The sequence below is a fragment of the Nicotiana tomentosiformis genome, chromosome 7 (assembly GCF_000390325.3).
Source record: "Nicotiana tomentosiformis chromosome 7, ASM39032v3, whole genome shotgun sequence".
NCBI lineage: Eukaryota > Viridiplantae > Streptophyta > Magnoliopsida > Solanales > Solanaceae > Nicotiana > Nicotiana tomentosiformis.
Window position 1 is genome coordinate 120,040,187 of NC_090818.1, and position 72,089 is coordinate 120,112,275.

The window sequence follows — 72,089 nt, forward strand, 5'->3', positions numbered from 1 at the left end:
TTGTAAAATAGTTTCAAGGCTATCTCAAGGGCCAAGCAAGTAAAGCGCTTGCTTTAGGCCCCAAAATTTGAGGCCCCAAATAATTGTTAGTAACTATTCTTATGACTTAAACAATTTTGTGAACATTATTGAACAAAGGGAAAAAAACTTTATTAAGAAAGAAAGAAGCAGTTACGAAAAGGGACATCTTAGAGGAGGACACATGAACATAATGAGCCTTTACGCGTAAAAAATTTATATTTCTATCTATATATTATTATAAGGAGAGGAAAAAATCATCTCTTTAAGTCAAGTGGCAGCCTTAAAATTAGCCACATGTAACATATTAACTAATTAACTATTAACTAATAATTAATTCATCCATATGGTATAACCAGAAAAGGCCACATATACCTTTTATCTTAATTATTAATAATAAATAACTAAATCAAAATATTAAAAATTTTACTATATAATATTGAAAGATATTATTAAAAAATTTAAACAATATAATAATTTTGAGTATTACTTTAAAATAATATAAATATTTTATATCAAGATTAAATAATCACACATTGATCTATATTATATTAAAGGATATAAATGGATAATAATATTCAATAAAGAGGAAAGTTAATGAAGGCCATATGAAAACATGAAATACTATATATTAGGTAACGTACTAGTAATAATTGAAAATTCAACAATATTTAATATTAGAAATAGAAGGAAAAGATGATTTGAACTTGAGATTGGATTAAAACTATGGTCAAAACGCTCAAACTGTGGATAGGACCACAAAATTAAAGTTTACTAGATAAATAAAAATAAACAATTGTATAACAAATTGAAACTTTAAGAATACAAAATAAATGTCTCATGTAGGTATTTAGTAACGAAAATAAAAATTAATTTGCATCCTGAAACTAAAAGAGAAAGAAAATTTAATTTCCCGTGATATAAAGATAATTATATGAAAATACAATAGATTTAAAATATAATAATTAAAAAACTTAAGTATTATTATTTTAGACTAATTCAAAGTTATAACTTAAAATAAAATGTGATATTTTGATTATATAATAAAATATTAATATAAAAACCTAATTAAAATTTCATAATAAGTGTAAAAATGTATAAAGAGGAAAATAGAGATAGTGTGAGAATATTTATACTTTGAATTAATTTATGGATAAATATATTAAATAATTAAATAATACTCAAAAATATTATTGATAGATTTAAATGACGAAAGAGCTCTGAGTCAGAGGATAAAAGTATTAAAATACATTAAAATTTAGGAATAAAAAAATTATATTTATATATCATTATCAAAAGGGTAATAAGAAAGATATTAAATCAGTTGGTAAACTAATTAAAGATCACATGAAATTATAACAATATTAAGTAATGAATAATGCAACAGTTATAAGCAAAGATTAAATAGAGATTTTATTTTTGGTGAAAATGTAGAAGGAGAAGGCTTATTCGACTTTGAGGTAAAACATAAAGTAGTAAATAAGAATTTTGTTAAAATAAAATGTTCAAACAAGACATATTACAATGTGATATGTTTAGTATTCTTTAATATTGACCACAGAATAAAATGCAAGTACTAAGATCAAGAGATTGGATTGCTACAGATATAAAAAAATAAAAATATGTTATCTAGTACGAAATATGAGAAACAATTTTATGTCCTTCTTTTTAACTAATATCTAATAATTATATGTAATTTTTATCTGAAAAGTTTAAATTTTAACGTAATTTGCATATAATCCAAATACCCAAATCATAATTTGATATTTGTCCGTGCGTTGCACGGATACAAATACTAGTAATTTATAATTTGCTGGCAGGCCACATTTCCTTTTTTAGGCCATGTCTTTCAAATCCATTTTTGTACATATACTCTATTTTTACTTTTTCATATGCATCTATAGATTCCATAATAATAAAAAATTGAATTATTTGACTGCACATTCCTTTTATTATTTCTCATGTTTTCAAGCAAATTGAAGCAGTGAAAATCTCTTACAGATTGATTTATTTTGATATCAATCATCACGTTGTCAACTTTTAGAATCAGATTTCATTGTTCTAACTTTCTAAAATCTTTTTAAATATGAATTTGGTATCTTTTATAATATTTATTTAATATATATTTTGTTATATATTAGAATTTAAAGATGTCAATAAGAAAATAAACATGAATCCTAGAAACTCAAAAAAGAGAATGCTTGAAACTTTAATTCAATCTTGAAAAGATGCTCTTGATAAATTTTACAAACAATCAAAAAGTTTAATTGAGGTATGGGAAAGTGTTCTTAAAAAGATCAAGTCTCCAATCTAGTTGAGTTTGATGCCAATGATATCCAAGAAGAAGAACTTTCCATATCAAATACTTATAAAAAAATAAAATAAAATATAAGTTTCATATGAGATTTTGCTCGAAAAAAGTAAAGGTTTTTAAATAAAATTTGGTTTTAGATCACAAATATTATTGAGCCGGGGTGTGTGTCATGCACAAAGACACCACTATAATATTAGAAACTAAATCAGGACTCCCAAAGATTGCGATATAATGTATATGAAGATAAATCGTAGCTGATATTAAGATTTTTTTGAATTCTTGATAGTTGTTACATGACAAAGTAGAAGAAAGTTTTTCTATTTTCAAGTTGCAGTTCAATGTCAATTAGCTCCAGAAAATTTGATTTTCTCTCTCTAGGTGCCCAGCCATCGGAAATGGCCAGAGGAAGGCCGGCGAAGAAGCAAAACAACAAAGCGGCAATAGCCATTGAGGCTATTGCGAAAAAGATAGGTGTAGCAGGTGAATACCCGAAGGGCGAAGTGAACGATGATGAACCAGACTGGCCGAAATTACCAAATCGAAGGAGTGGACCTAATACACCTCTTTCAGGTGCAATTACAGCAGGAATTATGCAGATAAGCGACAATCAGAATAAAGAAACAATACCCCAGTCAGTGGGTAACTCACACGCGAGTGGAATGCAACCAAATACTGAAACTAGGGCACAAGGAAACGGAAAAGGGACAGGGATGCAGCTGATACCGGAAAAACCACAAGTGAAAGGTCCTGAGAATAAGACCTGGGCAAATCTGGTGGGAAATAACCGATTTGGACTGAAAGGAATGAACTTAAATTTCGTTGCTCCTATTTTGCAGGATGGGGAAAAAGTGGTGAAACTATCAAAGAAAGATGTTGAAAAGGAAACTGAAAAATGGAGAACTGCTATCATCCTCTATGTAGTAGGCACCACACCGACGATTGGAGCTCTGAAAAGGTTTGTTGCTAGCCAGTGGAACTTTGTCTCAAAACCTACGGTATACTTTCATAATGATGGCTACTTTGTTATAAAATTCAATAATATGGATGATAAAGATGCGATACTTTACTCTAGACCTCATACAATTGGCAACAAGCCAATTATAACAAAGGTGTGGACGCTAGACTTTAGTTTCAAGGATGAGATTCTGAAAACTATTCCACTCTGGGTCATCTTTCCAAATCTCCACTTGAATTGTTGGAGTGCAGATTCATTTAGCAGGATTGGAAGTAGGCTTGGAGTTCCGTTGTACGCAAATGAGTGTACATAAAATATGAAAAGGATTTCTTATGCACGAATACTTGTAGAAATGGATGTAACAGTGCCACTCCCTGAAGTTGTCAAGGTGAAGGAACCAAATGAAAGGCAGTTTGTCCCAAAGGTAGAATATGTATGGAAATCGGAATATTGTGGAACCTGTTTGATGATTGGCCACTACTGCAAAGAGCCAAAACAACTGAAAAATCCAAAAGTTGTGAGGAACAATGTACAAAAGAAGGTGTGGCAGGTAAAAAAAACGATTGCTCAAGTACAAGGAAAAGAGAATGATCGATCGAAAGCAAACCTCAAGGCAGGGAAGCAAGTAGAGTCAGACATTACTGAAGGTTGGAAGGAAGTAAGGGGCAAATCAACTGCTAAAACAACTCATGCTCTTGATGATGGGCGTATGAGTATAACAAATGGATTCGCTGTGTTGAATAAATAGAGTGAGCAATTATAAATGCCGGAACAAGAATGTCATGCTGAAAGAGGTCAATATAGTAGAAGTGGGAATACATGGGTAGTGCAAAATCTCTTTAATCCAACATGAAAATAGTAGCTTGGATCATTAGGGGTCTCAATAAGCTGTTCAAGCAGAAGGAGTTATGTAGATTCATTAGGATGAATAAAATTAGACTACTGGCTATATTAGAACATAGAGTTACTGAAACAAATGCCAATCAAATACTGAAGAAGGTTGCAGCAGGATGGAGGTGCGTTACTAACTATGAAACAAATGGTAAAGGAAGGATATGGGTAATATGGGATCCAAATATTTTACAATTCAACGAGATGGTGAAGAGCAATCAGTTGATACATGGAAAGGTGTTTATTGGTGCACTCAAGTTGCAGTTTTATTTTACAGCAATATACGGCCTACATACTATTGAAGACAGAAAAATATTATGGCATGAATTAGAAGTGATTCATAGTGGAACTGATGGGGCATGTATTGCAATGGGGGACTATAATGCAATACTGGGGGTGGATGATAGAGTCTATGGCAATCCAGTACAAGAAGTTGAGATAAGAGATTTTAGAAATTTCATGCTGAATAATAACATGAATGAACTAAAGTATATTGGGAGGAAATTCACATGGACAAATAACCATGTATGGAGCAAAATTGACATAGTAATTGTGAATGCAGAGTGGATGACAATAATGAAACAAATGAAAATGATAGTTATGGACCTATTCATCGCCGATCATTCACCTCTGAGCATTCAATTTGAAGATACAGCTCAGGGAGGTCCAAAGCCATATCACTTTTATAACTATGTAGCTTAGATTCCAAAATTCATAAAGGTGGCGGAGTATGCATGGAACACACCTAGTAAATGGCAGGGGATGCAAAAAGTGTGGCTGAAGCTTGAAGAGGTTAAACAAGAATTGAAAAAAACTACATATCAAGGAATTCAAAGGAGTCAGGGAGAAAGTACAAATAATTACAATGCAGCTCCAAGAGACACAAGAACAAATGAAGGAAACCGATCACCGGACATCTCTTTTTAAAACTAAGAAGGAATTGAGAGTACAACTAGAGAAATGGGGGTTGATAGAGGAAAGTATATTGTAACAAAAATCCAAGACCCGATGGCTAAAACTTGGGGATTCAAATAGTGAGTACTTCTACGCTTGCTTAAGGAATAGAACATCACAGAACAATATCAAATCTCTTGTAAATCAAGTAGGGGCACTATTACAAATAGAACATGAGGTGAAAGAGGAAGTAGTGGGGTTTTATAGGGAGTTGTTAGGTAAAGATGCTAAACAAATGCTTGCAATAAATCTAGAGATAATGAAAGAAGGACCAATGCTGACAAGAGAACAACAACTGAAACTAATAGAGCCAATCACTCCAGAAGAAATATGTACAGTAGTGAGGAACATAGATGACAACAAGGCCCCAGGGTGCGATAGATTCAATGCTTTCTTCTTTAAGAAAGCATGGCCTATTATAAGAGAAGATGTGATCAATGCAACAAAATAGTTCTTTTCCACTGAGGAGATTTACAAGCCAATCAACTGTACTTCAGTAACTTTGGTCCCAAAGGTAAAAAGCCCAAGCTCAGTTAAAGAGTACATGCCAATTTCGTGTTGTACTGTGATGTATAAGATAATATCAAAACTACTCACCTCAAGATTACAAATGGTCATGGATAGTCTCATGATGTTTGCCAGGCTACTTTTGTCCCAGGAAGGATCATCTTAGATAACATCATATTAAGTCATGAACTAGCGAAGGGATATGGGAGGAAAGGGACAACTCCAAAATGCATGATTAAGCTAGACATGCAAAAAGCTTATGACTCTTTGGAGTGGTGTTTTCTCGAGCAAATTCTAATTAATATGAACTTTCCAATCTGCTTTGTGAAATGGATTATGAAGTGTATTACTACTGTCTCCTACTCTATTATGATAAATGGAAGGCCTACTAGCCCATTCCCAGCAAAAAAGGGGCTGAGGCAGGGAGATCCATTGTCCCCATTCCTGTTTGTATTAGCCATGGACTACCTAAGTAGATTGCTCAGAACCCTGAAATACCAACCAGACTTTAATTACCATCCAAGGTGTGAGAAACTACAAATAATCTAGTTGGGATTTGCCGATGACCTATTGTTGTTCTGTAGAGGTGATGAAATCTCTATTCAAATGTTATATGGTTGTTTCATAGAGTTCTCTAGTGTGTCAGGGGTGAAAGCAAACAAAAGCAAAAGCTCGATTTACTTTGGTGGAGTAAGCTTAGCAGTACAACAGGCAGCTGTGGATAAACTTGGTTTCACCAAAGGAGTGCTTCCTATTAGATATTTGGGGGTCCCTCTAAGTACAAAAAGGATGTCTGTTATACAGTTTCAGCCACTGTTGGACAGGGTGATAGGAAGAATAACATCATGGACTACAAAGTTTTTATCTGAGTGTCTTATTTTCTATCCAAATCTACTGGTCACAGATCTTTGTCTTCCCAAAGAAAGTTATACAACTGATAGAAGCAATATGTAGGAAATTCCTATGGTCTGGGGGAGTGATATATCAAAGAGAGCTTTAGTAGCCTGGGACAAACTATGCCAACCAAAAGTTGCTGGTGGATGGAATTTGCTAGATATATTCAAGTAGAACAAGGCTGCTATATGTAAGTTACTCTGAAATATAGCTCAGAAAAAGGATAAGTTATGGGTGCAGTGGATACACATATACTATGGGAGAGGTAGAGATATAAGGGAAATTGAACCTAAACAGGCTTCGTAGATGGTGAAGAAGATCCTGAAGGCTAAGCAATACTCGATTGATGCAGGCATAAATCTGACAGAGATTCTCGATATGGAGAACTTATCCATCAAAAATTTACACATGATGCTAAGAGGAGAAGAACATAAAATGCCATGGAGAAAATTTGTGTGCAACAATGGAGGAGTGCCCAAATGGATTTTTATCCTCTATCTGGCTATCATAGGCAAGTTGAGCACTAGAGACAGATTAGCAAGATGGGGGGTAACAAATGACTTACAATGTCCTCTATGCAACGTAGAAGAGGAGAGCATTGAGCATTTATTTTTCAAGTGCACGTATGCAGCTTCCTTCTGGAGAAAATTACTACAATGGATGGGTATTACAAGATAGGCCATGGAGTGGAACCACGAGATAGCTTGGGCATATTGCCATGCAAAAGGTAGATCAGCCAACGATGAGATATACAGAATGGCTTTAGCTGGTTGTGTCTACTATGTGTGGCAGGAAAGAAATGAGAGGATCTTTAGGGCACAACAGAGACAACAAGGGATGATAGTCAAGCTGATTATCCAAATGATATGTGGAAGAGGCTATATGAAGCCCAGACTCAGAAGAAGACTTGAAGAGTTAAACTTTTACCCATGACCATGAGCTGCTGAAAAGTACCACACTACACTTGTTTACTTGATTGATAGTTAGCTATTAGTACGGGTAGTATAGGATGTTAACTAAGAACTGGGAAAATGTCCAGCGCTTTGGTAATAAAATTTGATAATTACCAAAAAAAAGTTGCAGTTCAAGCAAATAGGATACATTACAAACGGTTGCATAAGAAAGAGGTAATTTGAAACCTCCCAAAAATAAAATGAGTAATTTGAAACCTAATATTAGGGACTGTTTACACTAATTCTAGAGGCAATGCACATAGGATTGCTATAAAAAACTGCGCATCATGCAAGGAAAGGCATACCATGTGTATAACCAATTCATTTGAGAAGTGTCTTTTTTAGTATTTATATATAAATCGTGTTTGGCTAATATTTACAAAAAAATGCTTTTGAGTGTCGTTCATTTCACAATTAGTATATTTAAATAGAGAATAATTTTAAAATATTCTTTTGAAAGACTTTGAATAAGTTTTTTATTTTAGTTAAAATTTGAACATAAAATAAAAAACATACACTAAGGTTTCTAATATGAATATAGTCAAACTATGACAGGGAAGAGAAGAGATATATCTAAATTTGAGAGAGATATGGGTTAAATTAACGAGAGATAATTTGGTAAATATATTTGATAAAAATATTTGTCTTGAAAAAATTAATTTACTGCCTATGCTTATGCTTCTTGGAAGAAACAAAAATTTGTAATTGCTCCCTATAAAATCACTCGAAAGCACTTTTCATATTTGGCCAAACACCTCAAATCTCCAAAAATATATTTTTATTTTCCATAAAAAAGTACTTTCGGTTTGCGAGAAGCTTGGCCAAACAGTCGTATACGTTTAGCACAAGCTGCATTTTTGGAGTTAGATATTTTGTAATCAAATATGTTATCCGTACTTTAGCCTAAAACTTGAGTATTTCCAACGAAATTCACTTCCTTAAACCAATGTCCTCATTCAAAAATTCTGAACAGAAGATTTAAAAAGTGCAAGAATATCATACCTAAAACTCAAACTTGCCGCCATAAACAATTTTTGAGTCACCATTGCTGCTACACTAGGTGCTTCGTAATTCCACAATCCCTTAAATATATGAAAAGAATTATTTTTCTCCCATTCGCACAATATAATTTCAGGAAAAAAAAAGAAGGAAAGTCTGGTGCACTAAGCTCCTGCTATGCACTGGTCCGGGGAAGGGCCGGACCACAATGGTCTATTGTACGCAACCTTACCCTACATTTCTGCAAGATGCTGTTTCCACGGTTCGAACGCATGACCTTGTGGTCACATGACAACTTTACCAGTTATGCAAGGCTCCCCTTCTCGCACAATATAATTTCAACAAAGATAATTCAATTAAACTCCCTTCGAATCATGTCTATCCCGGCCTTAAACATCCATGAGAACTAACAAGATGATATTATTATGGGAAAACAAAAAATCAAAGAACCATTAATTATGCATCAAGAGTAACTCAGAAAATTTGACATGGTTTCAGGGCTAGGATAGGAGAGAGAGAGAAGGGAGAAACTTTAATGAAAAGATAAATTATAAAAAGGCTTTAAATTGTAAAAAGGCGTACCTAAACAGAATCAAAGAAATGGAAACCAGTAGAACAGTTCTACCTCTTCATTCAAATCTGCATGAATCCACAAATGCAAACTTAATTTCTGATAGCCACAGTCCACAAGTTAATGTGCCAATACTTATCATCCAGTTTAAGGAGATAACCACAATTCAAACCTGAATAAACTGGATAGGTCGGATAAAAACCTGTGCATGCGTACCAAGCATATATTTCAAGAAAGAACAAAATGAACGAAGGAACGACTAACCTCCCGCCATTGATTCAATGCCTTTCTACTCCACTGGGTCTTCTAAGCACTCAAAAATCCTCGCTAGATGTGTAGTTAATTATATTGAGAAAGGTAACAATATATTATTAAAATTTCTAGCACAAAGGCTGTGCTGAAGCCATATTTACAGAGCAAAGAGTTCACCAAAAAGATATCCTAAAAGGTCTTGCAAGGATTCAATGATATCTATTAAAGCCTCTACATCTTCCAGAAGTTCTTTACACCAAAAATAAAATAACATGAGACAGTTCTCTTAACTTACTGTAAAGGGCTGCATTTTCCTTTAAAACACCTTACACATGCTGAGATCGAGCTCCACCATCTCTTCGGCTTCACTGTACCTCCATGTTGTTCCAGCATTTCAGCAGATTTCCTGCGGACATAGGCTAGCCTACTTAATTCCTTTCATACTGAGAAACAATTGGCACAGCTGGTCAGTGATTCCAAAGTGAATGAAAAGGTGATATATTTCCAGGGCCATATGCATTGTTGACCAGTAGCATTAAAAACTGTATAGGCGGATATAACTGCAAATAAGCCTCTACTATGATGCTTCCATACAATTCTGTCTTCATTTGTTATTGTACCTTGAAACAACTCCAAGACCTTACAACAACAACATACTCAGTATATTCCCGCAAGTGGGGTCTGGAGAGGGTAGTCTGTACGCAGACCTTACCCCTACCTTGTCAGGTAGAGAGGTTATTTCCGAGAGATCCAAGACCTTATAAAGCTCAAATAATCCAGTTAATTCCCAATCATTGGGTAGTCTTCTGAAATCTAGGTTCCATCCATGTTGTCCCCGAACCTCTTGAATGGTTGCATCAGGTGCCTGGGCTAGACTGAATAGGACAGGGAATTGCTCTTAATGGTTGCAGAGGATTCTGAATCATCATTTCATCAGTAAATAACTATACCATGGACAAAGTTCACAAGAGCCACTAACTAATCGTATCAATAGACTACAACAAACACAACAAAATAGAAGAAGAAAAATCTTCAGAATTTTATGCTTTTCGTAATCAAAAGGTCTGTTGCTCATTTTAGATGAAAAGTCAACTTTTTACAAAATACAAACCTTCGTGGTGCAATGAAAAAACAAAACTTTTCTGAAAAAACTTATATGGCCTACATAAAAAAGTTCCAAAAGTATTCCATTTTACATGATAAAAAAAGAAGTACCTAAAGTATGTATTCTAACCAACTTTCTCATTGTGTCCTTGTTACCTTTTCCGCTCTTTTCATTATTACCTCATCAAATACGAATCTTGAGCTTTCTGCTCTCTCTTTCACAGCAGATTTTGAAAATGAGCCCAATGTTAACTTGATTTTCTGAAGAATCTGTTAGTTAAGAGGAAAGATCTTCTGGTTAGTTGTCCTGAGTCAAGCATGCTTCATAAAGTGATATCCAACTGAAACAGATCACCTTCGGGGGTGCTTTTGTTCTCCATATAAGCTTCCAAGGCCAGTTATCCACCATTTCATTCTGAACACAATAGAATAAGTATCCTGCGTTAACTGAAAATTGACCATCTGGTTCTACCCTCCATCTTAAAGTGTCTGAAAAACATAACACGTCAAAACTACTGGCAATGCAACTTCCATCTGCATGGTGTGACCACTGACCACAAGGCAAGACAGTGAAATTCTTTGTTGTATTATAAATATACTGCATGAAGTGGTAAGAATCAAGAGGCATCCATGTCATGCTTATCTTCTTAAATCTTTATGTTCCAAATTCTGCCCTTACCTCAAAGCAAACAGGGCAATTATGGTGCATTGCTCTTTCTATACCAATATAGGTCAGATATTCCATAGCTAATCAAACATAATAAGCATAATAAGAGCTTTTCTTACTAAATAAGTTTAAATTCAAGGTTGAGCATTTCGCTCACCACATCTGTCACAGTGAGGGAAATTTTCCTTGCCATCCGTTCTGGTTCAAATATTTTGAGCTGGAAAATGAAGAAATAACATATCAGACACAATAATATCACGCTGAAAAGATAAAGAGACATGTGAGGACCAACTAATGTAAGCAATTGAAATGGCGCTGATATAGAAAATTGATAGTCTAGAGAAAGCAACACTTTATACATCAGAAACATAGTTTGGCCACTTTGATGGGCTGGGATTAACAGTTTGACAGGGTTGCACAGTAGAATAACTAATCCCACGTTATCAAGTCTTTTCGAAAGAAAAGAGAAATCAGAACACTAGAAAACACTGAATCATTTTTAATCCATCTATCTGTAATCAACCACAAGCAAATGTTACATATCTGCTCATTGACGGAACATTATTTAGTGTTCACTTAAAACAAAGCTCCTTCCAAAAAGAGATTGCTGTCAGCCCATTTTATGCCCAGCGGACATATGTGCTTGACGTTGTGTTTATACTAATGGCGTAACTTAGGAAAATGCATTCAAGAACTGATAATGATGTACAGTATGAAAAAAAATTTTTAACCAGCAGATTCCACATTTATCACGGTGGTACTGATTCTTCAAAACCTAAAGACAAAAATCATCTTGTTTAAGCATAGTGCAAATACTGAGCCAACAACATATTAGTAGAATTATCTGAAGAGACTTATATCATCATCAAAGAAGTTGCATCTTGAATAAAAGTACTACCTCATGCAAACCCCGCACTGAATGCATATTTGTTGAACCTAAAGGACAATCACGGACAGAAAGTAAATTTACCGAAGCTCAACAAAGGAAACTCACATCCTGTTCAGTATTACACAATGAGCAAATGACCTGAAAGACATACAAAGCAGCATACTCAAATCAGTCAACTAACAAAATCATGACAAACAAATGAAGTACAATCACTCTCGCCATCACTCGCACAATATATAATCAACCCACCAATCAACTATGCTTTAGTCCCAAATGAAAGCGATGGTGAGGAATATCGTGCCATTTGAGTAAATCAACTTCAAGAGATTTCTGGTCAAGGATTTTTCTTTCATATGGTCAAGGATTGATAGAGCTACAATTAATTCTGAAAAACCCCCAAAATATTCCACTGAATAGGAAAAAGTTTCTACCTTTGAAGCCCTTCTCCAATCTCTTCCTCCAACAAGTTTTGAGCCAAATCCGTCCCATGTCTTCGTTCGTTCCTTTTCTGCTTCCACAGCTTTCTCTTGAAGAAGCTCATCACATGTAGCTTTTAATCTCTTTACTTCATCAACTAGATCCTTGATCTCCTCTTCAAGCTCCTCTAATCTTTATTTCCAGTTGGACATCAGATTGAAGAATGGATGGACAGCATGTTCTAAATTTAAGATATAGCTAAACTTGGAGATATGAAACAACACTACTTCCTCAAAAGTACCACATCAACAATCATACAAGCATGGTGGCATCACAAATGATTGACTACTTACCAAAACAAAAAAAAGGAGAAAACAAAAGGGGTAATGTCACGACCCAAAATCCCACCACAGGCGTCGTGATGACACTTAGTCTCTAAGACCAAGTAAGCCGATCATAATAACAATTCAAGCCATTTTTTTTTGAAATAGATAATCGAAACTAATAGCGGCAATACTGTTCAAAATAGAGTTGACAGTACAATAAAATGGAAAGACTCCAAGTGACTGCGACGACCAAGCAGATCTGCCTTAAGTCCTTGCAATCACACTCTAACTCTGTCCAAGTCTGATATCTCCAATACCTGGCTCTGCACAAAAATGTGCAGAAGTGTAGTATGAGTACACCACAGTCGGTACCCAGTAAGTATCAAGACTAACCTCGGTGGAGTAATGACGAGGTACAGTCAAGACACTCACTAGTCTAATAACCTGTGCAATATAACATACAAAAATAATAGAAAACAAATAGCAATGACAACAACAATAATCAACCAGTGATATAAACAGCAGGACAACAAGAACACCATACATATTGCTCAACAAATAATGAATACAAGTACAATCATTTAATCAAGTCCTTCAATTATAAATCTTTCACCTAAAGTTTTTCAAATAATAATCTTTAGAATATAATCCTTACCAATAAATATATTTTGAATATACTTCTTTCAAATAAATATCTTTCAAATATAATTTTTTTAAATAAATATCTTTCGAATATAATTCTTTGAAATAATATTTTCAATATAATTCTTTCAAATATAATTTTTTTAAATAAATATCTTTCGAATATAATTCTTTGAAATAATATTTTCAATATAATTCTTTCAAATAAAAGTTATCTTGTGACACCTCATTTCAAAATCATAAAAATACGGGTCTCATCCCACTTCCATATTTTCACGGCACCTCGTGCCCATATTTCTATCACAACTGCACGGACAACTCACGTGCCAATAATATCAATGTATATAAGATCCACATGATCAATTTATTTCCACTAAAGTGAGTTTACAATTTTTAAATCAAGTAAGAAATCAACAAGGAAATGAATTTATTTTATAAACCATTTGGGTGAAGAAAAAATAACATTGCACTTAAATTAAAGCATCATATAAACTACTGATTTGGATGTAAAACTATTTAATTTAAAACATAATAATAATTTCCTTTATTTAAAACAACTCAATCATCAAAAATCAGTAAGAAAAAAAAGAGATATACTTCTTCAGAGTCTCGTGCTAAAAAGCCAAAGCCAACACAATACAACTAGGAGCACAAAACACATAATAATAAAGTCAACTAGTACATCACGGAAGAAGACAAGAATTTACATATTAAATGAAATAAAATCACCAAAGACAAGAACATAAATAAAGAAATATCAACAGGGCACTCCCGAGGTACCGCCTCGTAGTCCCAAATCATAAATAAATTCACAATATCTCATTTCCTTATATCACCGCGGGAGCCTCCACATTTAATTTTAAAGAAATCATTTTTTCCGAAATAGCATCCCGCGTTTTAGCCATCCTTATCACACCGCATGACTTCTAATAGTTCCCCTACTAGCCACGCGTTTCAAGCCACCCTTATCTCACCGCATGCGTTTCAACACCCTGACCTTATATCACCGTATGCGTATCAATATCACAATATTTCACAAATCGCACCTCAAGTGCCCAAATATCACAGCATAATACAACTTGCACCTCAAGTGCTCACATATCACAACATATCACAAATTGCACATCAAGTACTCAAATCTTACAACATATCACAAATTGCACATCAAGTGCTCAAATATTACAACATATCACAAATTGCACATCAAGTACTCAAATATTACAACTTGCCACAGAAATCAACAATACATTATTTTTCCACAATAAGGAGTCACGACTCGATCATAATGTGCACAACATCTTAACAAAATGTTCGAGAGTGAACAACTCAACCGAATAATATTTCACAATTTGGCACTTTGCCTTAATATGATTCACGGCCTTTATAATTCAATATCAAATTTTCAACAACGTGAACTGAAAGTAATTCATCAAGGAACAACACCTCTTTTAAATCACAACTTCAGGAAATAAATAGATTTATTCATCTTATTAACTAAATTTTTCATTTAAATTATCTGTAGGTAAAATCAATAATGAAAGTGTTTTCCTTAAAAATGGCAACTCAAACAAACACAGAGTTCACATAAAAGTCAAGTGGCAATCACACCAAATTATTATATAAAAACAACATCGACAAACAAGGAATGAGGCATGACAAATAAGGGATTTAATAAGTTACAACAATTTTCCAATTTAATACTTAAGGGCGTCTACGAATTTCAACCGATATAATTTGCACATATAAACCAAGTACGTATTCGTCACCTCGCGTACATGGTATTCAATTACACAATTTCCACATAAGACTCAATGTCTAAGAGATAATTCCCCCACTCAAGGTAAGGCAAGATACTTACCTCGCTTCGTAACCAAATTCAAGATTCCAATAAACCTTTGTCTCGCGAATTCGTGTCTGAACGCTTCAAATCTAGTCACAAACAATTCAATATACTCAATACGAATCGTAGGAATTAATTCCATATGAAATTACTAATATTCCGTATTAAAATCCGAAATTCATTTTAAAAATCGACAGTGAAACCCACGTTTCGAATCCCTGAAAAACTCACAAAATCCGAACACCCGTTCCGATACGAGTTCAACCATACAAAAATTATCGAATTCCGACATCGGATTGCCCTTCAAATCTTCAATTAAAGTCTTTGAAGATCGCTACCATTTTTCAACCCAATCTTTACCCATTTAAACTTAACAATCTTCCCACAATATTATTGGTACAAGCATGTATAACTAATACTCTCGCATCCAAGAATCATCTTACTAATTACCCATTTCTAGTTAGATTTCGAAATTGAAGGATTGGCGAAAGAAATTCTTACCTCTTTGAAGATCTAGCTTCCCTTTGATGCGATTTCAAGGTTTGATTCAAGGTACAGTAGTGAAATCCTTAGTCCTTCCTTTCCTCTCTCTAGAATCGCTCTCCCCTCTCGTGGGGCGCCGCGGGGCGCAGGAAGGCTGTGTAAAAAGTGTCTGGAAATGACATTTTGAAACATTCTTGAATTTTCCACAGGCGCGGCGCATGGGGCGGCGCGGTAGTGTAAATTTCTGCCAGCTTTCGGTAATTTGGTCATAACTTCTTGTAGGAGTGTCCAAATGACGAACGGTTTGAAGCGTTAGAAACTAGACTCGAAGATTTTTCATTTGATAGGTTTTCCATCACAAAACTCCTTATATATATGTAGATATGCTCATCCAAATTTTGGTCTTATGCGTACTCATTTGGAACTTTAGTTTATCATGAAATTTCCAACTTGACTTAGGCTTAGGCCTCTCCTTAGACCCCACATCACTTATAATATGCCTCGTACACTTATTATCATATCCAATTGATATCCATCATATTAATAGTCCTTGTTTGCACACAAAATAATATAATTAACACACATCAACTTTCTAATTTCGCCAAAATGCGCCGAATTGTTCTATGAACTTCCAACTCCAATTCCGGGCATACGCCTAAGTCCGAAATCACCATACGAAGCTATTGGAACCATCAAAGTTACATTCTGGGGTCGTTTACACAAAAGTCAAACTCCGATCAACTCTTTTCATTTAAGCTTCCAAAACAAGAATATATTGTTCTTTCAATTAAATCTCGAATCGTCCAAAAACCAAACTCGACCGCGCGCGCAAGTCATACTACACATTACAAAGCTTCTCGAGGTCTTAAGCCGTTGAACGGGACGCTAATTCTTAAAACGACAAGTCGGGTCGTTACAGGTAAGCATAAAAGAAAATTTGTGACAGTACAATTGATACCAAACCAAGTTGTCTCGCAAAGAAGAAGAAGAAGTTGGATATTCATATATTGAAAAAGCAACAGAACCATTGTTATCTTGTAAGGCTCTACAGGCTCCAACAAGTTCTCCTTTGAGAAATGGCAAGTGTTACTGATATTAAAAAGACCAGCACTTGGAAAGTGCTGCAATTACATTCAAAAGTTAAGCAAAAGAGAAATTTTAAAAAAAACACTCTTTTGAGAAATGGCAAGTGTTACTGATATTAAAAAGACCAGCACTTAGAAAGTGCTGCAATTACATTCAAAAGTTAAGCAAAAGAGAAATTTAAAAAAAAAAATTAAAACCCTGACTATCTATACAAAAAATTCACATAACTGTAACACGGTTTCACTATCAACAATCTATTCCAATTTACACCAACAAGAAATCAGCCAAAAGCAATCAGATTAATCTTCAGAACTGAGTTCCTTTGCCTTCAAAACACCTTCTGTTTCTCTCTTTCCACCAGTTCCCTTAACTAATATTAGAGCCCGTTTGGATGAGCTGATTATAGATAGCTGATAAGCTTGAAGTGCTGAAAAGCATTTTTAAGTGCCGAAACTGATTTTTTAAATAAGCATTTACGTGTTTGGATAGATGTGCTGAAACTAATAATAAGTAATTGATGTGTTTGGTAGAAAAGTGATGATAAGCTGTTATTTTGTTAAAATGACAAATATATCCTTTAAACTTTATAAAAGATTATAAATTAAAAAGTTTCTTTGTAAAGAAAATGATGAACAACGAATATGGAATGAAGGGAAAGTTAGAAAATTTATTTTGGGAAAAATATTTTGTGAATTAAAAAATATTATTAAGGATAAACTAGTAAAAGCTTTGGTCAAACTAAAACTGCTTATAAGCTAAAAAGCCATAAGCTGGGAGCGACCAACTTATGACTGATTTTAGCTTATAAGCTATGAGCACTTTGGATATTTACCAAACGCATAGATAAGCCAAAATGTGCTTATAAGCTAGTTTGACCAGCTTATAAGCTTAGCCAAACACCCTCTTAGTCCTTTGGAATCCTCTATCCCCATTATTGAGCCAATTTGGATATATCTTCATAATCAATAGCCTTGAGAATCTTCCCGTCATATATTCCCTTCTCAATTTGTACTTTAGCACAGAAGTTGTCTGTATCAATCGCTAACAGTCTGGCATTAGATCCACGATATGCACCATTAACTATTCTCACAAGACCTCCAACTTGGGGAATTACAGTCTCTAGCTCTTCTTGATCAACCCTTGGAACATGCTTACTTTCAAGCATCTCAATCTCCCCAACATACTTATCAATAACTTTGCGAACAACACCCTTTTGCTTATAGTACCCCTTGTCAGCCAAAGCCTTACTCAATACCTTCACGATTATCCCATCACATAACCAATAATCTTTCCTATTATACTGCTCCTTTGCTTGCTCTTGCTCTCTCATTAGCTCATCCAACACTGATCCACCTTTACTATTCTTACCAGCTTTTTCACTGTCCTTGTTACCTTTTTTCCTCTTCTCATTATCTAACTCATCAAACAAGAATATTGTGCTTTCCGGTTTCTCTTTCATAGCAGATTTTGAATATGAGCCCAATTGTAACGTGATTTTCTGATTAGTCTCTAATTTCTTCAAGGGTTTAGACTGCAACTCCAGTTGCTTCTCAGAACAATCAATATCTCCTGCAGCCATCAAATGTTCTGCACACTCTTTTTGCTTCTTAATGTCCCTTTCTTGCTTCTCTTCATCTGCTAGGTCGGCCCTGAATCTCTTTCTTTTCATTTTTTCCTTGAAGAAGGCATCAAATTCTCCATCAGCATAGGTAATAAACCACCCTTTCGGGGTCTCCTCAACTTTACATTTTCCAGTTCTTCCCAAGTGATTCACAAACTCAGTTAATGTTGCCCATTGAGTGGAATTCATATGGACATGGTGGCAATCAGCAATATACTCATTGTACACAACAGTCGCAGCAACACGACTGAAGCGGTGACTGCGCTTCATATGCTCAAGGAATAAGCTCTCGAACTCCTCGGAGTAGCCACTGACGATGCGATTAGGGTTTTGACCAAAGATTTCCATTTGACGTCGATGTGACTCGCTCATGCAGTGGCACTTGAATCCATTTTCATCTCGACATTGCTTCTGGCACATCTGGCAGTACCACCTCAGTTTCTGCAGGCCCTTTGCTTTTATTCTGTTGGCAATTGCCTTTGGAGTCAAAAAATCATTTTTCCCCATTTTGAACTTGGGATTGAGACGGATCAAGTTCAGAAGGAGGCTTCTTAACAATTACCTGAAAATATACACCATAAAAAACGTTAGTATTTTACAAGCATGTACAATATAGAATCAGCACATTTTGGAAAACATTGAAGAACTCTTACTGAGAACAAATTGTGTCTTAAATGAAAGTTAAGATTTGAATTTAACAGCTTTTCTAAAAGAAAAACAGTCACTCCATGAACACAAAGCGCAAACAACAAGCTACTTAAATATTCATCATAAAGAACAAATTCTCAAATAAGGTTAACAGAAGCATGATTCACAAATTACTTTAAATGTAAACAGTGGGTGCGAGTAATTTTTTCCTATATAAAGTTACATGTTATAAGTTGACTTAAACTGATGATGTAAAAAAAGTATACAATATCAAAATTTGTACAGTCAGTCACATAAAAACATGCTTTGCTTAACGGTCCAAAATCAGCAGGCCAATTGTCCAAACGGCATAATCAAAAATTTGAATATAACAGTTTTTCTAAAAAAGCGAAATGGCCACTCCTTGAACACAAACCGCAGCAACAACAACAAGAGTCCTAGATATTCATCATAAATAACACATCCTCATTACCAAAAAAAAAGAGTAACAGAGATATGATTCGCAACCTTTCAAATACACTAGTATCCGCAAAATATGCACTATCAAGTCTAATCATACGATTAAACATGCATTATAAAACAAAATTACATCTAAAAATAGAATCAAACATTCGAAACTTGATATATATATATATATATATATATATATATATATATATATATATTAAAGAGGGTAAGAGCGTGACCTTTTTGGTGCGTCTCTAAATTGCTACTCAGCTACCTGTCTCGGCTAGGGTTTCGATGAACGGCTCTTTGAAATATACCGACAATCTTTGCTTCAATTCAAAATACGAATTGAAGAAATTCAATCTATTGTGAAATCAGCAAATTCAGAATGTGTGTTTTCAGCAAAAAAAGAAAGAAAGAAAATCCTATTCCTATCAGTTTTGGGACCAGAAATATGATGGGATTGAATTGATTGAACGGCTAAGATTAATTCTAAGCCTAATTAATCCATACGACGCAAGGATTTTAGAATTCCTAGTAGAATTAGTATTTTTATTTGGATTTTAGATTTTTATTGATGTTTAAGTATAGATAATTTTATCATCAGATATTGAGAAAACAAATAGGTTTAACTATTTACTATTCATATCTTAATACAATTGTCGACAAACAAATTTTCATGGTGTTAAAGTCCATATTAAATTTGAGAAATTTCTAATTCAAGAAATACTAAATCCAAGTAAAGGTGAATTATTTAAGTCCAACATAATTTAAATTTAAATTAAGAAGAATTAACCTAAATAGCAGCCTACTAACCGCTTAAACGAAAAATAGTTGGCGGATGTGTAACATATACATACTCGGTATATAATATGTGTATAAATATGTATATTAATGTATAATTTATGTATAACGAGAAAAAAAAACTGATCGGCTATTTAAGTAAAGATTCCTTAAATTACAGACCAATTTTATCTAGGCTAGTCCATTTAGTTGGACTCCAAATTTAAGCACTTCACTAGTTCATCAAGTGCGATTAGCTTAGTCAAATAACACATGTCAAACTATATTGTTACAAGTCAAATGAAATAGCCAGTATAATCTTGACATATGTCGAGTGATGTGACATGTCAAGTCAAGTCAACTGGCCAATTTACGCCAAGTAAGAAATATGGGATTGGTTTGCAATTTAAATGGTCAACCAAATTAAAGCAAATACTTGTAACTTTATCACAATTCTCCCATAATGGCCAAATGATACCAGAAAAAAACATCAATTAAGTTAAAGGGAAGCTGGAGCAGATTTGAAAAGGCATAAGAAGTCTTCCTCTATATTGGTTTGGTGATCCTCGCTCATGATCAAATTCAAGAATGAAGTGCAAGTCAAGAATCTATTCGGGTGGCTCCAAAATCTTCCACTCGTGATAGCTGAAATTATTCGCGAAGTATCTTGTCCCGTCAAGAACAAGTCAAGAACCCTTAAATCGGCATTCGTGAGGAGAAAAATCAGAGAACATCATTTGTTGATCTAGTGACATTATTGAAATTGTAACCCAAGTTGCTTGTTCATATTATATTTTGTAGTTTGTAGTTTTTTTTTCTTATTTTCTTGTAACCTCTACTTACTAGACGAAAAAAAAAATCCTGCTTAGTTTAACAGGACGGAGCATGAAACGAACCAGAGATTACACCCAAATTAACTGATTGTATTAACTCACCAAATGAAATTACAATAACTCAATGTCCACAGAACAATAGAAAACAACACTGAAGCAAATAGAGACGAGATGAGAAAAGAAACTACAACAGGAAGCTAAGAAGAAAGGGGATGGAATACAGATTCAGAAGAGGAGATGAGAAGCACATACTTGAGCCGAAACTTCAACATAATTCGCATGCCCTGTATTCCCCCTCGATCCCAAATATAATGTCCAAATATTCTATTCGGCTGTTTAGTCATTGGGCCTCTTCTCAGTTAGCTCCAGACCCAATACTCCCAACTAGATCAGCTTTGTTGCACACTTCTGGCTCATAACCCCATACTGAGTCATGTGGGTTCACAACATAGCACAAGCTAACATGACATGGATTTTGGCATGGTGTGACAACGTACCCACATAATTAGCAGAAAATAGCCCTAGTTATAGACTTATAGCTATTAACATCAAATAGCCAATAAATGTATATCACAACAATAATGTGTATATCACATCTTTTTCTTCTTCCTTGTGTATATGAACATGTATATTAAAATTTTATTTTCCTTCTTTGTATATATAAAATACGAAATCATATATATAGTTATTTAAAATTTATTATTACTTTTTTATCAATGTATATCACAATAAAATAATTATATTATTTGTATATTGCGGTGTATAACGCATCGAATGTATATAAAAAATCTTTGTATATCAAAATTTTATTTACTCCTATAATTATATTTATTATTTTTATATTTTAAAAGTTGCTCTAAACCTGTTATATAAAAAACAAATCCTTCTTTGATTAATAAAAAAAATTGAAGTAAGTTTATTCAGAATGAATTTCACTCTCTTAAAATTAGTTAGGCGATTTGATTCCGATTTAACCTTTAATTGCCTTATCTAACAATGTATATCACGATATACAATATGATATACACACGGGTACACATAATGATATACATAGATATACACCACCTCAAACATACATATTTTCTTTTTAATAATTAAAAAATAGAGGAGGAGGAGGAAGAAGAAGAAGAAGAAGAAGAAGAAGAAGAAGAAGAAGAAGAAGAAAAAGGAGAAGAAGAAAATTGGAGTCTGCCAAAGAAATACAAATCAAATCAAACAAAGCAACAATCGGATGAAGACAAGAGGAAAACTAGATAAAAAATAAATCTTTCTACAGAATTGCCGTCGTGATGAGAAGATCTAAACTTCATAGAAAAATATATTCAACTATTACAACTTTCCAAACACACTTGCCCTTCCAAATCCAGATTGAAGAAGAAAATTTGCTAGATTGAAGAAGAAGGGAAAAAAAAGATTGTAGAAGAAAATTGGAGAAGAAATATGGGGAGAGAGAATAAGAAACTAGGGTTATTTAGGATTTGGCTATATAATGCCAATTTTTGGGGGTTACCTTTGCCAAACCTAGTATAAGGCTAAGATATTGCCAATTCTCTTTATGTATTGTTATACCATGCCATTTTACTAGATGAATATCCGTAATTTGAAGGTCGAGAAAATATTGGAAGACATAACACATGCATAGACCTCCCCCCAAGTCCCAAATATATATCATTTTGATTTTCTTATTTACAATTCTTATGTCCCAACGCCCACTAAACAGTTTATTTATGTATAAACCAATCATGTTCATTTAATGAAAATAACAAATATAAATACACACACACACACACACACACACACACACACACACACACACACACACACACACCCTCTATTTCAAGAAGATTGACACTATTTTCTTATTAATCTGTTCCAAAAAAATTGTCACCTTTCAATATTTCCTCAATAGGAAACGTTTATAGCCACACAAATGCTATGACAGGTTTCAGACCACAAGTTTTTAAAGTTTTACAGCCACACAAATGTTAATGGCTTATTTAAGACCACATCTCTCAAAAGTCTTCTATTCTTTATTATAGTTGTGCCAAGTCAAATTAAGACAATCTTTTTTAGACAAAGGAAGTATATATATTTGATCTTTCCGTTGTTGTTGGAGAATATTGAATTATCTATAATATATCATGAAGTTGAAAAAAGAAAAATCAAGATTTTCCTTCTTTCTTTTATTTGTTGGCACGCAAGATTTTCAAGGGGGATTGCAGTCGTACCCTATATTTGTGCCATCTTTTAACATGTACCATATTTTTAAAAATTATTGATTTGGTAGCCAGCTGACAAAAAATCCTTAATAATATAACAATTACACTCCTGACAAAAGATATAAAACATGCATCATGCATTAATCGCGTGATCTGCAACCTCATTCGTGAAAAACTATCTCCTCCTCTCCTCTCAACAGCTTTATAAAAAAACCAGAAACTTGTCCAGATTCATCTTCAGAATCACACTTGCATGAAGTTGTTTCACCTTGAAGCTAAAACTTCATGCTAATGTAGCATGAAGTTGTTTCATGTTGAAGTTAAAACTTCATGCTAATATAGCATGAAATTGTTTCACATTGAAGCTAAAACTTCATGCTAATGCATGCTGAAGTTATTTATCCTGCAGCCTACAATTTTGTCATGAGTTTTACCTGAAACTTTAGTCTAAACATGCTGAAGTTATTTAGTTAATTTGCTAAAATTTCAAACTAAACATGCTTAAGTTTTTTAGTTTATTTGCTAAAACTTCTGACTAAACATGCTTAAGTTTTTTAGTTCATTTGCTAAAACTTCAGACTAAACATGCTTAAGTTATTTAGGTCACTTGCTAAAATTTCAGACTAAACATGCTTAAGTTTTTTAGTTCATTTGCTAAAACTTCAGACTAAACATGCTTAAGTTTTTTAATTCATTTGCTAAAACTTCAGACTAAACATGCTTAAATTTTTTAGTTCATTTGCTAAAATTTCAGACTAAACATGCTTAAGTTATATTGTTTATTTACTAAAATTTCAGACTAAACATGCTTAAATTTTTTAGTTCATTTGCTAAAACTTCAAACTAAATATGCTTAAGTTTTTTAGTTCATTTGCTAAAACTTCACACTAAACATGCTGAAGTTTTGCCCTGCAGTATGTAATTTTCTAATGAGTTTTTGCTAATGCATGCTGAAGTTATTTAGTTCATTTGCTAAAATTTCAGACTAAACATGCTTAAGTTTTTTAGTTCATATGCAAAAATTTCAGACTAAACATGCTTAAGTTTCTTAGTTCATTTGCTAAAGTTTCAGACTAAACATGCTTAAGTTTTTGTCTTGTAGTATGTAATTTTTTAATGAATTTTTGCTAATGCATTCTGAAGTTTTTTAGTTCATTTGCTAAAATTTCATACCAAAACATGCTGAATTTTTGCCCTGCAGTCTATAGTCAGTCTTTTATTAAAGAAGGGCAAAATCATCTTTTTAAAATACTTTTAACAAAAATATGGGTACGAATGCAAATGGAAAAATAAAACGGGTATAAGTTAAAAAGGGGGCGACCAAATAGGGCGCTCCATGCAATTTTTACGATTTTCAATCATATGGTCACACACTTCTCTTTAGGATATTCACATAAATAGCCGGCTATATTTACTGTTTACTTTTTCTAGCCATATATAAGATTATATATTATTTATACCCAATTATATACATATAATACATAAATTATGCATATCATTATCTCACCTTGTGGTCACACCATGCATCTGGAATGTGTCATGCAGATGGAATATATGGCATTGCCAGTAGTTTTTACGTGTTATGTTTTTCTATGAACATTCAATTCCTTAATCATTTCTGCATTGCCAGTAGTTTTGACATGTTATGTTTTTCTATGAACATGCAGCTCCTTGACGATTCCATAACAAAACTCCTTGTAACATATGTGTGTGTATGTACATACATATACATATATATATATATATATATATATGTATATATACATAGCACGACCATATATATATATATATATATATATATATGGTCGTGCTAGAAATATTGGGTTCAGTTGAATCCATTGAACCAAATCCCATCCGCCTTTGCTTGCCAACTTTATTTACTTTTCTAATTCTAGTTTGCCTGGACACCTATGCCTGAAATGTATTAGGACATGATAATAAGAAACCAGTTTGTCGACCCATTGTAATTTCATCCGCTTATATTACTGAAATGGTCAGATGAGTTCGACTTAAGACAAAAAACTATATTGCTCGAATTCATGTTGTATATTTGAAAGAAAGGTTGACCTCCTTCGCTTCTCTCATGATACACTCCTCTTCCCGTGTTGGTTCCCCAAGTACACGCAAGTATACGTGGCCGTCAAGTAATAAAGTGATTCGAAAGTCGGATGTCGAACCCACAGAGACTTAGATTAACTAAGCAATCTAAAATCAATTAGTTACCCAAGATAATTATAAATGTTGTTTATCTACTAAACTACTCTTGCAAAGATTGAACAAGTAATTAGCTAATTTATCAGGGATGCAAACGTGTCTTTTGGATTTTACTCAGAGGAGATGAAGATTCCAGGGCTGTGGTCGGTTTATCAATCCTATTAAGTTCAATAACCACACTTCATAACCACACTTGTTAATCCAAATTATCAATGGTTGCCTATTGACCGGATCGTTTATATGAATAGTATGTTCTCACAATACTACTCGCCTGTCCACAATATATCAATCCTATATTCCTATGGTATTCAGTCTATCATGAACTAATATAATGTCACGACCCGAAATTTCAACCTTCGGGACCGTGATGGAGCCTAACATTTCACTTGCTAGGCAAGCCAACGTTAGAATATAATTAGCCATTTTAACAAAATTTTAAATTAGTTAATAACAACGAAACAAATGCGAAAATAAAGTGAATAATCCATAATAAATGCGATTTCTAAATACCATCCCAGAACTGGAGTCACAAGTGCACGAGCTTCTAGAATAATATAAATAAGGGTCTGAATAAAATAAAGCTGTCTGAAAGAAAACACACAACAAAAATAAAGTAGACAGTGACTTCAGAACTGCGGACGTTGTGCAGTTATACCTCAAGTCTCCTCTGGGTATCTGAAACCCGAGCAAGTCTATGGTACGCCACTGGGACCAACTCTGAAATCTACACAAGAAGTGCAGAGTGTAGTATGAGTATAACCGGCCACATGTACTCTGTAAGTGTCGAGCCTAACCTCGACGAAGTAGTGACGAGGCTAAGGCAGGTCGCTTACATTAACATGTACACAATAATAATAATAATAATAATAATAATAATAATAATAATAATAATAATAATAATAATAATAATAATAATAATAATAATAATAATAATAATAATAATAATAATATGAATAGTGGTAAGGCCGGTAAATAATATCAATAATTGAAGTCAACTCAGCAGTCATAATCCCTCAACTTGTTTATATTGTGGCGTGCAACCCGCTCCAATAATATAAACTTAGAATAAATCTGTTGCGGCGTGCAACCCGTTCCCCCCAATATAAACTTTAAATAAATCTGTTGTGGCGTGCAACCCGTTTTTCCCAATATAAACACGTAAATCAAATAAGCATGTAACAATTATTGCAGGAATTCAAGAATTAATATTTGGCAAGTAATAGGAGAGAAATAATTATTATAACAATTAATTCGTGTCTTAAAACAGTTTAAGATGTTTAAATAATTAAGCAAATTATTAATTTGACAAAATATAGGCACTCGTCACCTTGCCTATACATCGTTACACATGAAATTCACATAGCAAATAATTCAAGGGTTCTATTCCCTCAAGTCAAGGTTAACCACGACACTTACCTCGCTTTGCAACCAAATTTAAGATTCCAATAAACCTTTTCCTCGCGAATTCGTGTCCGAAATCCTCAAATCCAGTCATAAACAATTCAATATACTCAATACAAATCGTAGGAATTAATTTCATATGAATTTACTAATTTTCCGGATTAAAATCCGAAATTCATCTAAAAACTCGACAATGGGGCCCACATCTCGAATCTCGAAAAAACTTACGAAATTCGACCACCCATTCCGAGACGAGTCTAACCATACAAAAATTACCAAATTCCGATGTCAAATGGACCTTCAAATCTTAATTTTTCATTTTTGAAAAGTTTTACAAAAATTTCATTTTCTTCCATCTAAATCCGAGTTAAATGATAAATATAGACATGGATTCATGAAATATAGTCATTATAGGATAAGGAACACTTACTCAATTCGAACCTTTGAAAAACTCCTTCAAATCGCCCAAAAACCGAGGTTTAAAAGTCTAAACGAAATGAAGAAAAAGGGTCATTTTTGACCCCTTAATGTTCTGTCAATTTTCGCTTCTGCGATGAATTGGCCGCATCTGTGGCGTCGCTTTTGCGACTGAAAATGCCGCTTCTGCGCTGCCCCTCGCTTCTGCGAACCAATGTCCGCTTCAGCGGACTCGCAGGAGCTTCCATCATTCTGCTTCTGCGGCTTCTTGCCTAGCTCCTCTACTTCCGCTTCGGCGACGCAATTCATGCTTCTACGGCCAAGGCTTCGCAGAAGCGAAGGCACCAGAAGGAGCAAAATTCCAAATTTTGCTTAAGTCCAATTTTTGTTCCGATTTTCGATTCGATTCACACTCGGGGTACTCGGGACCCCGTCCGAGTATACCAACAAGTCCCATAACATAATACGGACTTACTCAGGGTCTCATATCACGTCAAACAATGCTGAAATTACAATTTACACCTCGATTCGAACTTTTGAGTTTCAAACTTTTCAATTTACAAATCTTGTGCCGAAACATGCTAAATGAATCCAGAATGACTTCAAATTTTGCACACAAGTCATAAATGACATAACAAAGCTATTTCAATTTTCAGAATCGAATTCCGGTCCCGATATCAAAAAGTCAAATCCGTGGTCAAACTTTGGAAATCTTTAGCCTTTAAATTTCTAGTTTCCGTTAAATGGCCATAACTTGAGCTAGGGACCTCCAAATTAAATTTCGGCCATACGCCTACGTCCCAAATCACTAGACGGACCTACCGAAACTGTCAAAACATTGATCTGGGTCTGTTTGCTAAAAAGGTTGACCAAAGTCAACTTAATTGAATTTTAAGGCTCTATTTCACATTTTAATCAATTTTTTATGTAAAAACTTTTCGGAAAATTATACGGACTGCGCACGCAAGTCGAGGAATGATAAATTATGCTATTCGAGGTCTTAGAACACAAAATTATTTATTAAATTTAAAGATGACCTTTTGGGTCATCATATTATCCACCTCTAAAACAAACGTTCATCCGAACGGAATTAGAAAAGTTCCTGAGCTGGTACAAAGGTGTCGATATTTACTCCGCATGTCTGACTCGGACTCCCAGGTAGTTTCTTCTACTAGCTGACCCCTCCATTGAGCCCGAACTGAAGGATAACTCTTAGACTTCAACTGTCGGACCTGCCGGGCTAGAATAGCTACCGGCTCCTCTTCGTAAGTCAAATCCTTGTCCAGTTGGATTGAGCTGAAATCTAACACATGGGACAGATCGCCATAATATTTCCGAAGCATAGACACATGGAACACCGGATGAACCGCTGATAAACTAGGTGGTAATGCAAGCATGTAGGTTACTTTGCTCACCCTTTCAAGAATTTCGAAGGGTCCAATATACCTAGGGCTCAACTTGCCTTTCTTTCCGAATCTCATTACACCTTTCATAAGTGAAACCCGGAGCAATACTCTCTCTCCCACCATGAATGCAATGTCACGAACTTTATGATCGGCATAACTCTTTTGCCTAGACTGAGTTGTGCAAAGTCGATCCTGAATAATTTTGACCTTAACCAAGGCATCATGTACCAAATCGGTACCCAACAATCGAGCCTCTCCCGGTTCAAACCAACCAACTGGCGATCGGCATCGCCTTCCGTATAATGCCTCATATGGAGCCATCTGAATGCTTGACTGGTAGCTATTATTATAAGCAAAATCTGCAAGTGGAAACAACTGATCCCAAGAGCCTCCAAAGTCTATAACACAAGCGCGAAGCATATATTCCAATATCTGAATAGTGCGCTATGACTGTCCATCTGTTAGTGGATGAAATACTATACTCAACTCAACCCGCGTGCCTAACTCACGTTGTACAGCCCTCAAAAGTGCGATGTGAACTGCGTACCTCGATCAGAAATGTTAGACATGGGCACACCGCGAAGGCGGACAATCTGACGAATGTAAATTTCAGCTAACAGCTCTGAAGAATAGGTAACTGCCACTGGAATGAAATGTGCTGACTTGGTCAACCTGTGCACAATGACCCAAAATGCGTCGAATTTTCTCTGAGTCCGTGGAAGCCCAATAACAAAATCCATAGTGACACGCTCCCACTTCCACTCAGAAATTTCTAACTTCTAAAGCAAACCACCAGATTTATGATGCTCGTACTTAACTTGCTGACAATTCAGACACCGAGCTACATATGCAACTATATCCTTCTTCATTCTCCTCTACCAATAATGTTGCCGTAAATCTTGATACATTTTGGAGCTACCTGGATGAATAGAATACCTGAAACTGTGTGCCTCTTCAAGAATTAATTCACGAAGCCCGTCAATATTAGGTACACAAATATGACCCTGCATTCGCAGAACTCCATCTTTCCCCACAACAACCTGTTTGGCATCATCGTGTCGCACCGTGTCCTTAAGAATAAGTAAATGAGGATCATCATACTGCCGCTCTCTGATGCGCTCATTTAAAGAAGACGGAGCGACTGTGCAAGCTAGAACCCGACTGGGTTCTGAAACATCTAACCTCACGAACTTATTGGCCAAAGTCTGGACATCTATAGCCAACGGTCTCTCACCAACCAGAATATAAGCAAGGCTGCCCATACTCACAACCTTTCTACTCAAAGTATCGACTACCACATTAGCCTTTCCGGGGTGATACAAAATAGTGATATCATAGTCTTTCAACAACTCCAACCATCTTCTTTGCCTCAAATTAAGATCTTTTTGTTTGAATAGATACTGAAGGCTACGATGATCATTAAATACCTCACACGAGACACCATAAAGGTAATGCCTCCAAATCTTTAGCGCATGAATAATGGCTGCCAATTCTAAGTCATGAACATGATAATTCTTCTCGTGAACTTTCAACTGCCGCGACGCATATGCGATTATCACCCAGCCATCTTACATCAATATTGCACCAAGCCCAATGCGAGATGCATCACAAAACACCGTATAAGATCCTGAACCTGTGGGTAATACCAACACTAGCGCCGTATTCAAAGCAGTCTTGAGCTTCTGAAAGATCAACTCACACCCATCTGACCATCTGAATGGAACACTTTTCTGGGTTAGTTTGGTCAATGGGCTTGCTATAGTTGAAAACCCTTCCACGAACTGACGATAATAACCTTCCAAACCTAGGAAACTCCGGATCTCTGTAACTGAAGTAGGTCTAGGCCAATTCTGAACATCCTCAATCTTCTTAGGATCCACTTTTATGCCTTTTGCCTATACAACATGTCCCAAAAGGCAACTGAGTTTAACCAAAACTCGCATTTTGAAAATTTAGCATATAACTGATTATTCTTCAAAGTCTGAAGCACACTCCGAAGATGTTTCTCATGCTCCTCTCGACTGCTGGAGTAAATCAAGATATCATTAATGAATACAACCACAAAAGAATCCAAATAGGGTTTGAACACCCGATTCATCAAATCCATAAATGCTGCTGGGGCATTTGTCAACCCGAATGACATCACTAGGAATTCGGAATGCCCATACTGAGTCCGAAAAGGTATCTTAGGGACATTAGAGACCCTAATCTTCAACTGATGGTAACCAGACCTCAAGTCGATCTTTGAAAACACCTTGGCACTCTGAAGCTGATCGAATAAGTTATCAGTTCTTAGCAGTTGATACTTGTTCTTGATAGTAGCCTTGTTCAACTGCCGATAATCTATACACATTCACATTGAACCATCTTTCTTCTTTACAAATAACACTGGTGCACCCCAGGGCGAGACATTGGGTTTAATGAATCCCTGATCAAGCAAGTCTTGTAACTGCTCCTTTAATTCTTTCAATTCCGGCGGGGCCATACGGTATGGTGGAATAGAAATGGGCTGAGTGCCCGGAGCTAAATCAATACAGAAGTCAATATCTCTGTCGGGTGGCATCCCCAGCATATCTGCAGGAAATACATTTGGAAATTTAGGGACAACTGGAACTGAATCCATAAAAGGAACTTCCGCGTTGGGATCGCGAATATAAGCCAAATAAGCTAGACACCCCTTCTCGACCATACGTCGAGCTTTCACATAAGAGATAACCCTACTGGTGGAATGGCCAAGAGTCTCTTTCCACTCTAGTCGAGTTAACCCCGCCATGGCTAAGGTCACCGTTTTGGCGTGACAATCCAATATAGCATGATAAAGGGACAACCAATCCATACCTAAGATTACATCAAAATTTACCATATCAAGAAGTAGAAGATCCACACTAGTCTCAAGACTACCAATAGTAACCACACACAAATGATAGACATGGTCTACTACAACAGAGTCTCCCACCGGTGTAGATGCACACACAGAAGCACAAAATATGAAGCAAAATAAGAGGATATGTAGGAATAAGTAGATCCTGGATCAAATAGAACTAAAGCATCTCTATGGCAAACTAGAATAATACCTGTGATCACAGCATCAGATGACTCGGCCTCATGCCTAGCTAGAAAAGTATAAAATCGGGGGTGGGCTCCACCACTCTGAACTGTGTCTCTGGGATGGCCTCTAACTCTAACGGTCTGACCTCTACCTCTAACGGCCTGACCTCCACCTCTAGCTGCCTGACCCCTACCTCTAGCTGGCTGAGCAGGCGGTGAAGCAACCGGTGTCGGTATGATGGTACGAGAATCATGTCGAGATCTGTTACTCGACAACCTAGGTTAATACCTCCTGGTGTGACCAATGTTCCCACACTTATAACACTCATCATGCTGTCGTGGCTGCTGAAACTGAAGCTGACCCGAACGGGCAGGATAACCGATGTAGTGACTATAGAGTGGTGGTGCACTGATAGGAGGTGAATGTGCACTAAATGCTGGCTCCCAAGAGTAAGGCATAATAGGACCGTGACTCCCTGAAGCACCGTGAGAATCCTGAAGTGTTGAATGAAACGGCTTGGGAGGATGACCCCTACCAAAATTACCCCTGCCTCCAGACGAGTCACCACTGAATCCACCGAACTGATGAGGCCTCTCATCAGACCCTTGCCCTCTCTCCTGTGCAAGAACAATCTCGATCCTCCTCCCGACATTAGCAGCCGCCTGAAAGGAAATCTCACTTCCGGTCTCCTTGGCCATCTGAAGCCTGATAGCGAGTGAGTCCCTCAATAAACCTCATCACTCTCTCTCCCTCAGTAGGTAGTAAAAGGAGAGCATGTCTAGCTAAATCCACAAAACGGGACTCATACTAAGTAACAATCATACTGCCCTAGTATAGACGCTCAAATTGCATGCGATAATCCTCTCCCAATGTGATAGGGAGGAACTTCTCTAGAAATAGTTGTGAGAATTATTCCCAGGTCAATGCAGGCGATCCAACTAGTATTTTCAATGTATAATCTCTCCACCACCTCTTGGCGGAACCCGTCATCTGAAATACAGCAAAATCGACCCCATTGGTCTCAATTATACCCATGTTCTGCAGGACCTCATGGAAGAAGTCAAGATAATCCTGTGGGTCCTCAGAAGGTGTACCACTGAAGTGAAATGGAAAGAGCTTAGTAAACTTATCCAGTCTCAATAAGGCCTCAGAAGACATGGCGGGCCTATCACCGGCCTGTGCCGCAACAACTGGATGAACTACCCCAACTAGCGGGGCTGCTGGAGCCTGATACTGGGGAGCCATCTGCTCCGGAGTAGGAGTAGTGGGAGTCTGTGCTCCTCCTCCAGCCTGTGAGATGGCTGGTGCCACTGGAATTATACCATTCTAGGCCACGCCCTCCATAAGACTCACCAAACGGACTAGGGCGTTCCGAAGCACTGGAGTAGCTATGAATCCTTCCGGTACCTGAACTGGTCCAACTGGTACAGTCTAAACTGGAACCTCCTCTTGAAGATCCACCTGAGATTCTACAACAGGTGTTGCTGCTCTAGCTCTAGACTGAGGCTCGGCCTCTACCCCTGGCCATAATTGCCACCGAGGGCTCTGGTCCCTATCCGTCGGTAGATGAATTATATGTTCTTTCCATCTGCGAGAGAATAAGGATAGAATGGTTCAATTATCGATGATAGAATAAGATCGCACGACATAATAAGAAAGGAGTGATGTTGTTCCTAAACTTTATAGCCTCTGAAAGATAAGTATAAGCGTCTCTGTACCGATCCTTCAGACTTTACTAAGTTTTGCTCGTAACTCGTGACACCTATGTAACCTAGGGCTCTGATACCAACTGTCACGACCCGAAATTTCCACCTTCGGGACCATGAAGGCGCATAATATTTTACTTACTAGACAAGCTAACATTAGAATATAATTAGCCATTTTACCATAATTTTAAATTAATTAATAACAAAGAAACAAATGCGGAAATAAAGTCTGAAATAAAGTGAATAATCCATAATAAACGCGATATCTAAATACCATCCCAGAACTGGAGTCACAAGTGCACGAGCCTCTAGAATAATACAAATAAAGGTATGAATAAAATAAAGTTGTCTGAAAGAAACCACACAGCTAAAATAAAGTAGATGGGGATTTCAGAACTGCGGACGCTGTGAAGTTATACCTCAAGTCTCCTCTGGGTATCTGAAACCCGAGCAAGTCTATAGTACGCCAATGGGACCAACTCCGAAATCTGCACAAGAAGTGCAGAGTGTAGTATGAGTACAACCGACCCTATGTACTCTGTAAGTACCGAGCCTAACCTCGACGAAGTAGTGACGAGGCTAAGACAGGTCGCTTACATTAACATGTACATAATAATAATAATAATAATAATAATAATAATAATAATAATAATAATAATAATAATAATAATAATAATAATAATAATAATAATATGAATAGTAGTAAGACCGGTAAATAATATCAATAATTGAAGTCAATTCAGCAGTCATAATCCCTCAACTTATTTCCATTGCGGCATGCAACCCGTTCCCCCTAATATAAACTTTAAATAAATCTGTTGCGGCGTGCAACCCGTCCCCGTCCCCCTTCCCCCCCTCCCCCCATATATTTTAACAACACTTAAATATAATAAAAATACTCCAATAAATATCACGCTCAATGAGAAACTATTAAGCATCAAGGCATACAATAATTATAATTTATTTATGAAACAAACAATGACAAGTAGCAATTAATTGTGGAAATCAGGGAAAAAATAGGCAGTTTAATATTTAATATGCTAAATGTCAAGTATCAATTAAGACATATAAATCAAATAAGCATGTAACAATTATTGCAGAAATTCAAGAATTAATATTTGACAAGGAATAAGAGAGAAATAATTATTACAATAATTAATTCGTGTCTTAAAATAATTTAAGATGTTTAAATAATTAAGCAAACAATTAATTTGACAAAATATAGGTACTCGTCGCCTTGCCTATACATCGTTATACATGAAATTCACATAGCAAATAATTCAAGAGTTCTATTCCCTCAAGTCAAGGTTAACCACGACACTTACCTCGCTTTGCAACCAAATTCAAGATTCCAATAAACCTTTGCCTCGCGAATTCGTGTCTGAAATCCTCAAATCCAGTCATAAACAATTCAATATACTCAATACAAATCGTAGGAACTAATTTCATATGAATTTACTAGTTTTCCGGATTAAAATCCGAAATTCATCTAAAAAATAGATAGTGGGGCCCATGTCTCGAATCTCGAAAAAACTTACGAAACCCGAACATCTGTTCCGAGACGAGTCCAACCATACAAAAATTACCAAATTCCGATGTCAAATAGACCTTCAAATCTTAAATTTTTGTTTTTGGAAAGTTTTACAAAAATTTCAATTTCTTCCATCTAAATCCGAGTGAAATGATGAATATAGATACGGATTCATGAAATATAATCATTATAGGACAAGGAACACTTATCCAATTCGAACCTTTGAAAAACTCCTTAAAATCGCCCAAAAACCGAGGTTTAAAAGTCTAAACGAAATGAAGAAAAATGGCCATTTTCGACTCCTTAATGTTCTGTCAATTTTCGCTTCTGCGATGAAATGGCCACATCTGCGGCGTCGCTTTTGCGACTGAAAATGCCGTTTCTGCATTGCCCCTCGCTTCTGCGAACCAATGTCTGCTTTTGTGGACTTGCAGGTGCGTCCATCTTTCCGCTTCTGCGGCTTCTTGCCCAGCTCCTCTACTTCCGCTTCTGCGACGTAATTCACGCTTCTGCGGAGCCGCTTGTGCGACCAAGGCTTCGCAGAAGCGAAGGCACCAGAAGCTGCGAAATTCCAGATTTTGCTTAAGTCCAATTTTTGTTCCGATTTCGATTCAATTCACACTCAGGGTACTCGGGACCCCGTCCGAGTATACCAACAAGTCCCATAACATAATATGGACTTACTCGTGGTCTCATATTATGTCAAACAATGCTGAAATTATAATTCACACCTCGATTCAAACTTTTAAGTTTCAAGCTTTTCAATTTACAAATCTTGTGCCGAACCATGATAATAAATCCGGAATGACGTAAAATTTGGCACACAAGTCATAAATGACATAACGGAGCTATCTCAATTTCCAGAATCCGATTCTGGCCCCAATATCAAAAAGTCAAATCAGTGGTCAAACTTTGGAAATCTTTAGCCTTTAAATTTCAAGTTTCCGTTAAATGGCCATAACTTGAGCTAGGGACCTCCAAATTAAATTTTGGGCATACGCTCAAGTCTCAAATCACGAGACGGACCTACCGGAACTGTCAAAATACTGATCCGGATATGTTTGCTAAAAATATTGACCAAAGTCAACTTAATTGAGTTTTAAGGCTCTATTTCACATTTTAATCAATTTTTCATATAAAAACTTTTCGGAAAATTATACGGACTTGACATACAAGTCGAGGAATGATAAATAATATTTTTCGAGGTCTTAGAACACAAAATTAATTATTAAATTTAAAGATGACATTTTGGGTCATCACACATAATACAGTATTTAACTAAGCAAGATTGTTAGGTATATTCCTATCCTAACCTCAAAATCGTTCCCCGAGCCACGGGTTCAGAAACAAGCTCTATTTAATTTTACTCTAATCTAAACACGGCTTTCCCAAGCATAGTATAGATAGTAGATTAAATTGGTAGCTACAACAATTCACAAGTTAAAACTAGAATTAAATAAACAACCACAAGATGATAATCTGAATTAACGAAGATGTAATTAATAAATGTTAATAACCATGTCAACCACAACCCTAGAAACTAGAGTGCTTAGCCATTCATGTTCATAGTAACAATTTTTCAAGTATTTTGCATAAATAAATTACAAAGAAAAGATGAAGGAATGAAGAACTCGATGATTTTCTCCTCCAAAAGTTGTTCCACGTGATGTTCTTGCCTCCAAATAATGTTCCCAAAGACTTCTCTCCTTCCAAAGTAGTGTCCCCCCCTAAAAACACATTTTCTTGATGTATTTATAGTGGCTAGGATTTGTTGGGGCGAATTGGGTTTCTCCTAATTCGGATGGGAGAAGCTGAAATTTTCTGCTTTGGTCCCGGTCTGGCAAGTGACCCTCGCTTCACTGTACGGGACTTTTCTAGTTTCTTCTGCTCCCGTCTCGGTCTCGCGAAGTGAACCTCACTTCGTTGTCCGGGACCTGGGCACCAAACTTATACTTCTTCCACATTCTTCATTTTTTTACTTCACTTTACATGAACACTTTCCAAATCACTTCCAATTGACTCCTACACATATAAATAACATTATTAAGCTCGAGTCACAAATATTCACACAAAAATTAACAAGATCGAGGTATAATTCAAGGTAAATTACATGCAAAAATATGGATTTTTAGCTAAACATCACCACCCCACACTTAAGCTCTTGCTCGTCCTCGAGCAACCAACAATTAACACTATTCTTGGGTACTTTACATATTTGAACCACACTACATCAATGACCATGGTTGATAGCAACAATTAAACTATAGCATATCCAATCACTTATACTTACCTTTACTTATGCCATTCTTCAAAAATATTCACAACAAAGACGACATACTTATAACAATCCTAGCCTCTAAAATCGACTCAGTGTCACAATGCACTCATGGCTTGAACACCAACATCCTAGATAAGTCTATTAACGTTATCTATCCCTCATGAAATCATGTGCCCTCGCAACAAGAACAAAAGAGTAAGTTGAATCCACACACTTAAATTAAATGCTCAAATATATTTTAAGGACTCATATATATCAAAGAATATCACTCCCTCTCACAAAAGAAGTCACATGCATGCAATTGGTACCATAAGCTTGCCCTTAATGTAAATCTCTATTAATGTAGGCTCACTCGATCTAAATCAATTAGGACTTTTTCATGGTTGTAATGTGGGTTAAGGGACAGGTAGGATATATTTAAGAATAGTGGCTAACCCTCCGAATCACTTTAACACATCTCATAATCAACTATAAGCGCAAATTCTTCAATCCCAATTTTAATTTCACAACTAAAATCATCCCTAATAATGTTCCCTATTTCTTTAAGCACTACTTTAATTCATACCCATTATCAAGAACAAGATATCCATCTATTCATACACATATTTTTCCTCTTTTTTCAGATTTTTTTTCTTTATAATTTTCGCTAGTGGTGTATTCTTTTATAAATCAAGTTCACCTTTCTTTCTTTCATTGGTTCCACTCGAAAGCCACCCAAATTTCCTCCTTACTTCTTTTAGCGCTCATTTCACAATTAAAGTACTTTAAGAGGTAAAGGGATCAAAACAACATCAATTAAGAATAAAAATGGTTTAGGCTTGTAATGTGGGTGCCAAATAACAATCTATAGGCTCAAAATAGATTTTATTTGTGATAACAATACAGCTCGAAAAGATCAAAGAAAGCCTAAAATTATTTTTCAAACCGAGCCTCACCTAACATTTCGATTCGACTCACATACATTTTTGGCGCCGTTGTCGGGAACTTAGTTATTGATTATTTATTCAAGTTAAGCTTTTATTCGTTATTTGTTCAAGTTTTAATGTTTAGTTTGCTTTATTTGTGATAACGCAGGCTCTTCTCTTGAATGCAGAGGAGTAGAAGTGCAAACAATCTCCTTCCTCTTGATCCTGAAATCGAACGTACACTTCACAGAGTGAGGAGGGAAGTCGAAGCTAGAACTAGAATTGAAAGAGAGTTGGACATCATAGTTCAACAACAACCAATAGAGATGGCAGGTAATAAAGAGCGTCCGGTGATAGAAGCTGCAAGGCTCAATCTTGCTAATATGACTCGGGCAATTGTGAAGCCTAAGATCACGGGTCACTTTGAACTCAAATAGTACATGGTACAACTAATTCAGTCCACAGGGCAATATGTGGGTCTATCTTATGAAGACCCGCAGAGGCACATTCAGAACTTCCTGGAAATTATACACACTTACAATTACAGACACTTACAATTATCCGAACGTTTTCAAGGACTATGTCAGGCAGACACTGTTTCCCTTTTCACTGCTGGGGGAAGCTAAGGAATGGTTGCAAAAGGAGCCCGCGAACTCAATCCATAATTGGGATGATCTAGCAAGCAAATTCTTAATCAAGTTTTCCCCACTAAGAAGACAAAGTCATTGAGGAGCCAGATTCTTGGGTTTCAACAACGAGATGGCGAGACTCTTCGTCAAGGTTGGGAAAGATACAAGAAGCTACTTAGAGACTGCCCACATCATTGTTAGACTGATGAGGTGTTGGGTCACACTTTCATTGATGGGTTGGACGAGGCATCAAAGATGAATCTTGACTCAGCATGTGGGGGGTAGTTGCATGGCAAGACCGTATAGTGAGATCCAGATCCTGCTAAACAATTTCACTACTAATGATAACAATTGGCAAGGATATGGGGAACCACGAAGAGCACTTAAACAAAAGGCATCAGGTGTGATCGAGCTTGATGATTTCTCAGCCATGAGGGTAGATATAGCGAGATTAGCAAATCAGATGAACAAATGACAATGCACCAAGCATAACAGATGCAGCATGTGCAACAGATGTCTACTTGCTGCGAGTTATGTGGTGAAGATCACGCAAGTGACATATGCCCCGTGAATCCTGAATCCATCTACTATGTGGGGCAATAAGCTAGAGGGCCGATGAATCAAAATGCTCAATATGGTAACACATACAATTTGAACGGGAGGAATCATCCTAACTTCTCTTGGGGTGGAAATCAGAATATCATGCCTTAAGCTAATTACAATCAACCACCTAAAACCCTACAGTAATCATAAGAGAGTTTGACTGACATGATAAAAAAGCTTTTGCTAGACAATCAGAAAGTTATGGCTGAGAATTAACAATTACGCACAGAGTTCAGAAATCTAGAGAGGAAGTTTGGGCAAATGGCTAACAATCAGAATATTAGACCTGCTGGAGCTCTCCCAAGTGATACAAAGAAAAATCCTCAAGTCAATGCAGTGACATTGAGAAATGGGAGAGAGTTAGTAGAAATGCCTAAGAAGAAAAAAGAGCAGTCTGGGCTCGAAGAAGAAAGAGTGCCAAAACCTGTAGAGGTAGATGAGAGAAACAAAACAGAGTCTGAGAAAATATCAGAGAGGGTGCCACCTCCTTTTCCTCAAAGACTGAGAAAGAAGAATGATGACCACACATTTCATAATTTTTTAGATATGCTGAAGCAGATACACTTGAACATCCCTTTGGTGGACATGCTCTGTGAGGTGCCAAAATATGCAAAATATATTAAGGATATAGTGGCAAATAAGAGGAGTTTAACTGAATTTGAGGCCGTCGCACTTACTGAGGAGTGCACTTCCAAGATTCAACATAAGCTTCCACAAAAGCTTAAGGATCCGGGTAGCTTTACCATCCCCATGAGGATTGGTGAAATTGATATGGGTAGAGCCTTGTGTGATTTGGGTGCAAGTATCAATATGATGTCATTGTCAGTGTTCAAACAATTGGTCTTAGGAGCTCCGAGACCCACCACGGTGCTACTACAATTACCTGAAAGATCTTATGTTTATCCTGATGGGGTAGTTGAGGACGTCTTGCTATAGATTGGAAAGTTTATTCTCCAAGCAGATTTTATCATCCTGGACTACGAGGTTGATGAGTTAGTTCCTATCATATTGGGACGACCTCTTTTGGCCACTGGAGATGCCATTATCAAAGTCCGAGAAGGTAAGATGATCCTGAGGGTGGACAATGAAGAAGTAGTCTTCAATGTATATTGAGCCACTCAGTTGCCTCGTCGTTACGAGGACCTTGCCATGATTTCTGTGGTGGAGATAAATGAACCAGCCATAGAGCCAAGTGCATTGAAAGAAGATGCACTAGAAAAGGCATTGATGTTGTTCAATCACTTGGAACTTGAAGAAGAGGTTGAGGAGATGTTGCAAATTCTGGATGCATCTTGTGAATACATAAGATAAAGATCCCAGTTTGAGCCTCTAGATAGGCTAATCGACATGCCCCTTAGACCCTCAGGTGAGGAGTCTCCAAAACTGGAACTTAAACCCTTACCATCCCATCTTCATTATGCATATTTGGGTAGTTCTAACACTTTACCTGTGATTGTTTCTTCTCATTTGTCTAAATTGCAGGAAGAAAAGCTCTTAAGGGTGCTGAGGGAGCACAAGCATGCCATTAGTTGGACAATGTCTGACATAAAGGGTATTAGCCCTGCATTCTGCATGCACAAAATACTCATGGAAGAGAGACACTACTTTGGAAGGAGAGAAGACTTTGGGAACATTATTTGGCAGCAAGAATATCACGTGACATAACTTTTGGAGGAAAAAATCATCGAGGTTTTCATTCCTTAATCTTTTCTTTGTAATTTATTTATGCAAAATACTTGGAAAATTGTTACTACGAACATGAGTGGCTAAGAACTATAGTTTTTAGGGTTGTGGTTATCATGATTATTAACGTTTATTAATTACATCTTCGTTAATTCGGATTATTATCTTGTGATTGTTTCTTTAATTCTAGTTTTAACTTGTGAATTATCGTAGCTAGCAATTCACCCTACTATCTATGCTATGCTTGGGAAAGCCATGTTTAGATTAGAGTAGAATTAAAGAGGGCTTATTTCTGAACTCATGGCTCGGAGAAAGATTTCGCGGTTAGGATAGGAATATACTTAACGGTCTTGCTTAGTTAAATGTCGTATTATATTCGTTCATGATAGACTCAATACCATAGGAATATATGATTGATATATCGTGGATATGCGAGTAGTATTGTGGGAATATGCTATTTATATAAACGATCCGGTCAATTAGCAACCATAGATAATCTGGATTAACAAGTGCAATTATTGAACTTAATACGATTGATTAACCAACCACAACCCTTCCTATGAATTACAATCTCATCATACACATTTGCATTCTTGATATATTAGTCGTTACTTGTTTAATTTTCGCAATAGTAGATTAATAGAAAAACATCACTCTTGATTATCTTGGACAATTATCTGATTTTAGTTTGCTTAGTTAACAGTTGATCTAAGTCTCTGTGGGTTCGACATCTGATTTTCGAGTTACTTTATTACTTGATGGCCACGTATACTTGCATGTACTTGGGGAACCAACAAGTTTTTGGCGTCGTTGCCAACAACTTGATTATCGCTAGTGGTGTATTCTTTTACAAAACAAATGCACCCTTTCTTCCTTTCATTGATTCCACTCGAAAGCCACCCAAATTCTCTCCTTACTTCTTTTAGCGCTCATTTCACAATTAAAGTGCTTTAAGAGATAAAAAGATCAAAACAACATCAATTAAAAATAAAAATGGTATAGGCTTGTAATGTGGGTGCCAAATAACAATCTATAGGCTCAAAATGGTTAACTAGGGATAGATTTTATTTGTGATTGCAATACAGCTCGAAAAGATCAAAGAAATCCTAAAATTATTTTTCAAACCGAGCCTCACCTAATATTTCGTTTCGACTCACATACCGGGCAAGTTCTAAACACAAGTACAATGACATGGATTACAGAAAAATCTCATTTCACACATGGCACATGACTCACTAAGGACGGTCTCATTCCGACTCTTAAACTAATGCAAGTATTCACGGAGCCACGAGATATTAAGCATTAAGTACAAAGTGAACATAAGTCAAGAAAATGAGACATATACGTCACAAAACATACTATCCAAATAACCAAGGCATCATAAGTAATTTTAGCACACAGGGAAGATACTACACATGCCAAAGCCTAAATATGCTACTATCAAACAAGTCAAGGGCGCCTAGGAATCTCATATTTCTTCCTCCATTTTTTCCTAAGTCTTACTCTAAAAAAAGAAAAGAAAAGAAAAAACTACTACCCGGTTCAAACTACATCCCATGAAAAAGAACCGAGGAACAAAGAAAAATCACAGAGGATTTTTACTACCTAAAGGAAACTAAAAGATATATTTTTGGATTTTTGTTTAGACTTTAATCCCTTCTGAAAACTGTCTAAGAGATCCATCGTTGGGAAAAATTTAATTTTTCTACTTCTTTTTTCCGATTTTTCTTATTTTCCACATTTAAATATTAAGCTACTAAAATACTACACAACTACGAAAACAAAAATAAGAAGCTAAAACCAAATAAGAAGTTAATATTTTTCTAACATACCACTACTAATTATCTAGAGGAATTCTCCTACTCCACACTTAAAAGAATGCAGTGTCCCCAATGCACAAATAAAGCAAAACAATACAGTAAAGCTGGGTTGCCTCCCAACAAGCGCCTGATTTAATATCGTGACACGACTTGAACCACTTTTTGTCTCCATCTCAAACTTGTGAATTGAGCCCCCAATTTGGCTTCAAGCTTTTTGCTATGCTCTTAGGGTGGTGGGACAAATGTAATCGAGCCAAGTAACCAATTTCGCATTCTACACTTCTTGGCCTTCAGATGAGGTATGTAATTCTTTCTCTCTGGCACAATAAATTCAAGAATATAAGCACCTTGATCCTCGTCCATTGGCTCCTTCAAAGGCTTAGATGACTTGATTTTCATATCATCATCCAAACACAATGTCGAAAAATGTATGGAATGAGGACCAGTACGCCCCAACTCTAGAATTGGGTAACTATTTACATCCCCATATGTACACACACTAGAGTCTTCAAATATAATATTATTTACTTCCTCATATGACTCTAGAACATTCTTCTCAACATTGGCATCCTCAAGAAAAATATGGTTTAATGTTTGGTATTCTCATTTTAGCCCCTCAATTTGGTCTAGAAGATTTTTTTCAGTTTCACATAACTCATCATTAAATTGTTGGGCGTTGAATGCATCAACCTTTGCACTTAAATCTACATCCAAGTTGTGCAAAGCCAATCCAAACTTGTCAATTTCTTGTGCAAGATCAACTCTCTCTTTCGACCAATCATTCACTAACTTTGTTAGAAGATAACGTCATTCCGCATATTCCCTTAATCGTGAATATCCGTCCCAATACCAACCCTTACTCCCATATTCAAATTCAGACCTTCCAGAGTTCAGATCATGACAAGCCCAAAAAGATGGGCCATAAAAGTCTTCCGTCAACCAAGCGTCTTCATCAGTAACCTTACCTCTGGATATTTCATCCCCAGATATCATTTTGGGAGAACTATGAACATACTAAGAGAAAAATCAAATTGTTATAAAAATAAAAATATTTACAAAAAGAAAAAATAAACAAAACCTGTAAAGATTAAAGTAAAAGTCTAATCTAGAAAAATAACTAAATAGAAAAATTAAAACTTGAACAGAAATCAACTAAAAGCTTAACTTATATAAACAATCAATAACTAAGTCCCCGGCAACGACGCCAAAAACTTGTTGGTTCCCCAAGTACATGCAAGTAAACATGGCCGTCAAGTAATAAAGTGACTCCAAAGTTGGATGTCGAACCCACAGAGACTTAGATTAATCGTTAACTAAACAATCTAAAATAAATTAGCTGTCCAAGATAATCATAAATGTTGTTTATCTACTAAACTACTCTTGCAAATATCGAACAAGTAATTAGCTAATTTATCAGGGATGCAAACGTGTGTTTTGGATTTTACTCAGAGGAGATGAAGATTCCAGGGTTGTGGTCAATTTATCAATCCTATTAAGTTCAATAACCATACTTGTTAATCCAAATTATCAATGGTTGCTAATTGACCGGATCATTTATATGAATAGCATGTTCCCACAATACTACTCGCCTATCCACAATATATCAATTCTATATTCCTATGGTATTGAGTCTATCATGAACTAATATAATACGGTATTCAACTAAGCAAGACTGTTAGGTATAATCCTATCCTAACCGCAAAATCATTCCCCGAGCTACGGGTTCAGAAACAAGCTCTCTTTAATTCTATTCTAATTTAAACACGGCTTTCCCAAGCATAGCATAGATAGTAGGGTGAATTGGTAGCACAACAATTCATAAGTTAAAACTAGAATTAAAGAAACAACCACAAGATGATAATCTGAATTAACGAAGATGTAATTAATAAATATTAATAACCATGTCAACCACAACCCTGGAAACTAGAGGCTTAGCCACTCATGTTCGTAGTAATAATTTTCCAAGTACTTTGCATAAACAAATTACAAAGAAAAGATGAAGGAATGAAAAACTCGGTGATTTTCTCCTCCAAAGGTTATTCTACGTGATGTTCTTGCCTCCAAATAATGTTCTCAAAGTCTTCTCTTCTTCCAAAGTAGTGTCTTTCCCTAAAAACACATTTTCTTGATGTATTTATAATTGTTGGGGCGAAATGGGCTTCTCCTAATTCGGATGGGAGAAGGTGACATTTTTTTCTTTAGTCCCGGTCTGGCAAGTGACCCTTGCTTCGCTGTCCAGGACTTTTCTGGTTTCTTTTGCTCCGGTCTCGGTCTCGCGAAGTGAACCCTACTTTGTTGTCCGGGATCTGGGCACCAAACTTATACTTCTTCTAGATTCTTCTTTTTTTTACTTCACTTTGCATGAAAACTTTCAAAATCACTTCCAATTGACTCTTATACATATAAATAACATTATTAAGCCCGAGTCACAAATATTCACACAAAAATTAACAAGATCGAGGTATAATGCAAGGTAAATTATATGCAAAAATATGGAATTTTAGCCAAACATCACCCCGCCGAGCCCCTTCCTCTTCAAATTACTCTTGGGAAGCATCGAACGATAAATTTAATGCCTAGGACTGCAACATTTCGGTATGATTATACCCTAACTTTTTTCCAACTAGTTTTCTCTGTTAAGCATTGAGGAGCAAGTTACTAGTCATTACTCGTAGACAGGGAGATGTTGAAACATTCTTCACTTATTTTTTTCAAGTAATCTTTCTGTATTACTCCATTCAAAGGAATTTCTTAATTTGATATGTATGTCTGCTATCAATATCTTGAAATGTCAACTGATGATATTTCCAACAAAATATTAGTATGTAGGAAGATTTCTTGAATGAACTTTTGATGAGTAGCTGGTTCAAGTGTTGTATAAAACTTAAGCAGAAATTTTTTGCTATCTTTGATATTTGAATTAGGTATTCGAAACTCATTGGCGACTAATCTCGATTCATGCCACATACACATAGCATACACTAAAGAGAGAAGTGTTCCTGAGTTTCTCCATCCCAAGGCTTAATAATAAACATCTGGTTAAGGGTGATTTTTTTTATTAATCCCATTACACTCTTTGATGGTCTTTGTATACTCTACTTAAAGAATGGATATAAAGCTTGAGATATATTTGTAACCGTGAAGTCGAAAACAAGCTAAACTAACTTTATAACATAATGTTTCTCTTTATCACCAAGAGGTGTGGTGAGATGGATGATATTCCTCTATCATTAACCAAAGGTCTCGAGTTCGAGCTCAGAAAATGAAGAAATCTCTCATAGGGAGCGCTTCCCCCTTATACGCCCTATGCTATGTGAATCCAGATTAGTCGGGTTAGTGGGTTCTGAACGCTAAATGGTTAGATCTAAAAACAACAATGCTTTGCTTTCAAACTTTTCAACTACTATTCAATTTTCTTTTCATAATCCCTAATATGATTGACAAATTAAGTTAATGATAAAAGTTATGTGTTTTAGTTAAGCATTGTTACATAAAACATATGTATTTCAATAGGTGTAGGTACAATTTCACTATTCTCTAATCCTTCCCCTTACACAATTTATGATTCCTTTCCTTCTCTATGTTGAAGGAAATCGTAAACTTTAGAACACATCCCTAGTTGTGGATTGTGTTCTTCAATATATCATTTATATTCTTCCTTTAATCGTCTGATGAAATTTTAGTACAGACGTCGAATACATGATCTTGTTTCCTATATCCTTTCCACATAAAAGGATTAGTTCTGCAAAATAAATAAAAGAATTAACTTAAACAACCATTCATTCAACCGCTTAACAAAAATTAACCGGTAGAGATAGAAATCTTATCATCCGTCATTTCCTAATATGATAAGAAATCTAAGGAGCACAACAAAAGAAATTTCTTGAACGCAAAAAATAAGAAAAGAAGAACATCACTACTAGAAATTCTAGAAAATCCGTCCACAAAAACCGACCAACGTAGGTCGGTAATGACCAATAACTGTCCAAAACACGACCATTATCGCGCGGTCGGTATTTTGAAAGTCGGAAGAGCATACCGACCAAGGTCGGTTGGAAATTACCGACCAACATTGGTTGGTATGCTCTACACGACCATCTGACAATTTAATTGACTTATCGACCAATATTGGTCGGAATATTATTTTAATAATTTAATTTTACCGACCAAACTTGGTCGGTGTATTAAATTTATTAATTTTGCTTACCGACTAATTTTGATCGGTATTGAAATTTGTTTTTTATAAATAATTGAAATTTAAAACTACCTACCAACGTTGGTCGGTAAACTGGACAGGGCAAGCAACTTACCGACCAACTTTGGTCGGTAATTTGAATTTCTGGGAAATAAATGTGCATTAATCGACCAACATTGGTCGATAATTTATAATTTTAATTTTTTTATTAGATACCGACCAAGGTTGGTCGATTTTCTAAGATTAATTTTGACAGAAAAAGCCTGTTTTGGTAGCTACACCACCTACCAAATAAAAACAGTTTACCAATACATCCAATTCACATCTTATAGCCACTAATTCACCACATACAACCCCTAATTCACCACAAATCCAACCAAACATCCAACAACAACAACAACCAAATATCCAATTAATACTTTAAAACTAACAAATTAAAGTTCAATTAAACATCACAATCCAAAACCAAGCAAAAACTAAGTAATTACAACAAGTTCAAAATTGTTCAATCTAATTCAAAATTAGTTTTATTAGTCTAGTTCAAAGTATATCAAAGTATTGGTCAAGGGATATTTTCTACAATATCATCATCATCTGATGAACTTTCATCTACAAGACGGTATAGAGAACGGTCTTATGGAGGACGGGAAGAACGATCACGGGTCAGACGAGAGGAATGATCAGGGGGAGGATGGGAGGAACGATCACGTGGAGGCCGAGACTCTGGCGATGACTCATGAGACCGGGGCAACGGAAAAGCTCCAGTAGAAAGGAGAGTTTTGATCTGAGCTTGCATACCAAGGAATTGAGCATCTCTAAGCCTTTCTCTTTCCTTGGCTGCTTCTAGCTCGGATGTAAGCTTTGTCATTGTTTCCCGCATAGCCGAGAGGCTCTCCCTATTAAGTTCTTCGCCCTGTGAGGAAGTCCCTCTTCCTTGCATTCCAACAAGTCCTAATTTAGAAACCAATTTTTTTGCCTTATAGAAATCACCAGGTAAGTTGATATTTGGGTTAACTAGTTCACTTATAAAGTCAATGAAAGAGTCCATGGCCGTTTGAGAAATATTCCAATCAGATTTGATACTTAGTAATTTAACTGCAATAGATAGCTCAGAGTGCAGACTTCCTTCACGTAGTGGACGACTAGCTTCCTCTAACTGTTCATAAAAACGTTCTGCATCATTATTAGGAGTTTGTTCAACATTTTCATTGGGCTCACCCCCGGAGTGCATCCCAAAAGCATCTGTAACCATATCCTGAATTCTAGAATCATGGTTTCTATTCTCTACCGACCTACTACTTTCACCAACAACCATATTATGAAATATTCCACGGCTACCATCGATCTCTCTATGATTAGTCCATACAAAGTAATTCTCTATAAACCCTTTCCTATAAAGATGAAGCTTAACTTCCTCCGATTTTTTAAACTTCACACATTGTATGTCTAATAAAGTCATCAACCCTTTGTACAAAATCCTCCCTCAATCCCCGCCGATTAGGATAATTCCTATTGTACATCCAAGTACGATGTTCCATCTATACAAATAAAAAAAATGAGATATTTCCATAAGTATTACAACTACTTAATATATTCTATAATTATAAATTAATTAAATTATTTTTAGTTAATTAAGATAATTAATTTTTAATAATTACACCCAAAAGATTCAACAATTATCCCTAAAAGTTCAATTCACATCCAAAAAGTTCAACCATTACCCCTAAAAGTTCATTCATATTCTAACAGTTCAACCCATACCCTAAACAATTCAATTAATACCCTAAACAATTCAATTACCCCTAAAAATTCAATTCATACACTAAAAGTTCAATTCACAAGAACATATCCTAAAAACACAATTCAATTCAAAGTTAAACTTCCAATTCCTAACAAAACTACTCAGGTCAATACAAACTTAAACATTGAATTTACACCCTAGATAATCAATTCAATTCAATTCAATTTTAACATGACCTAAACCCTAGATTTCAATAAAATTCAAATTTCAACAATCAATTTAAACAATAATTAACTAATTCATAACGAAATAACAAGATATTAAAATTATACAAACAATGTAAGTTCAAATCGAAACCTCAAATTTTTAGGAGGTGGAGGGGGGGAGGCAGTGGAGGCAGTGAAGGCCGTAACAACGGGTAGCGGCGGGGGGCAGTGGCAACGTGGGGGTGGGGAATGAGATTTGTGTGAGGAAAATAGAGAAGGAGATGGGGAAGGGTGTTGTGTGTGTGAGGGAGAAGAGAGGGGGAAGTTAGAAAATTTTGAGAAGAGAGTAAGAGAAATGAGGAAAAAATTCCGTATTTGGGATCTGGATTTAGAATTACCGACCAATGTTGGTCGGTAATGTTGGTCGGTACACTAAGTGACCGGGTGTTGACTTTGTTTGATCATTAACCGACCAACTTTGGTCTGTTATTTTTTTTTAAAAAAAACTAAATTATTTTTTGTGTGTTTTTATTTCTTAAAATATTATAAATTATAAAAAATTAATATAAACTATAAGCATTTATTTTATTCATATATATATATATATATATATATATATATATATATATATATATATATTTACTATAAATAATTATAAACTATAACCATAATCTTTATAAATAATTATATTAACTATTTACTTTTAATAAATTATAACCATATATTTTATTCACACATATATATAATTAATCAATCATAATAAAAAAATAAAGGTATATTTATGAGACGTTTATTTTATTCGAATTTCACATTTCGTCTTATATATTCATTCGTTTTATAACTAATTACAAATCACATAGATTAATAAATATCGGTCAAGACCTTTTACCTTTTGATGATCAATCACACACACACACTATACTGTAATTGATGATCAATCATATACATTACTACGTACGAAAGTTTTATCAATTGATGAATTTGTCACGACCCAAACTCCCTCCGTATAACGTCGTGGCGGCACCTAGTCTCTACGACTAGGTAAGCCTAACAAATTGCGGAAATATAACAAAAACGAAAGTAAAACTTGGCAACTAACAACAGTGGATAATTAAATAACTAATAACAATACCGCTCGGCATGTACAATAACTAATACTCTATAATAAACAGTCTTCCCAAAATCCGAAACATCATAAGTCACAAGCTACAGAAAAAAACTAGTATCTCTATACACTAGAGTCTAACAAAAGAAGTACGGAAGATAAATGACATAAGAGAGAATAGAGGGGGACTCTGAGGTCTGCGGACGCGACAGATGTACCTTGAAGTCTCCGTACAATAACAAGTACTCTCAGCTAGTAGCGGGGCTAATAAGAAGCACCTAGATCTGCACACAAAAAAATATATGCAGAAGAGTAGCATGAGTACACCACAACGGTACCCAGTAAGTGCCAAGCCTAACCTCAGTAGAGTAGTGACGAGGTCAGGTCAGGCCCACTGGTATATAATAAATAAAGCAGAAAAATAAAATAGTATAATAAGATACTGGAATTTAACAAAAAGAAAATGCAGTGATATAACAATGCAACACACAGGAATAAACAGCAGGGGATCTCCCGAGATACCGTCTCGTAGTCCCAAAATAAACATGCAGGGAGAACTCCCGAGGTACCGCCTCATAGTCTCAAAAGTAAATATACAGGGAGAACTCCCGAGAAATCGCCTCGTAGTTTCAAAAGTAAATGTGCAGGGAGAACTCCCGAGGAACCGCCTCGTAGTCTCAAAAGTAAATATACAGGGAGAACTCCCGAGAACCGCCTTGTAGTCTCAAAAGTAATGTACAGCGAGAACACTCGAGGAACCTCCTTGTAGTCTCAAAAGTAAATATGCAAGGAGAACTCCTGAGGAACCACCTCGTAGTCTCAAAAGTAAATATGCAGGTAGAACTCCTGAGGAACCACCTCGTAATCTCAAAAGTAAATATGCAGGGAGAACTCCCGAGGAACCGTCTCGTAGTCTCAAAAGTAAATATGCAGGCAGAACTCCCGAGAAACTGCCTCATAGTCGCAAAAGTAAACACACAACTCAACCGATAAATACCATAGTTAATAGCAAGAATTCTACAGTTAAGACTGATAAAGAACAAGGAAAAATAGGAAATCAACTAGGCATGCTTCACAGAGTTCAAATAAGCAGTTAAAGCACGTAGATATGCGAATCGGGCGGGCCCACGTCTCGAAAAGAGTGTGCTTTCTTCACCTTTGCTTGAAGATAAGGTTCACCCAATGAAAAAGGAAAAAAACATAACATCACTATCAAATAAAATTGAGAATTTGTTCTCATTTGGTTACTTATTAATTAGTAGGATACTATATCCCACATTTTGTTCCTTCATTAGTTCAAATATATTCGTGAAAAGTCACAATAAGGTACAAGCTTTGGCCACCATATTAAAGATGGTGCTAATTAATTGTTCAACAAAAATTGGCACCATCACACCTATTGTTATCAAGAATATCATTTCACTTTAATACTATCTCGTGAAATGAGGGGCAGAACTAGAAGCTCGAGTACGGATTTCGTCGAACCCAATAGTTTTTATTCAAGTAGTATATTTGTGTCACTAAATATTTTAAATATCTATAAATATTAAATTTAGAATCTAATTATAAGTACTTAAAGTCATTATTCGAAAATCCAAATTGAATTCCCGCTCCGCCTCTACATGAAATTGATGTTTTTATGATGTTGCATGCAATTAACATCACTGTGCCCACCATCATTCACTCATCAGCCACACTCAAATTTGATTGATAAATGCATATTTTATCATGTATCTTATTTAAGGCGCTATTTGTATTTATTGCTAGTATTTTCATCCTTAGCACGAAAAGGAGGAAGAAAATTTTAAACTTTCGAAAAGGTTTCAATGCTTGAGTCAATAAAATACCCTTAACAAGAGATTAAAATATAGTGGATAAGTACATAATTAATGAATCTCTTTCATACTTGCAACAAGAATGGTGTGTATAAGTAGCTAGTGATTTGGGTAATCCGTATGGAATAAGAATTTTTTATCATTAGATGAAAAACAAATGACAATTAGATAGGTAATTAACTAATATAAGTATGTTTATCATTAAAGAAAAAATAAAAGAATTCTTTACATAAATAACCGGTCGAATTTACCATTTACTTTTCCTAGAAGATATACATATACTATATATTGATTGTATATCGTTATACATATATTATACACTAATTTTATATCCATCATGGACTTATAGTTTAAACGATTTGTTGAGCGACTATTTAGGTAATTCTTCAAACTAGGAATAACATTGAGTTGACTGACCAATTACCTAGCTAGTCATTCTTCATATGTATAACAACAATAACAAAATTTGAGTGTAATTTCATAAGTGAAATATGAGAAGGGTAATGTGTATATAGACTTTATCGCTACTTGTGAAGATAGAAAAATAGTTTTCGATTCTGACTCAATGAGAAACTCATCATTCTTCACATGTGTCGTCATAATATAAGCTATTATATAAAACAGTACCAGTGTCCATGGAAAAAAAATAAACTTTTGTGACATGTCTATGCAACTTTTATGCATCAAAATTTCACAGGTTATCAACTCCTAGGTAGATTCTTTAACCTCGAATATATACAAATGAGAGTTTCTCCACTTTGCAAATAATTCAAATAATTTCATTTTCGACAAAATGTTCACTTTTGCATTGGACAAAATCCCTTCCAAAAGCATCTAATATCTTCCAAAATTTGGCCAATTTAAAGTCCTTACCAATTTGGATAGAATATAAAATAATAGTGATAATAAAATAACATAATATAAAAAGAAAAAACAAAATAGAAAACATTTTTTTATAAGAAAGATTGTATCTTTGATTTGAGAAGCATCCCAAAATAGTGCATTGTCCTTTTGATTTATATTATCACAAGAATCCCAAGCTTAAAGTAATAACCAAATGGGCCCATAGACCATACCCCACCAACGCTATTTTGGGCCTCTTCATCTGTCGGCAATGGGCCCCATTTCCCCTCTCTCTTTTTTTCCAGTCCTTTTCCCATTTTCACTTGAGAGAAAAAGACTCTTAAATTTCTTTCTTGAGTTCAAATAGTGAAAATAATTACAAGATAATTACAGATAAAGTTTTATAATAAGTGATAATTGATAATATGTTTTAAAAAAAAGCAATGAACTTACTATAATATATTAAGCTACACTAATCGTATATAAAAATTAATCACTCTGTACCAGTACAGTTTATGTGAATTTTTTCCAATTTCGAGATCAAACTATGTAAAATTTGACCAATATTCTGAAATATATTTTTTATCATATTAACATGAGAAGAAGTACACATTATAGTACTTTTCATATAATTTTTGAATATCTGAATTTTAATTTTATAATATTGAGTTAATATAATTCTATTTAGTTTCAAAGATTAGTCAAATTAACTCTCGAAAAAGCGAAAAGGTTCACATACACTAGCATGAAGGAAATATTAAAATTTCAGCAGGGCAACACTAGGGGTGCAAGGCTGTTAATTCGAATCTCCTATGTATGAAAATTACACTATTAAAATTAATTTATATATATATATATATATATACAATAGATATTAGTTTGTTTTTAAAAAAAATTCGCATGCTTACTTCTTTATTATTCGAATCCCCTTGGTAAAAACCTTGTTCCGCCATTAATTATCAATGTATATAGCTTAAGTACTTTTTTCTTTCCATTTATAGATTATCTAAATCCAACGGCCGACAAAACAGTGGAAAACAAATTGTTCAATATTTGGTCTAAGAAAGAGGCTATTGTGATGCAAAGTACAGTCCTATATTTGGTACTCACACATTTGTAGTAAAAATTATAACCAGAAAGTCAACCTTTTCAATCTGGCAATTTCACACACAGATCAGTAAAACCTCTTTGAGGTGTTAGTTTTATAAAAAATGTCAAAAGATAGAGAAAAGAAAAAATAATAATATGGAGGTGACATGCTTGTAGATTTATTGCTTATTAGTTAGTAGGTTTTAACATTTATTGCCAACAATATGTAGCCATACATTTGATCTCCTCTTTTCTTTTCTTTTTTCTTTTTTTAATTTCTGGTTTGGAAGATAACATTTGATTAATTTATTTATGGAAGTATTAAAACGAAACTTCATATGAAATTTGCATCCCTATTCCCTTCTTTATTTTTTTTAAAAAAGGAAAATTATCAGGTCAAGATTTGGCACATCGATAAAAAATAATTACATTCGCTAGCCAAATATATAAAACAATATGTATATTATATGTAGATTATACTTTAATATACAAAAAATATACATCTTACCGGTTATTATTTTTGGAAGCTGTTATACTATATACTTTTCCCAAGTTATTATTTTCTTGCATTCTCTAGTCTCTTACTGCCAAAAAGAAAGAAAAGAGGAAAACAAATTCAAGAAAAAAAAAAGAATAGGATTTTTTTGGGTTTTGGAAACCGGTGACTTTTAAAAAAAATATAACTTCTGGTTATGTCAAGGGCAATTCTTGCTAATTATCTCTCTTCTTTTGTCTAATATACTAATTAATTATGATAAGAAATGTCTGCTAATGACATCTTATTTTGTTTTTATTTTTTCCAAAGAGGACAAGGGAGGCTTATGGTAGTAAAATTGAGTTTGACATCTTATTTTGATCAACCTTAATTTTTTTTTAATTATCAAATAAATTTGACGTTTTCGTTGAGTAATTAATGATGAAAGCAATTATTAGTTGAAGTAAACATACTCATTTAGTAGCAAAGATAGTTAACTATTTATAAATATTTAGCTAATTTCCTGATACATATATATATTATTTAGACAAAAGTAAGTTCATTCAACATTGACCTTGGAGTAAACATAGATTCTGGTTTATGAGTCTTATCGTCTCTCTTCCTCAAAGTTATTACTCTACAGAAGAAGGCGTGTTAGATATAGGAGATAAAATAAATATATAATCAACTTCAAGTTAAATCACTCGCTATCTTTAGCACTATGGTTCACTTTCACAATTGTCCATCAAATAATAATTCATTGTATCTGAAATCAAAACTGATATGTACCCCAAAGAAAATGAAATTCGCCAATAAAGACTCAGCAAGGAGACCTTCTATACATCCTTTTTCTTTTTATTTCCCACTTGTCTTTAATTTGGTATTCGCATAGAATTAGTGACTAATCCGAATTCAAATCGCGTGAAGCCTATTAAATGAGAAAGCGCTCTTTATAAAAAAGTTACATTTCTGAAACTCAATCCCAAGACATCTAATTTAGAGCAACAACAACAAATATAAATTCAGTATAATCTCACAAGTGAAGTCTGGAGGATAGCGTGTACACAGATATTACTCATGCCTTAAGAAGATAGAAATATTGTTTTCGATAAACTCTCGTCTTTGAAAAGGTAAAGGAATCATATTCATCCCACTATCGGTTGCAGAGCCACCTTGTGTTGAGGACTTTCAATTAAATTTCATTGCGGGAAAATTATACTGTTTAACTAGGTCAAAAAATTATTTTTATGTATATATATACTATATGTTGATTCTCATTATTTTTTTAATAAATTTACTTTTTTATATTTTACCACCTTTAGATAAAATTTCTAGCTCTGTCACTGAACACGGTCAACCTTAATGGTCTCCTGTTTATCCCACCATACAAAGAAAGGTTCCAATAGTCCAATACTATCAAAGACATCATTATTCACCATATATTTACATCACCATTGCTCTCAAATCAGAAAATTGGACCCACTTTTCGTCCTTCATTTCTCGTACACTGACATTCATATAGTAAAAAGAAGGGTAAAATTAATCTTACCGAAATGGCAAAAAGATTTTAAAAAACATACGTACTTCATTAATTTATTGCTTTAATTTAAAGGCAAGAGTGTCTCCCTCATACACCAGTATTGCCTCTAGTTGCGGTTGCTTTCATTGAAGGATAGACATAAATCATTGAATCTCTAGAGAGCCCTATTTATCTTTCTTTTTTTTCCTTTTTTATTTCCATATTGCATTTTTTTTAAATAAAAAATATAAAGTACACACGGACAAATAGAGAAAGGAGCACATTTAATAGATACCGTTCTCATCTACCTCCCTTTCTTTTTTTTCTTTGCACATCTCATTTTGTCTTCATTTGCTAAGTTTTTTCCCTTCTAAAGTTTTTAAAAATAACTATTCTTTGCAAATGGCCTCTTTTTCAATTAGACAAAAGGAAATAACTTGAAAATGCAGTGCATCATATTCTACCATAATTAAAATTATCGTCGCTTAAATTTACCTTGTTACCTTTCTCATCGTGCCTTATCAGGTATATAAACAAAATGGCTCGATATCATAATGGAGAATGGATCTTTAGAAAAATGTTAGAATGCCATGCATGAGATTCAAACCTACAACGTAAAGCAACTTTTTTTTAGCACATTTTCCATTATATTAGAAGTTTCTCTTATATAAAAGGAACTCAATCAGTGACAGAGACACATGCACTCAACGGGTGTCAACCGACACTTTTTTGTCAAAAAGTTACACTGTGTAGTTAGGTTTTTTTTTTAAATATATATATATATATATACTATGTATTGATCACCCATTGACTTCTTGGTGAGTTTATTTCATTATATTTGACCAATCTTAATGAAAATTCTGACTCCGCCACTGAATTCAAACAGTATATGCTATATGTATAAAATTTATTAACTATATATATATATATATATATATATATATATATATATATATACAATATAATTTGCAGCTTCTCCGACATCTTACTTAGTTTTTCCCTCATGTTTTTGCAAAAAGCCGCTCCACGATGGTAAAGTTTCATTTTATGTGTAGGCCAAATTATTGAACCCTCGAATATGTCGATGAAGGGGATTCAATTAAAATTCTCTTAAAACTAAAGTTCAAAAGAAACTGTACTAATCTTGCCTTAGACAAAAGGAGAAAATATCTTACTGTTTAACCAAAAAAGAAAACAAAGAAAAAGAACCAATGAAGTTAGTGTTACACTGTTACTATATGTTACTACTACTATATATGTTGGGGTCCACTCATCTTTTTATTTATATCAAACTGTACTGCCATTGCTCTTCCCCTTCTATAAACACCTTCCTTTCAACACTATCTTGTCTTTAACCTGCATTCATATTCATATATGTATAATTGCTAGCTCTCCATTTACTAAGTCTTCAATTTTTCTTCACATTTTCTCTATCATTTTCCTTCTTCAATTCAATAATGTCAATCTTTTTCCTCCCTTTTCTTCTCTTCCTCATTGTTCTCCCTTCTACAAATGCTGGTTATTGGCCACCTTCTCCTGGCTATTATCCAAGTTCCAAGTTTAAGTCCATGAGTTTCTATCAAGGTTTTAAAAACCTTTGGGGTCCTAATCATCAAAATGTAGATAATAATGGCATTAATATTTGGCTTGATAGAAATTCAGGTAGTTTTAATTACTCCCTTCTTTACTTGAATAGTATTACTACTTCTAATTAATTTCTTATCACTACAAAAAAAATCTGGATTTAGCTGCTAAGTTCGTCGCGAATGTCGCTAACAGAATTTTTCTTAAATAAGATTAGCAACAGATTTTTCAGTTTAGCTACAAAATATTTACGTCACTAATTTCAGTTTTTTTAGTAGTTATATAATTATATGGAAATACTTACTCCTCGCTGATATATATTCTTGGTGATGATATATAGGAAGTGGATTCAAGTCAATTAAACCATTTCGATCCGGGTATTTTGGTGCTTCTATTAAACTTCAACCTGGTTACACTGCTGGTGTTATTACAGCTTTCTACGTAAGAATATAATTTCGTTTATATATACTGTCAGTGTAAATATTTTTAGTTAGTACATTTTAGTTGAAATTAAGTTATTAATGAGTGGAATATATGGCAGCTTTCAAATAATGAAGCCCATCCAGGGTACCATGATGAAGTGGACATAGAATTTCTTGGAACAACATTTGGGAAGCCTTACACATTGCAAACCAATGTTTATATTAGAGGAAGTGGAGATGGTAAAATTATAGGAAGAGAAATGAAGTTTCATTTGTGGTTTGATCCAACAAAGGATTTTCATCACTATGCTATTTTGTGGAGTCCTAGAGAGATCATGTAAGCACTACTTAATTTATTATATGAATCCTTTTATTTATTTCATTCAAGTAAATTTAATGATAGAAATGAAAGTCTTAGAGCAACGACAAAGTTGACTTCGTTGGATCTATAGTTTACAAGTTCGAACTGTGGAATCAACTACTGATGTTTGCATTAAGGTAAGCTGATTATATCACACTTGTTGGAGTACGGTTTTTTTCGAACCCGGCATGTATGTCAGATGTTTCGTGGACCGAGCTGTATAAGTAATGTTAATGATAAGGAAATATTCTACCGACAAAAATCATTTGACACTAAAGTATGGTTGTCCTCCAATTGAATTTAGTCATGGTTGCCCACCAATGAATTTAAGGACATCTGTTGTATTTTTTGATTACTTCAATTTCTCTTTTAGTATAGAGGGGACCATGTTAAGAGGATTAAATTCATGTTGTAGTCCTTTTTTCCATAATAGCTAAAAGGTCCACCATTTTTTTTTCACTCACATAGATTGAATGTGAGTCCAAAATACATTAGGCCCACACACACAAAAAGTTTACATGTAATTTTTTTTGTGTGTAGAATTTCCTAAATCTGAAAAATAATTCATTATATTGTTATTTTGATTGGTTTTGGTTCAGATTTCTTGTGGATGATGTGCCAATAAGGAGGTATGCTAGGAAGAGTATTGCAACATTTCCACTAAGGCCAATGTGGTTATATGGATCAATATGGGATGCATCTTCTTGGGCAACTGAGGATGGAAAATACAAAGCCGATTATAGGTACCAACCATTCTACGGAAAATTCACGAATTTTAAGGCAAGCGGTTGCACCGCCTATTCATCGCGATGGTGCCACCCTGTGTCCGCTTCGCCATCCCGGTCCGGACGCCTTACCAGGCAACAACGTCAAGCCATGAATTGGGTTCATAGTCACTACTTGGCCTATGACTATTGTCGAGACTCCAAAAGAGACCATTCCCTTACACCGGAATGTTGGCGTTAAATAAAGCCGTTAATTTGGTGAACTAAGCGATCTGCTGAAGTTGTGGGATGTAAAAGTACATCGGTGGAAGTGTCAATCTTTCATAGGATTATCCTATTTTGTGTGAACTACCCTTCTTCTTCCTTTTTTCTTATTTTTTTTTGTCTTTTTTTTTTTTTAATTGGGTGTGGGAGTTGTGTGGTGGGGGAAGGGGAGGAGTCTTGAGACGGGTCCCACTTTGTTAATAGCAATTGTTGGAGTAGTTGAGCGTCCAAGCCTATATCTTCCAAAAGGCAAAAATACAAAAGGGATGAAAATGGTGTGTCTTTTTATTTATGTAATTTTGTGCGCACATTAATTTACCAATTTTATTAGCCTATATAAACAAAACGAGAAGTGCATTCACTTTGTTATTTCTCAATAAATTAAAGCAAAAGTGTTTTGTCTCTTCTTCTTCTCCATCAATTCTTGTTATGTGTAGTCCCTTTTTGGACATCACATCTCTAGGAGTAATGTACTGAATATATTATTGTTTATGTTTATGCAATCTTCTATTTGTTAAATCTTTAGATTACATGTGACATCCATTTCTACCCGTGTTTTAAAAACAATTAACGTATATGAAAAGATGACATAATAAAAATAATTAATCGTTTGGTTACGATAATTACTAACAATAATAATTATTATGTCTCAGTTCCAAATAAGTTGAGATTGATTATATGAATCCTTACTTATTTCTTTAAGCTCAACTCATGTATTTCATACCAAAATAAAATAAAAGTGAATGTGAAAAAATAAATTATATATATAATATAATAGTAGTAATAATAATTAAAAAAATAATATTAGAAGTTTTCTAACAAGCCTAAAATCTATTCTCAGGTAGATATCGGTTATATGGATCTTTTTCCTTCATTGTACCATATTTTAAACTAAATCTGCATTGATTTTACGGATTTGTAAATTTTTCGAGACAACTTCCTTCCATATGATCTTAGGTCAACATGTTCCTTTTTAATACATTCACTTACAAATAGTATTACATCTACAAACTGGTGCATCTATAAGTTAATGCAGAACATAACTAAACCATCTCAAGTGACATTCTCTCATTTTATCTTTAATGTTTTCTACTTGCTTCTTCTGTCAAATATGGTTAATTTTAATCTTATCTAATCTTGTATGACCGTATATCCATTTAGTATTCGCATCTCTACATCACTAATCTTGCAGATATGTTGGACTTGGCAACTCAATATTCGCTACCATGCAACATTAAGGACTATGGGGATCAAATCTGAACTTAATTTAATCCCTAAGGATCTTAATTGTAATTTTACTTTTATTTACAAATGGTTCTGCAGCATAAAAGAATGTTATGTACATAGAGTGCAAGCTTCATGTGGAAATGCTAATGTTTAGTAGTATACCACTTTTTATCTTTCCACATACAGAGGAAAAATCGTGTTCGCACTTGCTGTTTAATTATATTGATCTAATAAATATATGACATAAATCTTTTTAAGGATTTAATCCTCCGGCTTAAGTTCTTAGCAATATCAAGCCAATTATACAATCTACTAATCACGTTTGGGCATGCAATATGTTTTTGGCTTTAATAGTATTTTTCTGAAGCACTTCTTCGGATAAAGGAGAAAAACTGTAAAAACAACTATCAACCAAATAAGTTAATATTTTTCTGAAACTTTACCGAAAAAAATATTTTGAAAACATTTCCCCAAAATATATTCCTAGAAAACAGTCTAAACATGACATTGGTTTTGTATATTTGCTAAGATGCCCAAAAACTCTCAAAAATCTAGAGCATACACCATATGAAATCTTTCAATATGGCCCTACAACTATTTCATACAACTAACTTTGCACCTCAAAATAATTATCTTACACATGTCCTTTCAAACTGATGTGATTTAGTCGCTTTAGAACACTGTTAATGAAGTGATTGTTTTATTTCAAAAATAGCACGTCTTAATTGAAAAATAACAACAATAATGACGTTGTCACAATCCAAAATCCCACCACAGACGTCGTGATGGCGCCTAGTCTCTAAGACTAGGTAAACCGATTTCTATTACATTTTGAAGCCATTTTTTTTAAAGTAACCAAAACTAACAGTGGAATAAATATGAATATACAACCTCTCAAGACTGGTAGTACTGAGTCACGAACTTTAACTGAATACATGGGATGATCACGAGGACCGAATATACAATACTGTTTGATTATAAATTAACAATACAATGAAATGAAAAGACTCCAAGGGACTGTGACGACCAAGCAGTTCTACCTTGAATTTTTACGGTCCCGCTTTAACTCTGCTCAAGTTCGATATCTCCAATACCTGGCTCTGCACATAAATGTATAAAAGTGTAGTATGAGTACTCCACGGTCGATACCCAGTAAGTATCAAGACTAACCTCAGTGTAGTAGAGACGAGATACATTAGAGACACTCACTAGTCTAATAACCTGTGCAATATAGTATACAAAATAATACTAAAAAATAACTAGCAGTGATAACAACAAAATCAACTAGTGATATAACAACAATACAACAAGAATATCATAATTATTGCTTAGACAAATAAGGAACACAAGTACAACCAATTAATCAAGTCCTTATATTTTTCAAATAATAATCTCTAGGATATAATACTTTCCAATAAATATATTTTCAAGTAAAAGTCACCATGTGACACCTCATTTCACAATCATAAAATTACGGGTCTCAACCCACTTTCATATTTTTTCACGGCACCTCATGCCCATATTTCTATCACCATCACACGGACCACTCACGTGTCAAAATATCAATATATATAAGATCCGTAGGATCAATTTATTTTCACTAAAATAAGGTTAAAATCTTTAAATCAAGTAAGAATTCAACAAAAGAATAAATTTATTTTAGAAACCATTTGGGTGAAGAAAGTGACATTCTAATTAAAATGAAGCACCCGATGACTACTAATTTGGATGTAAACTTTATTAAATTAAAACATAATAGCAATTTTTTTTATTCGAAACAACTCAATTCTCGAAAACCAGTAAACCATAAACACAATTTTGCAGAGTGGTGTACAAGGAGCCAAAGTCAACATAATACAACAAGGAATGCAAAACACATAATAAAATCAAATAATACATCATGGAAGAACACAAGAATTTACATATCACGGAAAAACAAAATAACCAAAGGCAAGTGCATCCATAGAAAAATATCAACAAAGGGCACTCCCGAGGTACCTCCTCGTAGTCCCAAAAGTAAATATGCAAGACATGGGGAATCTCCCGAGGTACCGCCTCGTAGTCCCAAAAGTAAATATGCAAGACAGAAGGATCTCTCAGAATACCGTTCAGTAGTCCCAAAGTAAATATGCAGGGCAAGGGGATCTCCCGGAATACCGTTCTGTAGTCCCAAAGTAAATATGCAGGGTATGGGGATCTCCCGGAATACCGTTCCGTAGTCCCAAAGTAAATATACAGGGCAGAGGGATCTCTCGCAATACCATTCTGTAGTCCCAAAGTAAATATGATTTCAACAATTGGACATCAAGTGCTCACATATCACAAATGGCTCATCAAGTGCTCAAATATTACAACATATCACAAATTGCACATCGAGTGCTCAAATATTTCAACTTGCCACAGAAATCAACAATACATTATTTTCCACAATAAGGAGCCCATGGCTCGACCATAATGTGCACAAAAATCTTAACAAAAATATCCGGGAGTGAACAACTCAACAAAATAATATTTCACATAAATTCAAAGTGGCAATCACATCAAATCATCATATAAAAATAATTTCAACAAACAAGGATCTAGACATGACAAATAGAGGATTTAATAAGTGCCAATAATTTCCAACTTAATACATAAGGGCGTCTAAGGATTTTAATCAACAAAATTTGCACATATAAACCAAGTACGTACTCGTCACCTCGCGTACATAGTTTTCAATTACACAATTTACACATAATACTCAATGCCTAAGGGGTATTTCCCCCACTCGAGGTTAAGCAAAACACTTACCTTATTGAAGTTGTGCCGATATTCCAAAATCGCCTTCTTGCTTGAATTGACCTCCGGACAGCTCAAATCTATCCAAATTAATTGTACCGCTTCATTAAAATTCATCGAAAATAATTTCGCATAATAAAATACCAACTTAAAATTTTATTCTAAAAAGTCAGCTCGGGGACCGCCCGTCGGAACCCGACAAAAGTTTTACGAAATCTGAACGCCCATTCCGAAACGGGTTCAACCATACCAAAATTATCAAATTCCGATAACGGATCGCCCTTCAAATCTTAAATGAAAGTCTAGAGGATTTCTATCATTTTCAACCCAATTCACTAATTTAGTGATAAAAACAACAATAGATTCATGTAATTTAACCAAAATCAAGTTAGGAATTCTTACCCCAACGTTTTTCTTGAAAAACTCTCGAAAAATCGCCTCACCCGAGCTTCCTTGGTCCAAAAATGGAAGAATGAGACGAATTTGGACTTTATTCTGCTGCCCAGGGATTTGTTCTTTGCGTTCGCGACCCTTCCCTCGCGTTCGCGATGAACAAATTCTCCAACAACCATTTTCAAATTCTTCTGAGACAGCCTCTAGTATAATGGTCATAAAGTTTTGTACAAATCTCCAAATGACAAATGGTTTAACTTTATGGAAACTAGACTTAAAGGGCTATAAATTTCATTTGTTTCTCATCTCTTCATTCCTTATATATTGCAAGATATAAGCTTCTAAAATCAGCCATGTGCAATAGAAATTATCAAACTCTTCACAGATAGCCTGTAGTATATCCGCCATGACTTTTGGTACACAATTTCAAATGCCAAATGGTTTATCTTTCTGAAAACTAGACACAAAGCGCTACAACTTTCATTTTTGGATCATCTCTAAATTCCTTATAGATTGCGAGATATGATCCTCCAAAGTCAGACAATTGCAACAGAGATTTCCTTCTTCGCGAACGCGAAGAACAAAATCCTAGAAGCCAAATCCTTCTTCGCGAACGCGAAGAACAACACCAGATATCAGAAAATCAGCATCCAAAGTAGCCCAAAATGATTTGAAACACACCCAAAACACACCCGAGGCCCTCAGGACTTCAACCAAACATACCAACGCGTCCCATAACATCATACGAATTTAGTCGAACCTTCAAATCACCTTCAACAACACTAAAAACACGAATTATACACGGATTCAATCCTAATGAACTTAGAAATTTTTGAATTCCACAAATAACGTCGAAACCTCCCAAACCACGTCCGAATGACCTCAAATTTTGCACACAAGTCAAAAATGGCACAACGAAGCTATTTTAATTTTCAGAATCGGATTCTGACCCCGATATCAAAAAGTCAACCCCCCGGTCAAACTTTTCAAAAATTTATCTTTCGTCATTTCAAGCCTAATTCCACTACAGACCTCCAAATAATTTTTCGGACATGCTCTTAAGTCCATAATCACCATACGGAGCTATTTACATCATCAAAATTCTATTTCGGAGCCGTTTGCTCAAAAGTCAACTCTCCGGTTAACTCTTTACATTTAATCTTCTAAATAAGGATTGTTCTTTTAATTTAATTCTGAATCTTCAGTAATTCAAACTCGACCACACCCGCGGGTCATAATACATTTTGCGAAGCTGCTCGAGACCTTAAGTCACTGAACGAGGCATTAATTCTCAAAACGATAAGTCGAGTCGTTACAGACGGCAACAACAACAACAATAAACCTAGTAAATTCTCACTGGTGGGTTCCGAAAAGGATACGTGGATCTTACCCTACCTTGGAAGGGCAGATATGTTATTTTCAATAGACCCTCAGATAAAGAAAAGATGAAAAGAAGCAGTGAGAACAAGTAATAACATCAACAAGATATTAAGACAACCGAAGTGAAAGATAGTAATCAAACAGTAGATAGTAATAATAATCTAAGAATAAAAGGATATCATAACACTAAAACTACCAATACAGGAAAGAAAAAGTAAAACGCTTGACTATCAACTAATCTTCTATCTTAATTTTTAACCCCCGCACCGTTCTATCAATATATTTATTGTAATACATAACATTTAAAGGACATATTTTTAATGCACTTTTCATGTATATAGTCAAACATCTCTATAACAACCTCATTTGTTTTGATATTTTTTGGCTGCTATAGTGAAGTGCTGTTATAGAGGACATATATTATACAATCAGATCTCTTTATAAAAATATTCTTATATAATAGTTATTCAATATAAAAGCCATGTTATTCTCGGAACCGATTTTTATGTTATGTTATAATATATTTCTTCTATAACAGCACTTCACTATAGCAGCAAAAAATATCGGAACAAACGAGATTGTTATAGAGAGGTTTGACTGTAACATAACATAAAAATCGGTTCCGAGAATAACTTGACTTTTATAATGAATGACTATTATATAAGGATGTTATAAAGAGGTCGTACTGTAATGTGATGAGAAAGCTGAGAATGAAAATTTAGTAAATTTCACATCTACGACAGATATTATGCCCCAAATCATTTAGACTTATGAAACTAAGTATATTCATATTTACTAAGCTTTATAATAGGTCTATTGTTAGGCACGTGAGAAAGGGTATGACATGATTAACTTTTATTTTCAACATATCATGTGATTTTACTATTTTGTACCCATCTTTTCTCATCATTCAAAAGCATATATTCTTGATTTTCCTTCTTCAAAAAAATCTACCTAGACTTTGCCTACAACAAATTAGTAATGATTGATTAAATAATGGTATCTTAGAAAAAAGGGAAGATTTTCTTTAGAGCAATGTGTCTTATATGATGGGATGCAAATATTTAAAGTCTCTTTAAATAATGCACTCTACTTAATAATTAGTGCAAAAAGTTATTGGAAAGTGCCACTAAATTACATTATGGCACAAATCCTCTTGTTTTTTCTGTTTTATGTTTCTTCTTTTCTACTATTAAATTAATCTTCATTGCATTTGTACGCATCCTATGTCCATTACTTTATTTTTTTTCCCTACTTCTGCCTCATCATTCCCAAATATATTTTTATTCTAATTTTGTATTAAAGTACCTCTATTCCTCTTAGTGGTGTCTTTTCTTTATTACATATATTCCTTGCTTTTCCAAATTTCTTAAAACAAGTTTAATTACAACTCAAAGGGAAACATCTCCCTTTTCTGCTGACAACTAGTAATAAGGGAGGTCCAAATATCCATTTCTTTACATGATTTAGAGACAGAATCATCTCACTTCTTGGTTTACTGATATTGGACCACCCTCATTTTATATTAGGCCTAATTTATTTCTTTACACCACATCAGCTAATAAACTCATTTAATCTATTTATCTATACTATATTAAAAATATGAATACTCTTAGCGAAATGTCGTTCGCCTTTTTTACTCTTTTAAAATAGAATTCACATTAGACAAAATAGTCATTTAATTATTCTCCTAGCTAATATTTTGGTGTTTGAATCAAATCAAATTTATTATTTTTATATCTTTCCTTATCTGAATTAAGTAAGAGGTCCTTATATTTAGGACTTTAAAATAATTAAAATTTTACCTAGATTGTTTCCAAGGCAATACCTTAATTTGCTGTAATGCATATTTCCGTCAACTAGATGAAAAGGACTTTTTTTGGCAAAAAAAAAAATGTTTATTATAGAATTTGACTTTAAGAAATAAGAATTAGCTTTGAAATTCGTCTCATAGCTAATAGGATCCATCACAAACCTATAGCTAAATTCTACTCAGCAATGAATATTTGCCTTTTAGCTACATAATTTATTTGTCATTTTTTTTATTTCTTTAGTTGCCCTGTCTAAAATACATATTACTTAGACAATTATTTTCATCCGAAGTTAAAATGAAATAAGGATAAATAATAAATTACTAAGCTATCAAAATTATTTTTGCTGACTAAATAGGATCAATATTCGTCATTTTCAAAAGCTTATATTTTTTAAAATTTTATTTTATAATTCAAACACATTATTTAATAATATTTATATATTTTTTAATGTTTACACCCATTGATATAGGGTACATGCGCAAAGCGCGTATCCTAAGACTAGTATTATATTAAAAGCACGAAGGCCCTGAGCGAAACGTCGTTCGTCTTTTTTATCGTTTAAAAATAGAGTTCACACTGGATAAAATAGTAATTTAAATATTTTCATAATATGTAGGATTGGTCATTTTACTGTTTTTCTAATATTTGGGACATTGAAATCAACTATAATTTTCATTATTAAATTTTTCCATATTTGAATTAAGTTGAGAATCCTAATATTTAGGTTTTAAAAGCAATTAAATTTTTATTTTACATAGATTTCTTTATCTAAAGCCCATTAATATTAATGCTCTTATGAATGCTAAAGCCCATTAATTATCTAAAGCCCATATTTATCTAAAAATATGAATGCTCTTAGCGAAATGTCGTTCGCCTTTTTTACTCTTTTAAAATAGAGTTCACATTAGACAAAATAGTCATTTAATTATTCTCCTAGCTAATATTTTGGTGTTTGAATCAAATCAAATTTATTATTTTTATATCTTTCCTTATCTGAATTAAGTAAGAAATCCTTATATTTAGGACTTTAAAATAATTAAAATTTTACCTAGATTGTTTCCAAGGCAATACCTTAATTTGCTGTAATGCATATTTCCGTCAACTAGATGAAAAGGACTTTTTTTGGCAAAAAAAAAAATATTTATTATAGAATTTGACTTTAAGAAATAAGAATTAGCTTTGAAATTCGTCTCATAGCTAATAGGATCCATCACAAACCTATAGCTAAATTCTACTCAGCAATGAATATTTGCCTTTTAGCTACATGATTTATTTGTCATTTTTTTTATTTCTTTAGTTGCCCTGTCTAAAATACATATTACTTAGATAATTATTTTCATCGGAAGTTAAAATGAAATAAGGATAAATAATAAATTACTAAGCTATCAAAATTATTTTTGCTGACTAAATAGGATCAATATTCGTCATTTTCAAAAGCTTATATTTTTAAAATTTTATTTTATAATTCAAATACATTATTTAATAATATTTATATATTTTTTAATGTTTACACTCATTGATATAGGGTACATGCGCAAAGCACGTATCCTAAGACTAGTACTATATTAAAAGCACGAAGGCCCTTAGCGAAACGTCGTTCGTCTTTTTTATCGTTTAAAAATAGAGTTCACGCTGAATAAAATAGTAATTTAAATATTTTCATAATATGTAGGATTGGTCCTTTTACTATTTTCCTAATATTTGGGACATTGAAATCAACTATAATTTTTATTATTAAATTTTTTCATATTTGAATTAAGTTGAGAATCCTAATATTTAGGTTTTAAAAGCAATTAAATTTTTATTTTACATAGATTTCTTTATCTAAAGCCCATTAATATTAAAGTTGTAGTAAACTATATATCTTTTTATCATTCAAAACTTAGAAATTAAAAACTCATATTTGTTCTGCACTACTTTAAAGCTACTAAATATAGGCACACATAAGCTATATATAACACAAAATAAAATACTCATTATATTTGGCAAAATTAAAAGGAACACTGAATTATTAATAAAAATTAAAGAACAATAATTGTAATTTTCTTTTTTCCATTAATTGAATTTTTTCTTAAAATTTTAAATGATATTTGCCAATATATTTTTGGACAAGTTTGTCTAAGAATTGTTTTACATGTTGTATGAAGCGCAGGACTTATTTAAAATTGAGTTGAAATATTTGCTTTAGCTTCTTATAACTTTTTGGGGCTATTTTCTTTCTAATGTCTTTATAATATAACATACTTAAGGTATTTAGATTCTTAAATACATTGGCACAGTAAAATCAGGGTTTATTTTCATCATACATTAACAATTTTATAATATTAATAAATAAATTGAAAGGAATAATCGAATAGAAAAAAATTAATATATATCATTTCTAAAGAGCAATATTCAGTTTAGGTAAATAGATATGCCACATGAGTGGAATATGTTAAAATTCGAGCATGAGATGGAAGAGTTGTAATCCCCATTTTTATCATTTTAGAAGTGCAAAAACTAGTATTTTGTACTCATCTAAATAATTTTGTGTTACAAGATTTAGTACTTAATATATAATTCAATTGAAGGACAATTTGAAACATTATATAGATGTTATTATCTTTTATCATGTGAATTTTGTTTCGCTATAAAAAATAAAATAAGAGAGGTAAGCGTAATTCTCAAACCGCAATAGAAGTTTGTGTTATAAAGAGAATCTCGGAGGGAAGTTTCCGACATTATCCAAATTGTAATTATAGCTAAATATTAAAACATGGGATGAGTTAATATTAAGCTTTAAATAAATGAAAAATATTTTCTTTAATGTTTAAATAAATAGTTAAGTAATTAAATTAGCTAAGAAGCAAAAGAATGCAATTCATTTTTTTCCAAAATAAGTAAACGTATTTTCAAATAGAAAAAACTCCTAGGATACATATATTTGTTCCATAAGAAGTGCATTAACGGTAAAAAAAATAAGAAATAGATTAAAATCAGTTATTATATAATATTGAGTCAAATCGGTAAAAATATAAACTTGAAACGAAAAAAATAAAAGAGTAGAAGACAAAATATATTCTATATGAGTTGTCACTCATTTTGTTTTTTAACCATTCCTACAAATTGAACTCCCTATATCCTTTTAATGTATTTAGTTGTTTATTATAAAATATTAATTTAATATTAGTCATTCTTAGACTTTAGTCACATGTACCTTGTTTCTAAGAGCCATAGGGCAAATCTATCATTCCAAAATCTCAAAAAGATCAAGAGATTATATTTTTAAATTTGTTTTATTTGCCAAATCTTTGATGATGGTAAGTATTTTTGTGTTACTTTATTGTTTCGATATTAGATACAAAAATAATAATAATTTTTATAAGATATTTCACATAATTCTAAGGACTTATAAGATGCATAATTTCTTCTTTTATTGAACTAGCTAAAGCGGAATTAGCATTCTATCAATTTTAGGAACTTACTTTTTTTTTATATCTCAACTGTCACGACCCAAAATCCACTATAGGTCGTGGATTGATTGATTTAATTACTCATTTTATTACTTTGAAATCATAATTTTCATTACTTAAATAGTATAAAGTGGAAAAATGTTAATAACTACGTGATCTATAATGACAAACAACAGTAGAAACCCCCAAAATCTGGTGTCACAAGTGCATGAGTATCAACTAGGAAATATAATAAAATACAACATCTGTCTAGAATATAAAATTAGACAGGAAAAATATAAATAACTCTGATGGGGACTCTGTAGATTGCGGAGTGTAACATGGAATGCAGCTCATAGTAAAGTCCCACAATAGCCGCTCCGTTCCGCCCAAAAGACCATCAGACACGTAAGTACCTGCACAAAAAGTGCAGCAAGTGTAGCATGAGTACGTAAATCAACGTGTACCCAGTAAGTATCTAGCCTAACTCCAGAGAAGTAGTGACGAGGGGTCGACATCGACACTTACTAGAGGTCCAATAAGACAGATACAGTAGGAGTAAACAGATATGAATCAGAGTAAGTAAACGAAAATAACATGTATAAATACGTGGTACAACTCTCTCCTCAAAGATATCTCAAGCGCCCAGCTAGTAGTTACCTCCTCAATCAGAGTATATATAATATGGACCTTACCAAATAGGTCGTCATAGTTCAATCGGGGGAAGCTCACAAACATATTGGCTTCTTCCCAATTATTGCGCACGATTTCATAAGAGTATTTTATAGAAATGTCGAGGCGTACGGCCCAATCCATCATAACATTATCAAACCATAGATACATCTATTTTATTGCCGAGACGAACGGCCCGCTCCCATGAGAGTGTGGTACATAAATTCTGCTGTGGCGTACGGCCCAATCCCATTAGTATGTGCACTGCCAAGGGTCGAACGACACGAACCATAGATGTATCTATCCTACCGAGGCGAACTACCCGATTCCATTAGAATAAGAAGCTTTGACCGGTCCTTAACCCCACTCACGAATAGACGTGTGAGTTATAAATTTTAAGGAAAACCTCTCGGTGAAAACGCATAACGTGGGAAAATTCGTAAGAGGAGTACAATTATCTCGCGGCTAATCATGAAGTCCGTCGAATCTCTACAATAGCAAATCTATCACTATACACAAGTCTAGTCTCAAGTCTCAACATAATATGAAGTAATTTAATAGTTAAGAGACAACTCAAATAGTATAGTCATAGCATGGCGGACCTAAGTCTACCCGGATATAACATGAATCTAGCTACGCACGGACTCTCGTCACCTGATGCACACGTAGCCCCCATAACGAGTAACACATAACAAATACAATACCTAAGGGTAGTTTCCCTCTCACAGAGTTAGACAGGAGACTTACCTCGCTCCAAAGTTCCAAAAGCGGCTCCAAGGCCTCTCTAACGCCTCAAACCAATGCTCGTCGATTCAAAACTATGCAAACAAGATGCAAACCAATCAAAATATACTCTAATATTATGATGACCCAAAATGTCATCTATAAATTTAATAAATAATTATGTATTCTAAGACCTCAAAAAGTACTATTTTATTATTTTTCGACTTGCGTGCGCAGTCCGTAAAAGTTTCCGGGAAGTTTTTATGTGAAAAATGGATTAAAATGTGAAATAGAGCCTTAAAACTCAACTGAGTTGACTTTGGTTAATATTTCGAGCAAACAAATCCGGATC

General features: G+C 34.4%; 5 protein-coding genes across 8 annotated transcripts; 3 read left to right on the forward strand and 2 right to left on the reverse strand.

Moving 5' to 3' along the window:
- Positions 1-4,136: 4,136 nt before the first annotated feature.
- LOC138896286 (uncharacterized) lies at positions 4,137-4,880 on the forward strand. The gene has a single exon (XM_070181083.1). It carries the CDS (start codon positions 4,137-4,139, stop codon positions 4,878-4,880), a length of 744 nt encoding a protein of 247 aa, XP_070037184.1.
- A 1,959-nt stretch (positions 4,881-6,839) lies between these two features.
- On the forward strand, positions 6,840-7,211 carry LOC138896287 (uncharacterized). Its single transcript, XM_070181084.1, has one exon. The coding sequence runs from the start codon at positions 6,840-6,842 to the stop codon at positions 7,209-7,211; it is 372 nt and encodes a 123-aa protein (XP_070037185.1).
- Positions 7,212-8,403: 1,192 nt separating this feature from the next.
- Positions 8,404-16,702, reverse strand: LOC104094430 (uncharacterized). Of its 4 annotated transcripts, none has more exons than XM_070179713.1 (8): positions 15,695-16,702; positions 15,212-15,282; positions 12,400-13,034; positions 12,074-12,106; positions 11,237-11,296; positions 10,768-10,827; positions 10,593-10,682; positions 8,404-10,225 (listed from the first exon to the last, which is right to left on the reverse strand). In XM_070179713.1, the coding sequence occupies exons 5-8, from the start codon at positions 11,270-11,272 to the stop codon at positions 10,166-10,168; spliced, it is 246 nt and encodes an 81-aa protein (XP_070035814.1). In that variant the 5' UTR covers positions 11,273-11,296; positions 12,074-12,106; positions 12,400-13,034; positions 15,212-15,282; positions 15,695-16,702; the 3' UTR covers positions 8,404-10,165. The 4 variants fall into 4 exon arrangements, with proteins under 4 accessions (XP_070035814.1, XP_070035815.1, XP_009598663.1 ...); XM_070179714.1 differs by having other exon boundaries at positions 12,050-12,106; XM_009600368.4 differs by having other exon boundaries at positions 11,978-12,106.
- Positions 16,703-16,849: 147 nt separating this feature from the next.
- LOC104094431 (KIN17-like protein) lies at positions 16,850-19,932 on the reverse strand. The gene is made up of 2 exons (XM_033655678.2): positions 19,718-19,932; positions 16,850-18,945 (listed from the first exon to the last, which is right to left on the reverse strand). The coding sequence occupies exon 2, from the start codon at positions 18,888-18,890 to the stop codon at positions 17,694-17,696; it is 1,197 nt and encodes a 398-aa protein (XP_033511569.1). The 5' UTR covers positions 18,891-18,945; positions 19,718-19,932; the 3' UTR covers positions 16,850-17,693.
- A 37,353-nt stretch (positions 19,933-57,285) lies between these two features.
- Positions 57,286-59,722, forward strand: LOC104105268 (probable xyloglucan endotransglucosylase/hydrolase protein 32). The gene is made up of 4 exons (XM_009613524.4): positions 57,286-57,625; positions 57,888-57,988; positions 58,089-58,306; positions 58,930-59,722. Exons 1-4 carry the CDS (start codon positions 57,421-57,423, stop codon positions 59,294-59,296), a joined length of 891 nt encoding a protein of 296 aa, XP_009611819.1. The 5' UTR covers positions 57,286-57,420; the 3' UTR covers positions 59,297-59,722.
- Positions 59,723-72,089: the final 12,367 nt, after the last annotated feature.

Excerpts from the sequence above, each read along its gene's own strand:
- LOC104105268 (XM_009613524.4), top strand. The coding sequence starts at position 57,421 with ATGTCAATCTTTTTCCTCCCTTTTCTTCTCTTCCTCATTGTTCTCCCT. Across the intron at positions 57,626-57,887 it reads TTGGCTTGATAGAAATTCAG|GAAGTGGATTCAAGTCAATT; the intron begins GTAGTTTTAATT and ends GATGATATATAG. Across the intron at positions 58,307-58,929 it reads TGGAGTCCTAGAGAGATCAT|ATTTCTTGTGGATGATGTGC; the intron begins GTAAGCACTACT and ends GTTTTGGTTCAG.
- LOC138896286 (XM_070181083.1), top strand. The coding sequence starts at position 4,137 with ATGAAAATAGTAGCTTGGATCATTAGGGGTCTCAATAAGCTGTTCAAG.
- LOC104094431 (XM_033655678.2), bottom strand. The coding sequence starts at position 18,890 with ATGGGGAAAAATGATTTTTTGACTCCAAAGGCAATTGCCAACAGAATA.
- LOC104094430 (XM_018770193.3), bottom strand. The coding sequence starts at position 11,449 with ATGTTTCTGATGTATAAAGTGTTGCTTTCTCTAGACTATCAATTTTCT. Across the intron at positions 10,683-10,767 it reads GAACAAAAGCACCCCCGAAG|ATTCTTCAGAAAATCAAGTT; the intron begins GTGATCTGTTTC and ends CTTAACTAACAG. Across the intron at positions 10,226-10,592 it reads CAAGATTCGTATTTGATGAG|AATCCTCTGCAACCATTAAG; the intron begins GTAATAATGAAA and ends ATGATGATTCAG.
- LOC138896287 (XM_070181084.1), top strand. The coding sequence starts at position 6,840 with ATGGTGAAGAAGATCCTGAAGGCTAAGCAATACTCGATTGATGCAGGC.